The sequence below is a fragment of the Musa acuminata genome, chromosome BXJ2-10, assembly GCF_036884655.1.
Source record: "Musa acuminata AAA Group cultivar baxijiao chromosome BXJ2-10, Cavendish_Baxijiao_AAA, whole genome shotgun sequence".
In the NCBI taxonomy this organism is placed as follows: Eukaryota; Viridiplantae; Streptophyta; class Magnoliopsida; order Zingiberales; family Musaceae; genus Musa; species Musa acuminata.
In genome coordinates, this window is record NC_088347.1 from 19,727,766 (window position 1) to 19,799,854 (window position 72,089).

Consider the following 72,089-nt stretch of genomic DNA (forward strand, 5'->3'; position numbering starts at 1 on the left):
CTCAACAGAGGCCATGCGAGCCCAGCTGCGCCTCGTTAACCGGCGACTAGACGAGGTGCAATAGGAGGTTCGCGGATCAAAGGGAGAACCTGGGGTAGACAGACATCAAGGGTCCCCGTTCGCCCCTGAGATACAAGATCAGGCGATTCCACCCCATTTCCGGCTCCCTTTGCTGGACGCATACGATGGCACAACTGACCCAGCGGACCACGTAGCCGCTTTTCGTGCCCAGATGGCGCTATACGGGACCTCTGACGCCTTGATGTGTAGGGCGTTCCCAATGACTCTACGGGGGCCGGCCCGCGCGTGGTACTGCAACCTGAAGACCGGGACCATCACCTCCTTCGATCAACTGGCCAGGAATTTCGAGCTCAACTTCCTAGCTTACGCCCGACCGAAGTCGTCCGCGGCGTTGCTCCTCGGGCTCAACCAAAGGGAGGATGAGCCCCTCTCCCATTTTGTGAACCGCTTTACGACGCAAATTCGAGGGCTGTCGGATGCTCACCCCTCTCTATTGATGTAGGCTTTCATGATGGGCCTGCGGCCTACCAGGTTCTTTTGATCCCTCGTGGAGCGACCCCCCACCGCGGTACCTGAGATGCTGCAGCGAGCAAGCCAGTTCATCGCCGCGGAAACATGGATGGCCGGGAGGCGTGAGGAACACAAGAGGGTCAAGTCGGAGCAACCCCGAACGCAACAGCCCACCGCGTCCCGGCGGAGGTTGGACCGACCCGACCCGCCGACACCAAGGCCCCTTCTCCCCGCTTTGAACTCGTCCCGAACAGAAATATTCCTCCACATAAGGGAGAAGGGACTACTCAAAGAGCCTCACCCGATGAGGAGCCCACGAGAACTTGCGGACCGATCAAAATATTGTCGCTTCCACCGACAGCATGGGCATGACACTGAACAGTGTCAGGAGCTAAAAAGGTAGGTCGAGGAGCTCATCCATAGAGGGCATCTGTGCCAGTACCTTCATCCATAGAACGCAACAGCCCTATCGAACGACACATCGATGTAATAGCTGGCGGCCCCGCGTCTGGCGAAGGCTCCATGACGGGAAGAAAGGCTTACGCCAGAGCCGTCCCAACCGAAGCTCCCAGGAACGGGCCCGAGCTCGAGATCACCTTCCCGATCGGGGCATCCGAACAACCCGAGCACGACGACGCGCTCGTGATATCAGCTAGGATCGCCAACGCACAGGTGAGAAGGATCATGGTCGATACCGGGAGCTCGACCGACATACTTTACTTTGATGCCTTCTAGAAGCTCGGCTTGGCTAGGGAGAATCTGAAGCCGATGAGCTCGGCGCTTACCGGATTCACTGGAGATTCGATCTCGCCGCTAGGAGCCATCACCCTGCCCTTAACCTTAGGGGCCCCGCCAAGGTCGAAGATAGTAATGACCACCCTTCTAGTGGTCGACCTTCCCACGGCGTACAACGCCATCCTTGGTCGACCGACCCTCAACAAGGTCAGAGTCGTCGTCTCAACCTACTACCTAACTATAAAATTCCCGACCCACGCCGGAGTCGGGGAAGTCACCGGAAGCCCCCGAGAATCCAAGTGTTGCTACGTGACCGCCGTCTCGTTAAATAAAAGGGCAAGGATAGAACCACCGCTGGAGGATCCTCGGGAGATGAAGAGACCGATGTTGGAAAATCTTGGGGGCGACATCACATGCACAGCGGAAGAACAAGAAAACAAAATCCCCGATTCCCAAAAAGATGTTCGTCGTCGTGCGAAGATTGGTGTGCAAAATCCGCGAAACTTAAAACTGCATATAGAGTAGATTGTGTTACCTAGGGAGATCGTATATCCTTGTTTCCTTGCAGATCCTTAGGAGAGGGTGAAGGAGGTTAAGCGTCCTCCTCTCTAGCGGTGATCCACACAGTAGGGTTACGACGATACTCCTCAAAACTCCAGGCCTGCTCTAAGGTGGAGAGGGAGAGGAGAATAGGAAGGGCAAGCAAAGACTTTAGCCTATGAGGCTCTGAATCCCTCCTATTTATAGAGGTCCCTTGTCAAACCCTAATGGGTCCTCCCCTAGTGGGTATTAGATTTGCATCCAATAAGACAAGGGCTCCATCAGATATCTCATATCCGAACCTCTACTCATCGCAATGCCTACCATATGTGTGTGACCCTCTAGGCCCAATATCGAGCTGGCCGTGAGTCATACCTATCAGAACTCCTTCTAACTCAGTGAATTATTATCTCTGTAATAATTCACTTGACTCATCGACTACGGACGTACTAGGCCACTACGCCGTAGTCCCTAGACGATACAGAGGAATCCAATCCATTAGACCTGTCTGTCCTCAGTTACCATGTACCTATAGTCCCTCATCCATCTAATATCCCAGAGACCGTATATCGAGCATGATGCTGTCAGACCCATACGATTTCTACTCGAGTCTTGCTATAATCGGATTCTCCTGGAGAACTCTTTCTCTCTCAACCCGAATGACCTTGGCCAGGGATTTGTCTGAGCAAGAACACATGGGATATTCCTCTCATGACGCCGAGAGTGGATGATCCTCTATCGACACTCAATAGCCCTCGTAAGGTCGACTACCACTCCCAATGACCAGTTGTACTAGATCTGGGACAGCCAAACCTATAAGTCTGGTATTAAAGAGTGGAGCACTCATATAGGACATCCTTGGTGTCTCAAGTCTAAGGACCAGATACACCACTAGGACTACGGAATCGCTGTCTGACAATAAGGCATCATCAACCATCCAGTATTCCGTAAGTGGATCAATCAGTGAACTCATTCTCTAATGAGCACCTATACTGTATCCCTAGTATCCCTACACGAGCAGCCATGAGAATAACTGCATCCATCATATGGACGAGTATACAGCACACCAGTCTGTTCGGTTATCACGATGTCCCTCTCGAGTAACCTATGACCGGGATTATTTAGGATATGTGTTTAAAGGTGAATCGATCTCATTATCGTGATCTCATCACGATCCGATTCCCATTGCACAAATCCAAGGACATCACAATATATATATGCACATATGCAATAGTTATAAAGTGATATACGCCAAAACATAATAAGCAAAAAGATTCTGTATCAAGTCACACGTGTCATCACTCACGTGATTGGCTTGCTGGGCACCTATGACTAGCAATCTCCCACTTGACCTAAAGCCAATCACCTATGTGTCTGATCCCTATCAGACCCCTGTGACGCTCAAAGACAATCTGAGACAATGACTTTGTCAGTGGATCTGCAATGTTATCTTCGGATGGAACTCTTTCTACTACTACATCTCCTCGGGTTACGATCTCTTTGATAAGCTAGAACCTCCTCAGAACACTTCTGATGAGACCCGGGTTCCCTTATTTGAGTAATCACCCCATAGTTGTCGCAATATAAGGAAGTCGACTTCTCGCTATCCGGAACGACTCCCAAATCTGTTATGAACATCTTCAACTAGACTCTCTCCTTTGCTGCATCTAATACAACAATGTACTCCGCCTTTGTGGTCTAGTTAACAGTGGTATCTTGCTTGGAACTCTTCCAGCACACTGCTCCTCTATTCAAGGTGTACACATACCTTGAATTCGACTTGCTATCATCGACATCAGATTGAAAACTTGAGTCAGTGTAGCCTTCAACCTTAAGGCTATTACCTCCATATACTAGTAAAAGATCCTTAGTCCTTCTCAAGTACTTAAGGATACACTTTACTGCTTTCCAGTGCTCTAAGCCTGGATCCGCCTGATACCTGCTCGTGACACTCAGAGCATGCGCTATATCAGGCCTAGTACATAGCATGACATACATGATAGACCCTATTGCTGAGGCATAAGGTATCATATTCATGTTCGCCCTTTCTTCTAGAGTCTTTGGGGACATATTCTTAGAAAGCAATATCCCATGTCTCATCGGTATGAGACCTCTCTTGGAATTTTCCATGCCAAACCTTTTGACAATGGTTTCTATGTACCTGGACTGGGACAAGCCAAGCATCCTCTTGGATCTATCTCTATAGATTCTAATCCCCAAGGTATAGGATGCTTCCCCTAAGTCCTTCATGGAGAAGTATCTAGATAACCAAGCTTTTACTGTGGATAGCATTCCTACGTCATTCCCAATGATCAGGATGTCATCCACATATAACACCAAAAAAGGTGATAGCGCTTCCACTTACCTTCCTGTACACACAAGGCTCATCTTCGTTCTTAACGAAGTCATAAGATCTGATTACCTCATCAAATCTTATGTTCCAACTTCGGGAAGCTTGCTTTAGTCCATAAATTGATCTAAGCAACCTACACACCTTATCTGGGCAGTTCTTGGACACGAATCCCTCAGGTTGCATCATATACACCTCCTCGAGGTTCCCATTGAGGAATGTAGTTTTCACATCCATCTGCCAGATCTCATAATCATAGTGTGCTGCAATAGCCAATAGAATTCTGATGGATTTTAGCATTGCTACGGGTGAGAAGGTTTCATCGTAGTCAACACATTGCTTTATAGGTCTCTACCTTTCCATCTACTCCGATCTTTTTCTTAAAGATCCACTTGCAACTGATGGGTACAATACCTTCGGGCGCATTAACTAGGTTCCAAACCTTATTGGAGTACATAGAATCCATCTCAGAATTCATGGCTTCTTGCCACTTCCCGGAGTCTATACTCATAATAGCCTCCTCGTGGGTCTGAGGATCAATATCCTCAACATTCTCTCCTCTAATATATCCCACATATCTCTCAGGAGGATGGGATACTCTATCAGACCTGCGTAAAGTTGAAACTTGTGTATTAGGTACCTGAACAGACTCGGGCTGTAGAGTGGTGCTTGAGCTTGGTTCTCTAACCTCGCTCAACTCTATCATTCTCCCACTATCTCCGCCAAGAATGTGTTCCTTCTCAAGGAACACTGCTCTCTTAGCTACAAAGACCTTTTGGTCCTCGAGATGATAGAAATAATACCCACAAGTTTCCTTGGGGTATCCCACAAATTTGCATCGCTCTGTCCTTGATTCTAACTTATCGGGGTTGTGTCTTTTAACGTGGGCAGGGCAGCCCCAAATCTTAACAACCTTAAGATCAGGCTTCTTCCCTTTCCATATCTCATATGGTGTAGACACTACCGACTTAGTTGGAACTCTGTTCAGAAGGTAAGCTGCGGTTTCTAGGGCATATCCCCAAAATGAGATGGGTAGGTCAGCGAAACTCATCATGGACCGTACCATGTCTAATAACGTACGATTTCTCTTTTCAGAGACACCATTGAGCTGAGGTGTATAAGGAGGTGTCCATTGGGATAATATCTCATGGTCCTTGAGGAATTGAGTAAACTATGTACTTAAGTACTCACCTCCTCGATCTGATCGAAGAGTTTTGATACTCTTTCCAATCTAGTTATCCACCTCATTCTTATACTCTCTAAATTTCTCAAAGGCCTCGGATTTATACTTCATTAAGTACACATATTCATACCTTGAGAAATCATCAGTAAATGTAATGAAGTAGGAGTAACATCCAATGGCATGAGTTGACATGGGTCCACATACATCACTATGTATAAGTTCCAACAACTCAGTGGCTCTCTCTCCAATTCCACTAAATGGAGAGTTGGTCAGTTTTCCACGAAGGCAAGGCTCGCAAGTTGCATATGACACATAGTCGAATGGATCTAGATATCCATTATTTAGCAACTTTTGAATCATTCCCTCATGGATATGACCTAGCCTACAATGCCATAGGTATGCACTATTCACCTCATCTCGTTTCCTCTTAGACACTTACATTCATGATATATGGAGTAGTGTCTTGTATAAACAAACCTTTATGCAATATTCCTCTCGTCAATCTCCCCTCGACATTGCTAGAATTTACAATAAATTGTAGATGTGATAAGCAATACTAGTATCCAATACCAATGCACTATCACAAAAATATGACAATTGAAGATTGATCATGAATGTACCTGAAGCTTCATCAAGCTTTTGTTTCTCCCTTTCTGCAAGGTACTCTTTGCAATTCCTCTTCTAGTGCCCATCTTTACCACAGTGGAAGCCTTTGTCCTTTGCTGGGTCTTTCTTAGCAACTTTTGCTTTACCTAGTTTGCCCTTGCCCTTTCCCTTCTTAAGGGACCTTTCTGTTTTCCTTTTCTTTTTGGTCTCACCAGTGTAGAGAACTAGCTTCTTTTTCTTAATAGTACTCTCTGCCTCCCTCAACATATTGAGGAGCTTTGGGAGAGTCACCTCAAGCTTGTTCATATTAAAATTCATTATGAACTATGAAAAGGAATCTGGTAGGGACTGAAGCATAATGTCCACAAACAAGTTATCCTCTAGGACTATTCCTAGACTTGTGAATTTCTCTATCCACTCAATCATCTTTAGGACATGGTTCTGAACCGGTGTCCCCTCAGTCATTCTAGCGCGGAAGAGGCTCTTGGATATCTCATATCGCTGAGTCCTTCCCTGTTCCTCAAACAATTTACGGATATGTAGGAGAATGGATCTGGCATCCATCTTTTCATGTTGTCTCTGTAACTCAGGAGTCATAGAGCCCAACATATAACACTGAGCAAGAGTGGAATCATCAATGTACTTCACGTAGCGAGCGATCTCATCCTCGCTTGCCCCTTCTTCGGGCGTAGGCATCACTGTATCAAGGACGTACACGATTTTCTTCGCTGTGAGAACAATTCTCAAGTTACGGAGCCAATCCGTATAATTTGGACCAGTAAGGCGGTTGACATCAAGTATGCCACGTAAGGGATTTAAAAGCAACATTTTCTGAAAATAAAGATGCAGCAGAAATGAATAACATACAGATTTTGTAAGAAATAAACTATCAAGATATGGACTTCTATCTTAATATGCTCCCACTATTTTACTAACGAGTCACACGAGACCCTCAACACATGAAACGAAAGTCTCCGACAGACTTCTAGTGGGGATCAGGATCCAATCAGCGTCTTAGTGTAACCTCGAGGGACTCGACCAATCACACTAAGCCTAAAAGGTAGGCAACTCTTGCCGATCACAACTCCTTGTGATTCCCGTCCTGTTCGGCCTCCGAATCACCATGGCCTCAAGGGACTCGACCAACCATGATGCTCGGTTAAGTCAACACCTTCGTTACAAGATGAGTCTGATTTGATGATATACCCTCGAGGGACTCGACCAAGCATACTATGCCTTCAGGTCACCGGTGACATCTCTATCTCGTAAGCAAGATAGCGAATCACGATATAGGTGAGTTTCGAGGGACTCGACCAACTCAACCTACACCGGGAATCGGTTCCTACTCATAACGATGGAAGGCCACGTGGGTCAATCTAATTGCCTCACGTTTACCGACTTAATATTATCGAGAGATGTTTCTATACTTTGGTCTCCTAATATGACATGTCACACATATACATATTTAATATATATCTACATCGCATACAAATATATATACATATCTAGTATGTGTATAAGCAATCACACCAGATGATCATGGACCACAACCTAATATGATTAGGCCCGAGCCAGTAGGCCTAATCACTCACATCAAGATCTATGTGTGCAATGGTGCATCTCCATGCCCTGTGATCGTCCATCTCATGGGTCCCGCTATCGCATCCACGCTCCCGTTGCGCCTCCTCATGTGATTACAACTTAATCATAGGCACGCAAGCCCGACAATAAACGAGAAATATAATGGAGGCTCGCAAACCTCAATAATAATAATCACAAGTACACACATCACACGGTCCATGATCATCCGTCCACACATCATACATCACATGTATAATTAATCATTATCATGTAGGACTACTAGATAATAATAAAAATAATAATCAACTAAACCTTTTAATTAATTAATATTTTCTGAAATCAGGGACATGTAGGGAATTTCTCAATTCCTAAGGGTATTTTCATAATTTGGACAAAAGACAGAAACTGAATTTCTCAAATTCATAGGGGCAAAACTATCTTTTTGCCCAAAACCCTAATTCCCTCTTATTGCTGCCGCCGTCACCACCCTACTGGCGGCGGCCTGTGCGGCGGGGCGAGGGCGCTGCCCTAGCCTACAGGCGGCACGCCCGCTGGCGATGCTGCCACTGGAGGTGGGCGCCCCCGCGGGCGGTTCTGCCGGCGGGGCAACGCCCGCAGGCGGTGTTGTTCCGCCAGGCGACTGCCCTTGTGGGGAGGGGGGTTTCGCCCGCGGGAGCAGCGACGGCAGGCGCCACTGCCCTGTGGCGCCTCACCCCGCGGGAGAAGCGGCCGTAAGCGCCTTTGCCCGCGGGCTGCCATCCTCGCCGAACGCAAGCCTGCTGCAAGCAGGCCGCCGACCGACTGCTGCAAACGCAGCCCCTGTGCTGCCTGCCTTCGGCTGCGCTGCACGCACGCAGATCGAGGGCAGCAACTGTTGCTGCCCTTTCTTGTTTTTGCGGCAATGATTTTGACGTCAAAATTCTTCCTAAACACAACACACGTAGTTCAAAACCAATCATTCGCACGAACAACCTGGCACTGATACCACTGTTGGGAAATCATGGGGGTGACATCACATACACAGCGAAAGAATAAGAAAACAAAATCCCCGATTCTCAAAAAGATGTTTGTCGTCGTGCGAAGATTGGTGCGCAAAATCCACGAAACTTAAAACTGCATATAGAGTAGATTGTGTTACCTAGGGAGATCGTATATCCCTGTTTCCTTGCAGATTCTTAGGAGAGGGTGAAGGAGGTCAAGCGTCCTCCTCTCTAGCGGTGATCGACACAGTAGGGTTACGACGACGCTCCTCAAAACTCCAGGCCTGTTCTGAGGTGGAGAGGGAGAGTAGAATAGGAAAGACAAGCAAAGACTCTAGCCTATGAGGCTCTAAATCCCTCCTATTTATAGAGGTCCCTTGTCAAACCCTAATGGGTCCTCCCCTAGTGGGTATTAGATCTGCATCCAATAAGACAAGGGCTCCGTCAAATATCTCATATCCGAACCTCTACTCATCGCAATGCCTACCATATGTGTGTGACCCTCTAGGCCCAATATCGAGCTGGCCGTGAGTCATACCTATCAGAACTCCTTCTAACTCAGTGAATTATTATCTCTGTAATAATTCACTTGACTCATCGACTACGAACGTACTAGGCCACTACGCCGTAGTCCCCAGACGATATAGGGGAATCCAATCCATTGGACCTGTCTGTCCTCAGTTACCGTGTACCTATAGTTCATCATCCATCTAATATCCCAGAGACCGTATATCGAGCATGGTGCTGTCAGACCCATACGGTTTCTACTCGAGTCTCGCTCTAATCGGATTCTCCCGGAGAACTCTCTCTCTCAACCCGAATGACCCTGGCTAGGGATTTGTCTAAGCAAGAACACATGGGATATTCCTCTCATGACGCCGAGAGTGGATGATCCTCTATCGACACTCAATAGCCCTCGTAAGGTCGACTACCACTCCCAATGACCAGTTGTACTAGATCTGGGACAGCCAAACCTATAAGTCTGGTATCAAAGAGTGGAGCACTCATACAGGACATCATTGGTGTCTCAAGTCTAAGGACCAGAAACACCACTAGGACTACGGAATCGTTGTCTGACAATAAAGCATCATCAACCATCCAGTATTCCATAAGCGGATCAATCAGTGAACTCATTCTCTAATGAGCACCTGTACTATATCCCTAGTGTCCCTACACGAGCAGCTATGAGAACAACTGCATCCATCATATGGACGGGTATACAGCACACCAGTCTGTCTGGTTATCACGATGTCCCTCTCGAGTAACCTATGACCGAGATTATTTAGGATATGTGTTTAAAGGTGAATCGATCTCATTATCGTGATCTCATCACGATCCGATTCCCATTGCACAAATCCAAGGACATCACAATATATATATGTACATATGCAATAGTTATAAAGTGATATACGCCAAAACATAATAAGCAAAAAGATTTTGTATCAAGTCACACGTGCCATCACTCACGTGATTGGCTTGCTGGGCACCTATGACTAGCAACCGACCCCCCATCCGGAGCCAAAAGAATCCACCATCGACTTGCCGCTGCTGGAAGATCAGCCGGATCGGACGGTCAAGGTCGAGTTGGAGTTACCCGAGCGGGAACGAAAGCAACTCATCGGTCTCCTATGGGAAAATGCCGACGTCTTCGCTTGGTCGCCATCTGACATGACGGGCGTCGACCCAAAGGTCGCACAACACCACCTCAACATATCGCCCGACGCCCGCCCAGTGAAACAAAAGCCCAAGCGTCAGGCCCCGAATCGGCAGCTCGCCATACTGTCACGAACGGTCGTCGCGCACCCGCAACAACTCCGTTCAACGAACCGTTCGTTGCTCACACCCGCATGTACAGCTGCTTGACAGCATGTTTTCTCATGGTTTTGGGTCATTTTGCTTGTAAATATGTAAGTTCGAACAAGCTGCAACGTTGCAAAGCGACCGCTCACCGAACCGAGCAAAACAGCCCCAAAACAGCCCAAAAAGCTCTGTTTTCGCATGCCGCGGGAGGTGAGCGGAGAGCTGCCTCCGCTCACCAAAATGTCAGCCATCTCAGACCCCAGGAACCCCCCGGGTGGCACATGGCTGGATGGGGCTTCGGTTATATACCGGGCGTTGAACACTCTTTCGCAAGTTCGCACGTGACCTTTACGGGAACTTGGTTTTGCGCCGGGGACCAGGTGAGCGGCTATTTGTGGGCTTGCAGCTGTTCGTTCATCCTTGAAAGCCTTGTTTTTCTCCCTCTCCCTCTTTTCTCTTGTGCACACAAGGTGTTCGACGAATTGCTTGTAAAGCTTCCCTTTTCGCGAGACTTCGGGACTTGTCCGTTGCTCGTTCTTTCGAACTAACTTCTTTCTCTTTTACAGGTCCTTCGGGACCTGCGAGAGGTTACAAAGTGGGTTGATCCTTGCGGAGCAAGATCGCAAGGGCGAAGCGCTACTTAGGCAACGCAAGCTAAGTTCGCATCTTTGCCACAAGGGTGACTCGCGACTTAGGCAACGCAAGATAAGTTCGCATCTTTGGCTGCAAGGGTGCCGCACGCCTTAGGCAATTCCAGCTAAGGTCGTGACATTGTGGTATCAGAGCGGGCAAGCTCTTCGATCGAACAGCGAACGAACTTCGCAACTTCGCCATGGCAAAGCATCGTGGCGAATCAAGCAAGACGGGGCAAGCCGGACCCTTGCCCCAAGCAGCCGCAGGTGGGCTGCATGTGCACACTCGCTCTCATGCTGTTGGAGCCGCTCACGAGGATCGCGGCAGCGAACAGGATAAGCGAGAAGTTGGCAACTCTCCGCGAGCGGAGGAAGCGCAATCTGGTGCGCTAACTGGGAAAAAGAGTCATAAGGAGAGACTCACGACGGCGGAAACCCGCCTGGATGTTCTGGAAGCGAGCATGGAGGAACTCTACCATGGCCAACAATGACTTGTTGGGGTAGAGAGCTCGCAAGAGGAAGCGGAGTCCAGGATCGACAAGGTCGAGGCCCTAGTCGATCGACTGTCTGATGACACCAAGGACTCCGTGCAGCACTTACAGGATGTTGTGGCGGAACTCACTACAAAGGTGGCCATGCTCACGAGAACGCTAAATGCGGGAGGAGGCAACACCCGCATTGCACCGCCACAAAATTTGAGGGCACCTGAGCCTCATGGATATGGAGGGGCCAGAGATGCCAAAGAGCTTGAGAACTTTCTGTTTGACATGGAGCAATACTTCCAAGCTACGAGGCCCGATTCTGAAGATACCAAAGTTTCTATAGCAACAATGTATCTGAACGGAGATGCGAAACTTTGGTGGCGAACTCGTTGGGAGGAGATCCAACAAGGTCGGTGTCGAGTCGACACTTGGGAGGACTTGAAGCGGGAGTTGAGAACTCAGTTCCTACCGAAGAACACAGAGTTCGTCGCAAGAAGGAAGTTGAGACAACTCCGCCAAAGTACCACCATCCGAGACTATGTGAAGCAGTTTTCTGCACTAATGCTGGACATACAGGACATGTCCGAGAAGGACAAGTTGTTCAGCTTCCTTGATGGGTTGAAACCATGGGCTCAATAGGAGTTGAATCGAAGGAATGTTACCGACGTGGTCGGGGCAATTGCAGCTGCAGAAAGGCTCACCGACTTTGTTTCATCTGAAGACCTAGCGAGAAGGAAACAATCTTCAAGCAATCGCCCTCCAAAACATTCTCGAGGGAAGGAGCTCGGGGGCGAATAGAAGAAGAAGAGCTCCCACAAAGGGCCGAACTCGAAAGGCAAGGCCTCAAAACCTGGAGGATGCTTCTTGTGCGGAGGACCGCACATGGTAAGGGAGTGCCCACAAAAACAGGCACTCAATGCTTTAACGGCTTCCATACACCCCCCCCCCCCCCCCCCGATCGGACAAGGGCAAAGCTGTTGCTCTTAGTTCGAGCAGTTCAGAATCCAGCAGCGACGACGAGGAGTCGCAAGGACCCCGAATGGGAGAAATGCGTTTGTTGAACGCTATGCGGGGTCAAGTGGGGGAGAACATGAAGACAAAGGCACAAAAAGCAGGAAGTAGTGAACTGATGTATGTGGACATCAAGCTGAATGGCCAAACGACCCGTGCAATGGTGGACACGGGCGCTACCTGTGTGACCAGGTCGGGGTATTGGCAAGTGCGCATTGCTGAAGGCGACAAAGCGAAGACTACCTGTGTGACCAGGTATGGAGCGTTTGAGTTCTTGGTGATGCCTTTCGGCTTAACCAACGCTCCGGCCACATTCTGTACTCTCATGAACCAGCTATTCAAGGAGTATTTGGATAAGTTCGTGGTCGTCTACTTGGACGATATCATCGTCTACAGCCAAACGCTCGAGGAGCACGTCAAGCACCTTCGGACGATTTTCAAGGTTCTCAGGGAGAACACTTTGTTCGTAAAAAGGGAGAAATGCTACTTTGCTCAAACTGAGATCCTATTCTTGGGGCATCGAATCGGTGATGGCTCCATTCGGATGGATAAGTCGAAGGTGCAAGCAATTGCGGAATGGCGAACTCCAAAGAAGGTGCCAGAGTTGAGATCCTTCCTTGGTTTCGTCAACTACTACCGACGCTTCATTGCGGGATATTCGAAGCGGGCAACCCCCCTGACGGAGTTGCTGAAGGAGCAACCTTGGAAGTGGTCTAACAAATGTGAGATAGCATTCCAAGATCTGAAGGCTATTGTTCTGGAAGAACCAGTACTCAAATTGCCAAACTATGGAGAGCCCTTTGAAGTCCATACAGATGCTTCGGACTTTGCTATTGGTGGAGTACTCATGCAAGAAGGTCATCCGGTGGCCTACGAGAGCCGCAAACTCAATGAGACCGAGAGGCGGTATCCAGTGCATGAGAAGGAGATGACAGCGATGATCCACTGCCTACGAGTTTGGCGACACTACCTCCTTGGGTCGCGATTTGTGCTGAGGACAGACAACATCGCCCTGAGCTATTTCCAAACTCAGAAGAAGCTCTCCCCAAAGCAGGCACGGTGGCAGGACTTCCTGGCTGAATTTGATATGGCAATGGAATACAAGCCTGGGAAGGCGAATATCTTGGCCGATGCGCTGAGTCGGAAAGTGTAATGCGTGAATGCTGCACAACTGGAGGGCAGAGGCCAAGCAAGTCAGTTGCACTCCAACTTCCTTTCCCGAATCAAGAATGGACTGTATAGTGATCCCCAGGCAGTTATCCTGATGCAGCTCATCAAAGAAGGCAAGGCACGACGATTTTGGGTCCAAGAGGGACTTGTTTACACAAAAGGGAATAGGGTTTATGTTCCCCAAGTGGACAATTTAAGGCGTGAACTCTTAAAAGAGTGTCACGATTCCCTTTGGGCTGGACACCCCGGCATTCACAGAACGTTGGCTCTCGTGGAGAGGGCCTTCTACTGGCCAAAAATGGGGATTGATGTGGAGGAGTATGTTCGAACATGCCTTACTTGCCAACAAGACAAGGTGGAGCAGTGGAAGCCGGTGGGACTTTTAGAGCCGCTGCCCGTACCAGAAAGGCCATGGGAGAGCATTTCCTTAGACTTCATATCAAGCTTGCCACCTGTAGGGGGACTCGGATCAATACTCGTGGTGGTCGATCGGTTTTCGAAGTATGCAACTTTCATTGCTGCTCCCCTACACTGTTCAGCAGAAGAGGCGGCCAGACTGATGATGAGGGATGTAGTGAAGTATTGGGGAGTCCCACACAATATCATTAGTGATCGAGATGCTCGGTTTTCGAAGTATGCAACTTTCATTGCTGCTCCCCTACACTGTTCAGCAGAAGAGGCGGCCAGACTGATGATGAGGGATGTAGTGAAGTATTGGGGAGTCCCACACAATATCATTAGTGATCGAGATGCTCGATTTCTGGGATGATTCTGGACCGAGCTATTCAAATTGTTGGGATCAAAGTTATACTTCTCTACAAGCCTCCACCCCCAAACGGATGGTCAGACTGAAAGAATAAACTCGCTCTTGGAGCAATATCTCCGGCACTACGTGAGTGCCAATCAATGAGATTGGGTGAAGCTGTTGGACATTGCCCAATTCTCCTACAACTTGCAGCAGAGCTCTGCGTCCAACAAGAGCCCCTTCGAAATTATCACAGGACAACAACCGTCGACTCCGCACACCATGGCAATTGGGTATACTATAAGTAGTCCTTCAGCCTATCATTTCGCAAAGGAGTGGCATCGAAATGCAGATATTGCGCGGGCTTACTTGGAGAAGGCGACAAAGAGGATGAAGAAGTGAGCCGACTTGGGAAGGCGACCGCAAGAGTTCAAAGTTGGCGATTTGGTGTTGGTAAAGCTCCAACCAGCATCACTCCAATTCTTCAGGAACAGAGTTCACAAAGGATTGGTGCGTAAGTATGAAGGGCCCTTCCCAATTATCAGCAGGGTAGGCAATATTTCTTACAAGTTGCAGCTGCCGGCGTGGTTCAAAATTCACAACGTTCTTCACGCCAGCAACCTGAAGGCCTACCATTCGGATCCGCAAGATGCTTCTCGAAGTGTTCCATCTCGGCTACCTCCCATCACAGCCTCCTACGAGAAGCGAGTGGAAACCATTCTGGCGGATCGCAAGATAAAGCTACCTAATGGAGCGGAGCAGACAGAGTACTTGGTGAAGTGGCAAAAGCTTCCCCGAACTAAAGCCAGTTGGGAGCCTGAAGACGCCCTGTGACATGAAGAAGTCATCAATAACTACCAACAAGCGTCGACAAGGGCGTCGACAGTTTAAGTGGGGGATAATGTCACGAACGGTCGTCGCGCACCCGCAACAACTCCGTTCAACGAACCGTTTGTCGCTCACACCCGCATGTACAACTGCTTGACAGCATGTTTTCTCATGGTTTTGGGTCATTTTGCTTGTAAATATGTAAGTTCGAACAAGCTGCAGCGTTGCAAAGCGACCGCTCACCGAACCGAGCAAAACAGCCCAAAAAGCTCCGTTTTCGCGTGCCGCGGGAGGTGAGCGGAGAGCTGCCTCCGCTCACCAAAATGTCAGCCATCTCAGACCCCAGGAACCCCCTGGGTGGCACATGGCTGGATGGGGCTTCGGTTATATACCGGGCGTTGAACACTCTTTCACAAGTTCGCACGTGACCTTTACGGGAACTTGGTTTTGCGCCCGGGACCAGGTGAGCGGCTGTTTGTGGGCTTACAGCTGTTCGTTCATCCTTGAAAGCCTTGTTTTTCTCCCTCTCCCTCTTTTCTCTTGTGCACACAAGGTGTTCGACGAATTGCTTGTAAAGCTTCCCTTTTCGCGAGACTTCGGGACTTGTCCGTTGCTCGTTCTTTCGAACTAACTTCTTTCTCTTTTACAGGTCCTTCGGGACCTGCGAGAGGTTACAAAGTGGGCTGATCCTTGCGGAGCAAGATCGCAAGGGCGAAGCGCGACTTAGGCAACGCAAGCTAAGTTCGCGTCTCTGCCACAAGGGTGACTCGCGACTTAGGCAATGCAAGCTAAGTTCGCATCTTTGGCCGTAAGGGTGCCGCACGCCTTAGGCAATTCCAGCTAAGGTCGTGACAATACGTGAAGAGGTGGACCGACTACTAGCGGCAGGCTTCATAGAAGAAGCCAGATACCCGCGATGGCTATCCAATGTAGTCCTCGTAAAGAAACCCAATGGAAACTGGAGGATGTGCATTGACTACACCAGTCTCAACAATGCATGCCCCAAAGACTGCTATCCCCTCCCAAAGATCGACCAGTTGGTAGACGCCACAGCCGGACATGCTCGCCTCTCATTCATGGATGCCTTCTCGGGATATAACCAAATCAGAATGGCACCTGAAGACCAAGAGCACACGGCCTTGCTCACCAATCAAGGGATATACTTCTACAAGGTCATGCCTTTCGGGCTAAAGAACGCCGGAGCTACATACCAGAGAACAGTTAACAAGATGTTCGCCCACCAGATCGGGCGGAACATGGAAGTTTACGTCGACGACATGATTGTAAAAAGCCAAGAGGCCGCGGCTCACCTCGCCGATCTGGCCGAGACGTTCGCCACACTACGCAAGTTTGGCATGCGACTCAACCCCGTAAAGTGTGCCTTCGGTGTAACCTCGGGAAAGTTCCTCGGGTTTATCATACATGAAAGAGGAATTGACGCCAATCCGAAGAAGGTCCAGGCGGTCATCAACATGCAGTCGCCTCGGACGATCAAAGACCTACAACGCCTTAACGGGAGTCTCATCGCCATGTCTCGTTTCCTCGCCCGATCAGGTGACCGCTGCCTCCCCTTCTTCAGGGCGCTGAAGAACCCGAAGAGTTTTCAATGGACGGCGGAGTGCGAGGAAGCCTTCAAACGAATGAAGCAACACCTGGCCAACCTCCCCCGGCTTGCCTCAGTCTCTCCCGGGGAGAAGCTCGGCCTCTACTTAGCCGCCTCCCGACACGCGGTAAGTTCTATTCTGGTCAAGGAAAGCTCCGGCGAGCAGCTACCGGTCTACTACGTCAGCCATGTCCTAAGCAGGCCCGAGGAGCGATACCCACCAATTGAAAAACTGGCGCTGGCGCTTGTCCTATCAGCCCGAAAGCTACACCCCTACTTCCAAGCTCACCTAGTGGAGGTCGTCACCAACCAGCCGCTTCGACAGGTCCTGTCTAAATTTGATGTTGCAGGACAACTTCTCAAATGGGCGGTAGAGCTCGGCGAGCATGACGTACGATACGTGCCCAGAACAGCCATCAAAGCCCAATCCGTGGCCGACTTCATCGCGAAATTAACCCAGACCGAGGAGACCGATCTGGAGCAACCTCCTGAACAATGGGTCCTGCACGTGGACGGGTCAGCCAACTCAAAGGGCACCGGCGCAGGGCTAGTGCTGCGGTCCCCCGACGGATGATCATTCGAGCGCTCCCTCCGCTTCGGTTTCCGAGCCACTAACAACGAGGTGGAATACGAGGCGCTCCTAGCCGGGCTCAGGTTGGCCCTCGAAATGCAGGTGGTCGCCCTACACGTCCTCACCGACTCGCAGTTGGTAGCCGAGCAACTCAACGGCGGATATGAGGCTCTGGACCCAGTCATGGCCAAGTACTTGGCACAAGTACAGAACCTGTCCACCCAGTTCTCTCATTTTGCATTATCCAATGTTCCGAGGGAAGAAAACGAGCGGGCGGACGTGCTAGCCAAGCTGGCGTCCAAGCCAGCCCCCGGAGTCCGGCCATAAGTCGACGAGCTCCCTGCCCACGCCATCGAAATCGCAGCCACGGACTTGAGCGGTGCTCCAGCCACGTGGGTGCAAGAGTTGCTGCGCTTCAAGCGTGATGGGACCCTCCCTCTGGACGAGGCTACGGCCCGACGCCTACGTCGTACGCATGCGTGGTACTCCGAGGTGAGCGGACGCCTCTAAAAGAGGTCCTTCAAATACCCCCTCCTACGGTGCTTGGAGCCCGACGAAGTTCAGACGGTCCTGGCTGAGGTCCATGAGGGAGTTTGCGGGGAGCACATCCGCGGGCGAACCCTAACACATAAAATACTTCGCCAAGGCTACTACTGGCCAACCATGTGCCGGGACGCGAAAGCTTATGTGCAGTGGTGCGGTTCGTGCCAAGAACATGCCCGCGCGCCCCGGCAGCCCACGGTCCCGCTCGCCCCCATCGATTGCGTGTGGCCGTTCGCGCAATGGGGTCTGGACCTGCTCAGACCTTTCCCACCAGCCTCAGGACAGCGGAAGTACATCATCGTGGGAGTGGATTATTTCACGAAGTGGGTCGAGGCCGAACCACTGGCCACGATCACGGAGTGGCAAATGGAGAAATTCGTGTGGAGGAACCTGGTGACTCGGTTCGGCTTGCCCAAAACCATCATTACGGACAACGGGCCTCAGTTCGCCGGTAGAAAGTTCCGGGATTTCTGCGCTGGCCACGGAATCCAGCTGAAGTTTAGCTCGGTAGCTCACCCTCAAACGAATGGGCTGGCATAGGTAACCAATCGATCCATTCTGGACGGGCTCAAAAGAAGAGTGTCCGCAGCCCGATCGGCCTGGACAGACGAACTCCCGAGCGTCTTATGGTTGCTACGCACCACCCCTAAGACCGCGACTAGGGAGTCCCCCTACAACCTCGCGTTCGGAACTGAAGTTGTCCTGCCACCCGAAGTAGTCGTTGTCACCCTTCGGACGAGAGACTATGACGAGAAAGCCTCGAACAAAGGACTTCGAGCCAGCCTCGACGTGCTCGAGGAGCGACGCGCCGACGCACACTTAAGAGCTCTCACTTATAAAAGGGCTATCGCAAGGGTCTACAACAGGAAGGTACGACCCCGACCAATTAAGTTAAGCGACCTAGTCTTGCGCAGGGCCGAGGTTAGTGACCCGACCCGAGCAAGGGGGAAGTTAGCCCCCAAATGGGAAGGACCTTATCGGGTCGTCAAAATAATCCGACCGGGTACATACCGGCTCGCTACAATGGACGGCTCTCCTTTGCCGAGGACATGGAACACCCAGAACCTTAAGAAATTCTTCGTTTAAATGAGGAAGTTTGTCGTCTAAGGGAAACGACCTTCGTCCGTGGAAAGAGGAAGAAGTCGGACAGGCCACGAGAAGAAGAAATTTCCTTTGTTTTTGTCGAAAACATGGAACGACCAGAACCTTAGAAGTTCTCGTTTGAGGGTAGAGATCTTTTCGCCCACGGAGGAAGAAGCTTTTTGCCCAAGGAAAGAAAAAGAAGGCGACACACGAGAGAAGTAAAAAGCTTTCTTTTATTTATTCAAAACCAAACTTACAGGACTTAACTTACAAGACGTGACCCCGACTCACTAAAACTAACTAGCACCTTAGAAAAACAAAAATACAGGACCCTTATTATAACGGTACGTCCAGGCGGTCGTCGAAGGGCACGTCCTCGAGCATGTCTACCCCTTGATCCTCGGGATAAGGAGTGAAGGGGTCCTCCACCTCGAGGCCAGGGTGACGAACGCAAAAACGGGACGTGGCGACTCGGTATCCGTACTCAAAGGATACCCGCCCCGTCCGCGTCAGCCCGAGTTCGAACCCCTCGGACTTCTTGTACGCCTCAAGGAGCTCCTTATTTTTGGCGGGTCGAAGACGGGCCTCCTCTGCCAACGCCTCCGAGGCCGCTCTCGCCTCAGCCTTCGCCTCCTCTAGCTTCTTGCTGAGGGCACTCATCTCTGTCTTCAATAGGCGGAGCTCGGTCCGCTCCACTCTCATTGTTTTCTGGAGCTCCTCGTTCGCCTTCTTGGAGGCCTCGAGCTCCGACCTGAGGCGAGCCGCCACTGCCTCGGACTCCGCCACACGCTTCTCGGCAACCGCCACAGCCTCCGGTCCGGCCCCGGCTCGGACCTCCTCAACCTGGCGGTGGAGCTCGGCGTTGCGGTTAACGAGGCCCCCGATGACCCGGCCGGCGTCACGCACCCTGTCCATCAGGGCCGTCGCGTAATGGAGCCCCTGCGAAAGGAGAGGCGGGTCAAAAAGGTCTGCGTCGGACAGACAAAGCCAAACAGGAAAGGAGGAGATGTACTTACCCAGGTCAGCGACTGAGCGGACTTATTGAGCAGCACCTCTGAGGGCAAGACATACAAATCCCGAGCCATATCGGGATGAAGCGCGCCTCGGAGGTACGCCGCGGAGGGATCCCCTCCGGCCCATACTCTGTCCCCCCAGGACAAGCCCCCCCAGCGGGCGACCAGGGGGTCGCTGGACTCCCCGAGTGGGACCTCGCTCACCAGCCATGTCAGGTACGACTCCCCGTCCTCGGCTGGCAGTCGACACAGGTCGCGAACGGAGGTAGGGCGCGGACCCTTCCCAGCCGCCCGCCGACTGGGCCCGGCCTCCCCCCGATGAGGGCCCTCCTCGGCCCCCTTTGAAGGTGCCGCCTTCGCCTTCTTCCGAGGGCGCCCGGCCTCGATCTCCAGTGGTGCGTCCTTCGTGCCGGGCTGCGAGTCGATTGGCGGTGCTGGGGGAGGGGCCTGCGACGTGTTGCCCCCGAGAAGTGACCGGAGGTTCACCATTTCTACAAAAGACAAAAAAAGTGTCAGTACTAAGGATGAACCATGCAAATACCCGAACCAAACGTCAACTAACGTACCCAGAGGCATCGGGATGAGACCCGCCTCGACCAGCCACCCCTCGGTCATGTTCCGGAGGGCCTGGGACCTGGGGAGAATCTCCCTAAGCCTCCCCAAGTCGAGGCGCTCCGCTTCGCCCAAACATGGGGTGGTGTTGTCGATCGCCCTCGCGGACCACCGAACTCCGAAACCCCAGTCATGTGCGCGGCTGACGTAAAAAAACTCCCCTTCCACCCTTTATTATTAGAAGGGGCCCCCCCGACTCGGAAGCCCTTCTGGGCAGATAAGAAATAACCCCCCGAACCCTTGGAGAGGCGATAACAGGAAAGAAAAAGGTTAAAGGGTGGGGGTGATATTGGCGTAGTGGCATTCCCCCAAGAATACCACCAAGTAGCGCCAAGAGTTCGGCGCCACTTGAGATGGCGAAATCCGCCAGAAAGACAAGCATGACACAATGAGGGGGTGAAGGGGGAAGCGCAAACCCGCCTCCAGGGCATCTAGGGTTAAGGCGAAACCCTTCGGGACCAGGTCATACGCCCGTTGTCCCGGTTCAGGCGCGCCGAGAACATAGTCCCCCGAGATACCGTAATGCTCCTGGAGTCCCACCAGTGATGACTCACTCACAGAGGAGTCCTGGTCGTGCGGCCACATCAAGGCCTCAAGGGCCCGCGCCGCCTCCCCATCAGATGACTCAACGAGGGGCGGAGGAGGACTTCCCTCCCTAACTCCAGGGGAATGGATAGAAGAGGAGGGAGAGGATACCATCCTCACTGACCTTAACTGGGGGTGCTACGGGAAAGGAGAACGACGCTGGAGGCGAGGAGGACGACCGGAAGAAAGACGGCAAGACCGGAAGGGGGAAACTCAGCAGCGAAAGATAGAGGTGAAGTCGGGCGTCTGCTATTTAAAGGAGATATCCCGCTAGAACTAGCGCCCCTTCGCCTCCCGAGAGTGGGCGGCAGCCCACCCGCGCACGTGCATAACCATCACGTCGCATCGGAAAATACTCAAAGGCGCCCCGCTTTAATGAAAGCCTGACGTGACAACCCCGCTAAAGCGGCAGCGTCCGGACACCTCGATCTCGACGCCCGAAGACGTGCGGCGGAAGCAACCAACTCCCCCTCATGAAAGAAATTAAATGCGGTAGCTTTTTTATCCCCGCCGTCGCCAAATTTAAAAGGAGCGGCACACCTACGCGGCCAGCCCGCCTGCGTCATGCTCCTCGGCTCCATGCTCTCCGAGACCACACCTGCGCGGCCAGCCCGCCTGCGTCATGCTCCTCGGCTCCATGCTCGCCGAGACCACACCCTCCTCGGCTCCATGCTCTCCGAGACCACACCTACGCGGCCAGCCCGCCTGCGTCGTGCTCCTCGGCTCCATGCTCGCCGAGACCACACCTATGCGGCCAGCCCGCCTGCGTCGTGCCCCTCGGCTCCATGCTCTCCGAGACCACACCTACACGGCCAGCCTGCCTGCGTCGTGCTCCTCGGCTCCATGCTCTCCGAGACCACGCCTACGCGGCCAGCCCACCTGCGTCGTGCTCCTCGGATGCATGTTTCCCGAGACCACACCTGCGCGGTCTGCCCGCCTACGTCGTGCTCCCGCCTGCGTCGTGCTCCTCGGCTGCATGTTCCCCGAGACCACACCTGCGCGGTCTGCCCACTTGCGTCGTGCTTCTTGGTCGCATGTTTCCCGAGACCACGTCGGCGCGGCCTGCCCACCATGTTCCACGGCCGAAACCACGACCCTCGCTCGGGTTCCCGACCGAGTTGCACTCCTCGGCCGCACACCGCCCGGAATCGCCGCTGCACGTCCGACCCTCCTTAGCTGCTAAAACGCACACACTCCCGACAACAAACCGGAGACCGCCTGGCAGACATAGTTTCCCAAAGTCGAAGCCATGCCTCGGACCTCCCCTTACATCGATCGAGGCATAGCTTCTTTCGGGGAGGGGAATATGATAGGGACAAAAATGGCGATCAGGTGCACCATGACGTCAACCACCCCTGGACGGCACACTGCCCCAGGGAGCGAGCATTAACACCGATTTAATGTGCGCCCACGTCGACCGTACCCAGACGACCTCACCGTCCGACCCCGCACGACCGGCCGAGGCAGGGGAAGGCGTCGACCACAGCTTGCCCATACCCTGCGGCAGCTCGGCCCTCCACACAACACCAACGGCAATGACAAACACCATCAGAGGTACGGTCCTGCTCCGGCAGGTTGGCACATCAGGTAACATCAAACTCACCTATAAATACCCCCGGGCTCCAAACGAAGGGGGACATGGACAAGCACACATAAGCACTTCTTCATCTAAACTCCACTCCATATCACTGATTTGATCGTTGGAGGGGTCGGGCCGAGCCGCCGACCCGACTTGTGTGCAGGTACTCGACCGAAGTCGCCTCCACCCGGCGTCGCGGCAAAGGCTTTCTTCCAACCAGACCCCCGCAACCGGTCGCCGCAAGATCCCGAGGGACGCAGCGCCTGATCCCCGCCATTCGGACCCCCCGAACTAGCCGCGACGGCCCCGAGGCCACGGCTAAAAAGGTTGTTTACCCCAACATAATCCATGCCTAATGCTATAGAATCGATGGATTCAACCATACATGATGAGAGAGTGCACCTGATACCAAAATTCTTGAGCATAAGTGTCACTCATGTTCTCTGATCTGCATACAGATTAATCCTGAGAGTAGTAAAACATGTCATGGACTTGGACATATTTCCACTTCATCAGACACAGCAAAAGAGAACATCTCCTAGATATAAAAAGGTAGAACCATCTACAATCTGAAACTAGTAACTTCAAATGTCATGCAAAGCAATGGAATACATGCAGGAAGAGTAAGTTCACAGTACTTACGTGCTACAGCAAGTGCTACAAAATCTGCATATCAGATCGAGTCCCATTTACCATAACCATCACCGCCATATGAAGGCGTTCGATTTCTCTTGTAAGTATAAGGTTTTGGAAGTCCATCATGAACGAGCATTTGATCTGTTGCCAAGCCTGAGTATGCAAAGGAATATGTACTCAAAGGAGGCTCTTGGGTACCTAAACGGGAATCGAAATACTGGTTATGTGTGGAGCTTCCAGATCTGCTTGGAAAGGATGTTCTTAAATCTGAAGGCAGGGAACACCTGTCGAAAGCAGGAATTCCTATTCCCGGGGAGTAAGTGTTGAAATGCTGCTTTCCTAGGGAAACACCAATTTCATTTGGGAAGTGAATCTTGTCAGCCGTCGATCCCGGTCCATACCTGGAAGGTAATTACTGAATTTCAATGCACCCATGGATTCCTTGGACACATATGGAATAATTGAACCACGACGATCACTTGTAGTGATGGCGTATCCAAGATGAGGATGGCCAGCTGCCAAACTTAATCCTGAACCATGGAATTCATGCTCTGAATTTTGTGACTGATGAGAATGGTCGGTTGGTATTCTGAACAGGCCAACAGAACAAACAGGAACTTTGGAAGATTCATCAGATACAACAGCCCTAACATGGTAGTTACTCGGTGCTGGTAAAGCCTTGATGGCTGGATCTGGCAAAGGCAACTTATGGAGCTCTTGTCTCAAGGAGTTCTTGGCATGCTGGAGAGCTTCGAGAACACCCCCCAAGCTGGTGGCAGCTGATGGAGATTGTTTCATGTAGGACAGATCATGAGTTGCTGATGATTCCCATTTAGGTCTCTCTCTCACGGGATCAGCAGTTGAAGGGCTTCCAATTGATGGTGAATTAATATGGCTATGTGCATGTAAATTGATATTGCTACTAGACCCGCTGTCAGAGTTTTGATTGACTTTCCCAAGTGGAGTTGAAATGGTGCTTACTTTTGTGGGAAGTGCAACCACAACAAGACCTTCAGTGTTGTTTTCTGCCACATGATTGCCATCAACACAAGCTTGAGAATCACTTCCAATCCCACATACAGGTAGATCAGTTGGCACGATGGCATTGGAGAATTCAATGATATTTACATCTTTGTCTCCATCAGCAGTTCGTTGATCTGCGCCATCTGATAATTTAAGCAGAGGATCATCAGATAGACATCCAGGTATGTCGGTCCTGGAGAAAGCACAAATACTTGATTTTGCCTCTTCATATTCATATGCTATTCTGTCAAAAAATGCAGATGACTCTTTCTGGGATTTCATATTAATTTCAGCTGCATGACACTGCTTCCCAGGTTCAAAGTGTTCCTAGATATCAAGATGAGAAAAAAAAGATTGACACAAAGTATAGACAAAAGGTATAATGCAATTAATAACGTACATTCAGTATGAGCATAGATTACATGAGTACCTGGAAATTTTGACTACAATCTGCAGCTTGTGATCAGAGCAATTATATAAAATATAGACAATAAAAGGTGGGATCAATGAACCAAGCACTAGTAAAAGTCTAATTTCATAACAAGAGAATGAATAACCAAAATTTATGCAGAAATTCCAACAAAGATAGAGGAGATCAAGTTTTTATTCTTAAACTTGGAACCAAGATTGACAAGGTCAGCTGATGGCTATTTCATCTAAGCGGACACACAATATATATATATATATATATATATATATATATATATATATATATATATATATATATATATATATCCCTTGCTTTTCTAGGTGTATTTGATAGCATCAAGCCTTAATGGTTAAAAAGAAAAAAGAAGAAGAGGGAGTATCTATCATATGTGGAAATGCATACCGTGTTTGAGTTTTTATTCTCATTGTATTTCTGTTCCCATTCTCTTTGAGCTTTTTCTTCTGCTTCATACTGACCAATGAGCTGGGCTTGCTCCTTTAAAACTCTCTCCATCTCTTCATCTCTCCCATTCCCAATTGCATAATGACTACCATCAGCTTCTTTCTCTTGAACATCTACAAAAGATGACTGACTTTCTGAAACATTCCCAGATAATTCAGGTTTGTGATCGTCAAGAATGTGATGATAATCACCCTTATCCTCAGCGGTTGATCTGGTGATGCAAAATTGTTGAACAAAATGAATTCATCTAAACAATGGAGATGCAGGAAGAATATCAAAGAATACCTCATTTCCTTTCGTTTTATCTTGCGGCATGACTTTCCCAAATTATACTTTGGGGAAGTTTCAACAGACGACCTCAAACTGATTCGTCTCTGCTTTGACCTAAATTGTTTGCCTTTTAGCTTTCGAGTGAAATCTGGGCTGCTACTACGGCTTTTCCATGATAAGCTCCCAACTTGGGAGGGAGAAACTTCATGCTCAGAAATTGATTGTGCATCCTCAACTTCAAGCCTCTCCCCTTTCGAGGCTGTCGAGGCTTCATCTTCTTTAAAAGCTTCATCACATTCTTTCCCATCACTAGGACTTCCATCTTTCTCAGAGCTAGAATCAACTGCCTCGGATAGATTGTTGCTCCCATTAATTTCTAGAATAGAGATGGCCTCCGTTGCTGCCTGTTCTGCTTTTCTCCTTTGGATACTCACGATCCTAAGCTGCTCCTCTAACTCCATGACCTAAACAGCAAATATTACCAAATGCAAACTAATTGCAGAAACACAGCAAAAAATCAACCACAAGAAATAACAACAGAAAAATATACTGACCCTTGTAGCCAACTGCTCAGATCTCTCCTTTGCAGCTTTAGAAACAGTTCTCTCGGAAAGCAATCTAGCACGAAGGAACTCGATGGTCATTGCTGTCGAGTCACCCATGATGTGTATCGGAGAAAACAGATCCACCTACAACCAGGTATAGCCTAGAGTCCCATTCAAAGTATCCTTTTCCTGCACAATGAACATAATATGATATGATCATGACAAGTAAGCCAACAAAAATGATGAAAATTAAATACTTTCTTGGAAAAAACAATTCATGATTTGATTTCCTAATCTGAAAGTATGCAAACAAATAATTGGAACAATAAACAAAGTATTTATTATTTGATTTGATTTGCAGTGATGCAAACGAAGTGCTTTCTTTTCGTTTGATAAGTATTTCCGTTTTGTCTTAAAAAATAAATAAATAGATCAAAATGCATCTTTCCTTTTTCTCAGGCCATTTCAATTAACTTGACCAGAGATGTTGAATAGTTGATCCGCTACGAGCCAAGGTCAAATTAAGTAGAGAGGAATGCAGATCCAACGATACTACCGGACTCCGGTTGCATATTTGAAGCTCCACGCCATCATATGATATGGCACCATACAATGTGCTTTGAGTCCCTGAGGAACTCATACCTGGCAGATCTAAATCATACATCAAAGAAGATAATATCCAAAGGATGTACTCCCAACTCCTACATTTCCCGGTTCCAAGAGCATGGTGCTGCATCTACCACTCTCGAAGAACAGAAGAAACACGGTCATATGAAGTAAGAGAGATAGCAAGTAAAAGAGAAAAAGTCCAAATAGCTTAAGTGAACTCCCAAACATAGCAGAACAATTAGAAACTCTCAATCCCTCCATAAGAACACTACAGATATCACATTGGCGGAGATGAAGGAGCAGAACCCTCACAAGCGACTAAAAAAGGACCACCTTTGACCCCAAAGCCCTAGTCAAACGAGCAAGGAAAACCCTCGAACCACTCCACGGGCCAAGTAACCAGTACAAGAATCTAAATTGGAGAAATAAAACAAAAGAGAGAAAAATTCGAGATCTATTTCACTACCTTCGATCCGTTGCTCCGGCTTCTGTCTCCTCCACTGCTGTTGGTGATGGTTTAGAGATCGCTCCGACTGGAATTGGCGGTCCTCATCCTCTCCTTCGTCGAACTCCTTGTTCTTCGTCGCCACCACCCTTGGCGGTGTCTTGTGCACAAGGCCAAGAGAAATCTCACACGGTGGTCGCCGCCATCGTTGGTGTCGTGCGAACTCTCAGCAACGGCTTCAGAAGAGCGTAGTTAAAGATGATGAGAAGCGGAAGACATGGTTGACGGACGACACCGTTGCTGTTCTTAATTTGTTTTTGTTTTTTGTTTTCATTTTGTTCAACGTTTATTTTCGGACAATTCAGGTGTCTTAGTGGATCCGATAGCCAAGAGATCGGACTACAATTTTGGGTTATCGGTGGTGTGCATCAGACAATACTCGAATCCGGTAAAATTATCGGATATGGATTTGGATCCGGTCGGATTCAAACCATTTCTTATTGAATCCACATTCGAGCCGAATCCGAGACAGTAGCAAAACTACGAGACATCAAAACTAGTGCCCTTGTGCATTAGGGCATGGATAGATCTTAATGGTGTTGATCACGATTATCAAATTTTTACGAATCTCAAAACTGATGATGGCCAAATGCTACCGACCATCTTTCGCATATCGTGCTGGCAATTATTTCCAATCTAAACTGCAACCCGACACGATGAGTGTGGTCGACGGGCGGGATGCACGCTATGGTATGAAGATGTCGGCATGATGGTATGTGGTAGAGTAGACATGATGACATCGAGTGAATCGGCTATCATTTGCGATGATGGCTATGATTCTTATGATCAAGCGGCCAATATAATATGATTCGGGTTGGGTCCGATTAATCGATCGGGTTGGTTCGAATTGGTTCGGTCGAACTCAACTCGAGTTGCACCGTAAGACCCGAACCGCCGTTAGATCCGTTGATTGTGCCTGGAGAAGTCCAATTCTACATGCTCTCGGAAGCTACGATAATAAGATCATATGATTGAAATGCTGCCAACGAACGATATGATTACACTCGGATCTGACACTTGGAGAGTCAACATGTTAAGTCCCATCAACATAAAAGCAAAATTAGCAGTGTTTGTCGCGTAAGGGTGTCACAAGCTTCACACAAGTGGTTTCATAAAGGGTAAACTTTCTCGAAAAAAGTATTTTTTAGGATTTTGTTTGGAAGTATCCTATTTACAGAATTCTAACCTAATATAGAAATATTATTTTTCTCTTTTTTTTTTTATTGGATCAGTCGATAGGCGAGTCGATTCAATTACAATATATTTATACTATGTTAAACTGTTTTCAAAAACACAAAAAAATATATTATAACATAGCATAACTTTTTTATACTGTATTATAATATTTTAGTAATATTTAAAAATATTACAACATAATATATTTTTATATTATTAAAAATACTATAATATAGTGTAAAAAAGTTCTAACTATATCGATTCACCTTATATATCGGTCCATAAGCTAAAACAAGAAGAAAAAAAAAAAAAGAAAGTAAGTTAGTTAGGGTATTTTAGATATTAGATAAAAAAATTTATTGTTACAAAATTTTGAAAATGGAGTCACTTTTCCAGAAAAGCCAAAAAGAAGCTTTTTTTTTTTTTACGAATTCATCATTTTATAAAGCCTTCGTAATAGTAAAAAAAAAACTTCCATAAGAATCTTAGAACTGAAAACATATATTACAAGTTATGATTGTAGAATAAAGGCACTTTAATCTGCAGCAAAATATTCAGTTCCTTTTTTCCACTCAGGATATCGTTTTATTATTATTATTATTATTATTATTATTATTATTATTATTATTATTATTATTATTATTATTATTATTATCCCTCTGTCTAAATAGCTCTATCTTGTTTTTTTTTTTTGTTCCATGCACAAAGAAGAATCCTCTCGTATGTAATCAATAGGAAGAACTTGAACTATTCCATTATATGTATTAATTTCAATATGATGGATAAGAACCATGTCCTTCGAAGCACATGCATTGCAATCATGCAGATTTCGTACTCCGTATCGATGTAAATTATAAATGCGCAATTTATGAATTGCCACGAGCAATTTCTCATGCGCACAGAGATTGTCGATTCGTACTCTGTGTGGGAGTACCATTCGATTTATAAACCCCCGCAATCATCCATGGGTATGAGAGTTAGTGATATTTTTCAGATATTAATGCCTATCACAATCTTGAGTAGTTGTGTTTATTTGATATAATTAAATGGATGAATTCTCGGATCGAGTTTTGTGTTTTCTCTTTTCATATTTTCAAAAAGTGGTTGATTGAATTATAATCCTCTAAATATTCCTGACAAGATAATTGAAATAGATACATTATATTATATAGATTGATTTATAGCGTGAATCAGTTGTCACTATATTATAAATGGAATAATATATGTTATGATGTTTTTTAATAGATTTATAATATATTTTTTACACCTCCATCAGAATTCTATAAAACCTATTCAAAATAATATAATTGAGGCTAATACATTCAAAACCCAAATACCCTTATATACAAAGTGGGTATCCTTATTAGTTTAGGAAGACTTATATTAGTTAAAGAGTATTTCTGTTTACTATGTTTTCGAAAAAAAAAAATTGTAAATGAAAGTAGATTAGATTTTCCCAAAAAATCTCGCTGCTATTGAGAAAAATTCTTTCTCCACCTGTATAAATAGAGAGAACATCTTAATGAGGAACATAGCTTCTTCTACTATTTATATCTTCTATCTTCTTCGTTTAATTCTTTACATGGTATCAGAGCTACTTGCTCTAAGCAAGCTCTCTTCTCGTTGTCTCGTCAGCAGAGGTGCTCGATGCCGACGTTGCCACTTTGCGCTGGTGCCTCTAGCACTGCAGACACCGGTGCTTCTTCCCTCACCGACGTTGTTGCTCCATCCTTGCTAGCAACAACAAACCACCTCCCTGCAATCGTTGCTAATCCAATCTCCAAATCTGATTCCGCTGAGACTCTGTCATCGACCACCGAATCACTACCGGTAGATCTCCCTATCGTAGCCCTTGTTCACGATAGACTTCCCCTGTTTTTTTGGTTCCTGCAAATCAACGGAGTGACGACCAATTCTTCATGGTCATCCTCACTCTAGCGGTGACCTCCCGCTGCAGCCCTGCGACCGCTTCCTGGTCGGAGTCCACCGTCTCCCCTTGGGTCGCAGTCGCGATCGCTCGACCATCCCTCCTCGCAGTGACGTCTCCGCCCCTCGATCGCACCACAACAGCTTCATCTCAACCAATACTTAGTGAACAACGATTGTCTGTAACCGTTATTATTAAATATCTAATTTAATAATAATATAACTGTTATCATTAAGATTAATAATTCATTATCATGAATTTCTTCATTAATTATGGTTTAAATGATTTCAGTTTTTTATTCTTTAAACATGAAACGATTATTATTAAATTAAATATTTAATATCATTAAAGTTCTTCGTTATGGTCCAAACATTACAAATCTGAATTAATTCTTGAACATTATGATTTGGTGATAATAAATATTCTTGGTGGGAGAACATCTATATATATGAGGATTTTGGTCCTTGAGCTCAATCATCTCTTTGAAGCAAAAGGCTTTCCTACACCATCTAAGGCGAGAGTTCTGAGCCGAGAAGTACCAAAGTTTAAGAAGAAACCTCTGCAGAAATTCTTGACGACAATGGTTGGAGGTACGCTATTTCGTTTCCGTATTACTTTTATTGTGTTTCTATTACAATGATTTAGAAACACAAGTTGGCTTCAATGATTTCTTACATTTGGTATCAGAGCCTTTTGACCTCTGCCTTGATACGAAAGAGTTTTCATTTTTATGCCATGAAAATTGTTTGATTTTGGTTTCTTCTTGGAAACTTCTTGATATATTTTATTGAAAATCATGAGGAAATATCATTTTCAATATTTTTATCGGTAAAATGCTCATATTATGTATGCATATTTAGTTATATTAAATTATGCTTATGAGCAAATTTTTTATGTTTAAAATGTCTAGTGATCCATATAATCTTAATTAATTAAGAATTAGCCATAGCATTCTTAATTAATTAAAATTATATATAAAGTTAAAATAAGGATCACATAAGTAATTAGACATCATATTGTGATTGATTATATTTCGTATAATAATTGTTATCCCATAGGATCTTTTATTATATTTAATATAATTAATCAGGATAAAATATCAGATTATTTTCATAATTTACCCACAGGGATTATGAATTGGAATATAATTTGATAGTTTTATCATAAAGACCATATGAATCTATTTGAATTAAGAATTTAGCCCACATGCAATTTTTATATCATGAGATTCATATTTTTGGCATGTTTCACATTGGTAAAACATGTAATTTAGTCTATTAAGCTTCAAATTTTGACATAAGCATGTTTGATTTTATGCAGTTTCTCAAACTGTTAATTTCTCTGATATTTGATGTGATATTCCTGAACTTAATGGTGATAACTATAAGATATGGAAGGAGAGGGTTCTCCTCCATTTAGGGTGGATGGATATCGATTATGCTATCAGGAAAGATGAATCACCTATAGTCACTAATACCAGCACTCCAACTGAGATCACGTTATATGAACGATGGGAGCGATCCAATCGGCTCAGCGTGATGTTTATCAAAACTAAGATGACTGTTGGCATACGTGGTTCTGTTGACCAGCATGAAAATGTCCGAGACTTGCTAAAAGCTATTGATGAACAATTCATCACTTCGGATAAGGCACTAGCAATTACCCTTATTATGAAATTTTCATCCCTTAAACTCACCAACATAAAGGGTGTGCGTGAGCACATAATGCAAATGCAAGATATTACGGCTCAACTTAAGAAACTTGAGGTTAATATGTCAGAATCTTTCTTGGTGCACTATATTATGAACACCCTTCCACCTCAATATAGCCCTTTTAAAATTTCATACAATACACATAAGGACAAATGGTCAATTAATGAATTAATGACCATGTGTGTTCAAGAAGAAGAGAGGCTAATGATGGAATTGGGTAAGAGTGCATTGGTAGTAACCACTCGAGGGAAAAACAAAGCAGACAAACATCAAGCCAATCAGAAAGCTCATCAGCAAGGAAAAGGTAAAATACCACCCCAAGCTGATATCAAGAAAGAAGCAAGGTGTTTCTTTTGTAAAAGAAAAGGACACATGAAGAAGGAATGCACGAAATTCCAACAATGGCTTGAAAAGAAAGGTAAACCAACCTCATATGTATGTTATGAATATAATATGGTCAATGTTAATATTAACACCTGGTGGATTGACTCTGGATCAACAATCCATATTGCAAACTGTTTGCAGAGTGTGCAAAACCTAAGGAAGCCAGTAGGAAGTAAGCAAAGCATCTTATCAGGAAATAAGATAGGCTCACACGTGGAAGCAATTGGAACATGCATTTTAACTTTAAGTAGTGGTTTTGTTTTAAAATTGGAAAGAACCTTTTATGTACCAAGTTTCTCACGAAACTTAATTTCTATTTCCAGACTCGTACCATTTGGGTATTCCTTTAATTTTAAAGATACATCATTTCGTTTATTACATAAATCTGATTGTGTTGGGAATAGTATTTTGTTTGATGGTCTTTACCGTATTTTATTACAAAATGATAATACTCAAAGTTCAATGCATGTTCACGCTGACATTAAAAGGTGTAATATTAATGAGGACTCCTCTATATTATGGCATCGGAGATTATGACATATCTCCATAGAGAGAATTAAGAGATTAGTTAAAGATGGGGTACTTAGTACTCTTGATTTTACTAATTTTAAGACTTGTGTGGACTGTATTAAGGGAAAGCAGACCAATAAGTCCAAAAAGGGTGCTAATAGAAGTTCAGACTTATTAGAGATAATTCATACTGATATATGTTGTCCAGACATGGACATACATGGTTAGAAATACTTCATCTCTTTTATAGATGATTACTCACGAGATATGTATATATATTTGCTTCATAACAAAAATGAAGCATTGGATGCCTTCAAAGTCTTTAAGACTGAAGTTGAGAACCAATGTGGTAAGCAAATTAAAATTGTGAGATCAGATCGGGGTGAAGAATACTATGGTAGATATACTGAAAATGGACAAGCACATGGTCCTTTTGCTAAGTTTCTTCAAGAACATAGGATTATTGCCCAATACACTATGCCTGGTTCTCCAAACCAATAGTGTTGTAGAAAGAAGAAACCGAACATTATTGGACATGGTGCGGAGTATGCTTAGCAACTCCAGTCTTCCTAAGTTCTTGTGGACTGAAGCACTAAAGACGGTTGTGTATATATTAAACCGAGTTCCAACCAAGGTTGTCCAAAAGACACCATTTGAACTATGGAAAGGTTGGAAACCGAGTTTGCGACATATACGCATTTGGGGATGTCCGTCTGAAGTCAGGATATATAATCCACAAGAGAAGAAACTGGACCCGAGGACTGTTAGTGGGTATTTCATTGGATATGTCGAAAAGTCCAAAGGTTACAGGTTCTATTGTCCATCTCACACAACTAGGATTGTGGAATCAAGAAACGCTAAATTTCTTGAGGATGATGTGATTAGTGGGAGCAATCATTTCAAGAACATAGTTTCCGCACATGATCATATAGAATCTCAACCTTCCACATCAAATGATAGATTGGTTATAGTTCATAGCACTCCTCAAGTACAAACTAGTGCTGAACAACTAATCATTGAAATTCCACAAGTTATTGATAGTATTCTAATAGATCAAGCAGTTCAGAAATTACAACAAGCTCCTGAACAACTAGTTGAACCACAAGTTCCTCAAGGAACCATTGGTACAACATTAAGAATATCTACTAGAAATAAAAGATCAGCAATTCCTAGTGATTATGTTGTATATCTACAAGAATCTGATTATATTATTGGAGCCAAAAATGATCCTGAAACATTTTCACAAGCCATGAGTTGTAAAGAGTCAAATTTATGACATGATGCCATGAAAGAAGAGATGAATTCCATGATGAGCAATGGAGTTTGGGATCTTGTAGAGTTGCCTAATGAAGCAAAGGCTATTGGTTGCAAATGGGTCTTTAAAACTAAGAAAGATTCGTTAGGCAACATTGAGAGATACAAGGCAAGACTTGTTGCAAAGGGATTTACTCAAAAAGAGGGAATCGATTATATGGAGACGTTTTCTCCTGTATCTAAGAAAGATTCTCTACGTATAATTTTGGCATTAGTTGCTCATTTTGACCTTGAATTACAACAAATGGATGTGAAAACGACATTTCTTAAAAGAGATCTAGAGGAAGAGATTTATATGAAAAAACCTAAAGGTTTCTCCTCTAGTGTTGGTGAACACTTGGTTTGCAAGCTTAGGAAGTCTATATACGGCTTAAAACAAGCCTCCCGCCAATGGTATTTTAAATTTCATGAAGTGATTTCTTCATTCGGATTTGTTGAAAATCCCATGGATCAATGCATATACCAGAAGGTTAGTGGGAGTAAAATATGTTTCCTTGTTTTATACGTAGATGATATTTTGCTTGCAACCAACGATAAGGGTTTGCTGCATGAGGTGAAACAATTCCTTTCTAAAAATTTTGACATGAAGGATATGGGTGAAGCATCTTATGTCATTGGCATTAAGATCTATAGAGATAGACTTTGAGACATTTTAGGTCTATCACAAGAAACCTATATTGATAAACTTTTAGAAAGATTTCGGATGAAGGATTGTTCACCAAGTATTGCTCCCATTGTGAAAGGTGATAGGTTCAATTTGAACCAATGCCCAAAGAACAACTTTGAAAGGGAATCAATGAAAAACATCCCATATGCTTTTGTCGTAGGAAGCCTTATGTATGCTCAGGTCTATACAAGACCTGATATTGCATTTATTGTGGGGATGCTAGGTCGATATCAGAGTAATCTAGGTATGGACCACTGGAGAGCTACAAAGAAAGTGATGAGGTATCTACAAGGAACCAAAGATTACATGCTTATGTATAGACATACATACATTCTAGATGTGATTGGTTACTCAGATTCAGACTTTACCGGTTGTGTTGATTCACGTAAATCAACATCAGGATATATTTTTATGATGGCCGGTGGAGCTATTTCTTAGAGAAGCGCTAAGTAGACCTTGACTGCTACTTCTACCATGGAAGCTGAGTTTGTCTCCTGTTTTGAGGCTACTTCACATGGTGTATGGATTAAGAGTTTCATTTCTGGGCTTAGAATCATGGATTCTATTTCTAAGCCATTAAGAATTTTCTGTGACAATTCAGTCGCTGTCTTTATGGCTAAAAACAATAAAAGTGGAAATCGAAATAAACACATCGACATTAAGTATTTAGCCATAAGAGAACGTGTAAAGGAAAAGAAAATGGTCATTGAGCATATTAACACTGAATTAATGATTGCTGATCCTTTGACTAAAGGCATACCACCTCTGAAATTTAAGGATCATGTAGAGAAAATGGGACTTGGTTCCACTTTTTAATGATATTGAAACTCTTATATATTGTGAAATTTTCTCATTCATGTGCACATTATTTTGAGAAAATATATTGTTACTGGACCAAGAATAAACATAAGGTTTATTCATTAAGTAATATTACCATATTAAGATTAAGAAACTAAATACATCATGATACATGGATGATAATACTCGCTTTTAGAGGATTTATCGCTATGATTCGTGTATTTATTTCTTAAGAAAATTATTTGAGAAAGATTAATTCAAATTATTAAGATAAACGTATGGACCAAGTGGGAGAATGTAACCGTTATTATTAAATATCTAATTTAATAATAATATAACTGTTATCATTAAGATTCATAATTCATTATCATGAATTTCTTCATTAATTATGGTTTAAATGATTTCAGTTTTTTATTCTTTAAACATGAAACCGTTATTATTAAATTAAATATTTAATATCATTAAAGTTCTTCATTATGGTCTAAACGTTACAAATCTGAATTAATTCTTGAACGTTATGATTTGGTGATAATAAATGTTCTTGATGGGAGAACATCTATATATATATGAGGATTTTGGTCCCTAGGCTCAATCATCTCTTTGAAACGAAAGACTTTCCTACGCCATCTAAGGTGAGAGTTCTGAGCCGAGAAGTACCAAAGTTCAAGAAGAAACCTCTGCAGAAATTCTTGACGACAATGGCTGGAGGTATGCTATTTCATTTCCGCATTAGTTTTATTGTGTTTCTATTACAATGATTTAGAAACACTAAGTTGGCTTCAATGATTTCATTAACGCAGCACTTGTGGCTGCTGGTATCAGATCGCACCCGCTGCCGCAGCCATTCGCTGCAGCCTAACACAACATTTGCGGTTGCTGGTATCAGATCACACCCGCTGTCGCAGCCATTCGCTGTAGCCTACCACAGCACTTACGGCTGCTGGTATCAGATCGCACCCGCCGCAGCAGCAATATTCAGACGATGGTGGTGCCACCATTGCTGTAGTCGTTGTTGCTTGCAGCAGCCTCAACAACAACAATAGTGGTAGCATTAAGACTTGTCAAGGAGAAACCATCATACGACAAATACAAGATTCCTGAAGGAGGCCTTCTCGCAGCAGAATAGAACTGCTCTTCCTGCAACCCATCTCAGTCGCTACGCCCACTGCATCGACACTTCTTCCAGCCTGATGACCACGCGCCACTGCATCTAAAACCCTAAGACTAAGCCACCACGAAAGCAGCGTCGTCTTCTGCTCCGATCAAGCGCCTCTTGCAGCGGCTGGAATAGCTGGTGTAGTTGTGGACGCCGCAATAGTAGCACCTTGCTGCGTTGCATCTTGCTGCGTCGCTGGCACGAGTCCCGCAAACACTACTGCAACCTCATTCCCCATGCTTTCGACTACTACATCTTGCTGTGTTGCATCTTGCTGCGCTTTGCTGCTGCTTGTCGCTAGCCTCTTGTCACTGCTGCCATCCAGCGAAAGCGTGGTGGGCTCCTGTGCTCACCTATATTCTCCTCTACACAGTTAGGACACTCATCTCTTCTTTCGGCGGATGTGCTTCTTCCATCTGTTTCAGTTGTGCACCAGCTATGATCAATATCCCCGGAGAATTTAGTCCAGTACTAAATTCAACTCACAAATTGTGGCTATGTCAAGATCGTCTCATCCTCTAAGCTATTCACTACTGCAGAAGCATGGTATAAGCTGCAAACAACCTTGGTGAATTGTTCATGTATTCGCAATCTCATTCTTCTATCCAGTCTAATAAAAACAAAATAAGAGGGAAGTACTATCGCTGATTATCTATAAAATATCAAAGTTATTATCGATGACTTAGGTTTGATATGTCATTCTCTATGTGACGAAGAAGTCATCATCCATACCCTTAATGGCCTCAAAGACTAGTACAAGGAATTGGTAGCCGCAATTCGGGTGACTACACCAACTACTAGCAAACCCAATTGGATTGTGGACTCTAGCGCTTCCCATCACATCACCTCTGATCTTCAGAATTTGTTTATCTATAACAACTCTAGTGGGAATAAAGATATCATCATAGATGACGATAAAGGACTTCCTATAACTCATACTGGTTCCACAATACTTAATTCTGATACTACAACCTTTACACTTGATTATGTTCTATGTGCCCCTCATATTAAACGTAACCTTATTTCTGTTTCTCAATTTTGCAAACACAACAATGCTTCAATTGAATTCTTTTCTGATTCATTTCTTATCAAGGACTTGAGTATGGGGAGGGGGGGCATCCTTAGTCCAAGGCCCGAATAGAGGCAACATTTACGAATGACTGTCAGCTCCATAAATAACCCAACCCATTGCTCACTCTTCAGTGCAGCTCCAATTGATGTGTGGCATCATCGTTTTGATCATCCCTCGTCCCTTATCCAGCAAAAATTACTTTCTCATTACTCTCTTCTTATTTTTAAATCAAGTAGTTCTATAACGTATTGTGATGCATGTCTTAGTAATAAAAGTCATCGATAGCCCTTTAGCACATCTTCCATATTATGCTCTAAACTGTTTGAAATTATTTATACCGTTGTTTGGGGCCTACTCTAATCATTTCTTTTGACAAATTCAAATTTTATATCATTTTTGTAGATTACTTCACTAAGTACATATGATTCTATCCTCTTCATCATAAATATGAAGTGTCCATAATCTTTATCAACTTTCGAAAGTTGGTCGAAAACTACTTTTAGTCTATCATTAAAATAGTTTACTTTGATGGTGGAGGTGAATATCAAGCCCTTACATCCTATCTCTCAGCTTATGATATACAACACCTCAAATCACCCCTGCATACTCCTCAAATAGTTAGCTCTACCGAATGTAAACTTTGGCATATAGTTGAAACTGGCTTCACACTTCTACATCAGGCCTCTATGCCTTCTACTTTTTGGACAACAGCCTTTCAAACTACATTCTACCTTATTAATCGAATGCTTACGCTAGTCCTATAATACTAGTCCTCATTTGAAATACTGTTTTACAAACGTCCAAACATTCATATACTCAAAGTATTTGACTGTCTATATTATCCATGGTTACATTCCTATGCCTCCCATAAGATAACATCAAGATCTAAGCTTTGCATCTTTAGGATATTCTCTTAAACATAATGCTTTCCGATGTTATAATCCTCATACTCACAAAATCTTTATATCACGTCACATTATTTTTGTTGAGTATCTTTTCTTCCTAAAACCATAAGTCTCTCGCCATGCGAACGACTCCAATAAACATTCCTTACTAGAATATACCTCCGATCCAATCGGACGAGCCTCCTATGACACCATCCAATTCCTCCCCTCAAGATCCACACTCTACTATTCCTCTAGTTTAGTAATTGCCTATTCCCTCTATTACTACTCCACTCATTTCATCTCAAATTGATGAGGTACTATGCTTAGAAACACAACCATTGTCTTTACCTTCTTCTAGACTAAGTGACACTAAGGTACCTCAACCCGACCCGGGCTGTGTCAATGACTCTCCACCGCTTATTCCAACAATACAATCTCATAATCCTAAAGCCTCCAAACATCCTATGACAACATGCTCCAAGAGTGATATTTTCAAATCACATCAAGTCCTTGACCTACATGCTATCACAGAATCATCATATAATACCATTGAACTCACTACCTTTACTCAAGCTTAAAAATTTTCACACTGGCGTAATGCCATGTGTGAGAAATATGATACCCTCCTCCATAACTCAACATGAAACATAGTACCCTTTTATCATACATAAAACATCATCGGGTGTAAGTGGGTCTTTCGAATTAAGCAGAACCTAGATGGATCTGTTGCTTGATATAAAGCATGTCTCGTCACCAAAGGGTTTCATCAACGACCTAGAGTTGATTTCACTAAGACATTTAGTACCGTTGTTAAGCCCACAATAATCTGACTTATCCTAAGTTTGACCATCACTAAAGGCTAACAATTACGATAATTGAATATTAATAATACCTTTTTACACGGGACTCTAGCTGAAGATGTTTTTATGTAACAACCTCCTGGTTTCATTCATCCTCAGTATCAAAAATATGTTTAAAAACTTCAAAAAGCTATTTATGGACTTCGTCAGGCTCCAAGAGCCTGGTACACTGCACTTGGCTCATTTTTTACTTTAGTTGGCTTTATTAACTCCAATACCTTATTATTTCTACGACAACAACTTGGAGGCACAATATATATTCTGGTGTATGTGGATGACATTATTGTCACAGGCAATAATCCTATAGAGATCCAAGCATTCATTAAGCAATTGACAGATCGATTCTTTCTTAAAGATCTAGGAACCTTGAACTACTTTTTGGGCGTAGAAGCAACATACACATCTTCAAGTCTTTTTCTCTCACAAAGAAAGTACATTCAAAATTTATTATCAAAGACTAACATGTAGGACGCAAATGCAGTTATAACTCCCCTATCTACTAGTGAATCTCTCAAATTATCTGATGAAAGTCCTACTACGAAACACACTCAATACCGACAAGTAGTTGGCTCTTTAGCTCTTACCCATCCAGACATCTCATTTGCCATTAACAAATTATCACAATTTATACAGCGGCCATCTACTATACACTGGTCTGTAGTCAAACGAATCTTACGATATCTTAAAGGGACCCTCAATTATAGTCTCTTTCTCCGTAAATACTCTCTACTTTATCTTCATGCCTTTGCCGATGCTGATTGGGCAGGTAACTTTGATGATAGAACATCCATATCAGGGTATATTATCTTCCTTGGAGCTAATCCAATCAGTTGGAGTTCTAAGAAGCAAAAGACAGCCGTACGGTCTACAACTGAAGCTGAATACTGTGCCATCGCCACTACATAACTCAATTAGGTCATAAATCTACTCAAGGAACTCAACATCAATTCCACTCCTTTTTCTACAATATATTGTGATAATGTCGGAGCTATCTATCTATGCGCCAATCCGATGTTCCATTACTGTATAAAACATATTGCTATCGACTTCCACTTCGTGCGAGATCAAGTCATCCGACGTCAACTATGTATTTCTCATGTATATACGTTTGATCAATTAGCAAACTCACTCACAAAGCCTCTCGTTCATAAACTCTTTGCATTATATCGGTCTAAAATTGATATCCTTGATAGGAGTACCATCTTGTAGGGGCATGATAGCATATAAGATTTTCTCAATTGTATAAGGAAATCTCACTACTCCGTTGAGGGAAATCCTCCCTCATAACCTGTATAAATAGGGAGAACATCTTAACGAGGAACATAGCTTCTTATGTCATTTCTATCTTTTATCTTCTTTATTTAATTTCTTACGATAAACCTAAAAAAAAAAAATTGAGGAAAATAGGACATAACCATAATTCATATTTTCAAATGGTATCCAATTTATGGAGTGAATCAATCAATTGTCACTATACTAGGAACAGATTTATAATATTTTTTTACACATTCATCAAAACACTATGAAATATATTAAAAAATTATAACTAAGGCTAATGGATTTAAAACTCAAATCATCTCATATATAACAACAGAGTTTCAAATATGTATCCTTAGTGGGCTTAGTAATAACAATTAATAAATAAAAAGACTTTTATCTTAGTTTTATCCAAGCAGTTGTTTACTTCATAAACAATCCCAACATAACGGTGAAGTTTTACTCCCTTTCTTTTGAAGCCGACTAATTTTATTCATCAAAATTAATTGTTTGTAGTACATAATTTTCATTTATATCTATTCTACATTTGATTAAGTTATATTTTATTTTAATTTAACTAGATGAATTTTCAGAAAAGCCTCTCTTTATATTTTTTCGAAGAGATTTTTTTTTCATATTTCTCAAAAATATACCATGCTTTATCATAATCTTTGAAATATCATCTTATGATAAGATAATTGGAGTAGGTAATTATATTCTATGGACCAGCCTAATTTCTCAATTACTATTTTTGAATAGGTTTTAGTATTTTTTTTCAAAAAACTATAAGCATATTTAAAACGTCATGCATGCGCTTACAGTCGTGTTCGCTGTCCGAGCTGACACAGGTGGGGGGTCCTGTCTCGATCGAGATAGGCGCCAGTCCATGGGAGGGATCGAGTACTTTCAGAGATATGTTTGCCCTCGCTATTCCCATGATGTCATAAGATGTGGCTCGGAAACGCTGTCACCTGCCTCGTGAGAGACAGGCGAGGTCTCCTTCTAAGACACTTTTCGTGCCCGTTACCATTACCTAATTGCGTACCTTTATTTTGATTCGTGATGGAAAATTTCTGTCTCACAGGATTCGTCCAATGGTACCGCAGGTACCACTGCGAGTATCCCAGAATGAGGTAGTAAAAGTTTGACTCTCTTGTCTCTCCAGAACGAACGAGAAATGGAGGGGCGCGAAATCTTTATCCTATCCCCCTCATCTGTTTCTCCAGTCCGCTAAATTTCGCCGGTGACGATGGCGGCGCACGCGACGGCGGCCCACTCCCGTCTCCTCCTCCCACGCGTCGCCTCCGCTCCCGGGGCGTCATCGAATCGGAGAGCCTCCGCGATCCGATGCGTGAGCGCGGCCCCGGAGGAGGACCAGAAGACGAGCGGCAGGGTCGCGACGGTGAAGAACAGCGGCGACTCGCTGATGATATGCCGCGTTCTCAACGGCATGTGGCAGACTAGCGGCGGGTGGGGCCGCATCGACCGCGACGACGCCGTCGAGGCCATGCTCCGCTATGCCGACGCTGGCTTGTCCACCTTCGACATGGCCGACCACTGTAAACCATCCCCTCATCCCCAATTTTCTAGATGTGAAATTTGCTCCATAAAGATCTAAATTAGTTCCTTCCATCTCAATAAATAGCTGCAACAGATGGGTAGGGTGATAGTTGTTGAGTAAAAATTGTATCTTGAGAGGGCTTTGGATTGGCAGATGGACCTGCAGAGGATTTATATGGCATTTTCATCAATAGAGTTCGCCGGGAGCGCCCTCCGGAGATGCTCGAGGAGGTCAGGGGGTAATTACACTCTCTCTCATTGCTATTTCTATCGAATTAGATGTATGACTGCATGTATTGGTAAGAAAATTAGGGCAAGTTATGCTTTCTCTCTGCAGTCTTATTGATTTCGAGTTGCATTCAGTAATTCAAGTAATGGTCAAACAATTAAAGAGTAATATGATATTGTCAGCTAGTTAATTGACTCCATTCTGCAGCCAAATAAGATATTGGTGAGAAGAAAGTTCATTTAGCTAAGTTGTCTGTTACTTTAGAATCTATTTCTTATCACCAACCACTTATAATGTAGTGAAGCTTTGCAAGAGGCAGAACAATATATATGTTTAATGTAATGTCATATATTAGTATACTATATGAATTAATGTGCTCTTAGCGCTCCTTTTTCTAGTTACTTCAATATGTGTGCATCCACAATAGATATGTGTATTATGATACTGTGAGAAAATGGTTTCTGGATGATATGCACATAGGATTGATTTGCCACAGGCTCACCAAATGGGTGCCTCCTCCTGTCAAAATGACCAGCAACTACGTGCGAGAGAACATCAACGTCTCACGGAAGAGGATGGATGTCTCGTGTCTTGACATGCTTCAGTTCCACTGGTACTTGTTCTTTTTTCCACCTTGACCACTTCAGAAGTATCCTGATGTTATTAATCCAAACTAGTTGGGAAACTTTTATGTTACTATTTAGGAAGATTTTGGATTTTTGGGAGCAATGGTTTGATTCACGTCCAAAATATTCAAGATACGCACTTGTTGCACTTGAAGTCCAGCCTTATTGTGCATTCTGCACTAGTTATTATTATTCAATAGTGGCTCTTATGGTCAATATTTATGTCACCCTTTTGGGATGCCTTATTTTCTTCATTTGACTAGCGGACATATCATCTCTTTTGATTAGAAACTGTTGGTGTTTTATTCAACGGAGGGTTCATCGAATGAAAGTTGTTCTGTTGTTTCTTACTGCAAGCTGGTATTATCTGATGTTGTTTTTGTAAGACAGGTGGGATTACTCCAATCCTGGTTACCTTGATGCCTTGAAACACATAACTGACCTGAAAGAAGAAGGTTGGAATAATACTTGATGGTTTCATTACTGTTTTTGAGAATTTCAGATTCTTGAGTCAATCTACTTTGGTATGTCTGTCTGAAATCTCTCAACCTGAACGTGTTCCGACAATGAAAATTCTGCAGGTAAAATTAAAACCGTGGCTTTGACGAATTTTGATACCGAACGCTTGCATATAATTCTTGAAAATGGAATACCAGTAGTTAGCAACCAGGTAACAACTTCTTCACATGATTACAAATAAGAAAAAGAGTAGCAAATTACTACTCATTTGTTCTATTTTATTCTCTCTCTCTCTTTTTTTTTTGTCTATGTTCTTCTAGGTACAACATTCCGTGGTGGACATGCGCCCTCAGCAGAGAATGGCTGAACTGTGTCAGCTAACAGGCTTGAAACTTATAACGTCTCTCTCTCTCTCTCTCTCTCTCTCTCTCTCTCTCTCTCTCTCTCTCTCTCTCTCAGACACACAATTCGGATCCTAGATTTTTGTTGCTTTTAAGGTGCAGATATGGGACTGTAATGGGTGGTCTCTTGTCGGAGAAATTTCTGGATGCCAATGTGTCGATTCCATTTGCTGGCCCTCCTTTGAACACCCCATCCTTGCAGAAGTACAAAAGGGTATGTTGTGCATATATGTTAGTTACTCTTGTTCACCTCTTAATGTGTAAACTGTTGGAAACATTTTCTCTTGCATTTCTGATAGATGGTTGATGCGTGGGGAGGATGGAGTCTCTTCCAAGTTCTGCTTCAGACTATGAAGAAAGTGGCTTCCAAGCATGGAGTCTCAATTCCTACTGTTGCTGTGAGATACGTACTGAACCAGGTAATAACTTTCTAAACCTTTTACATGAACATTATTACCATGGATCAATAGATATATAACACTCGGATGTCAGATTTTGTTGGATTGGTGATTGATTTGTGTTGTTTTCTGATGTGTTGTGATGATTTGGGAGAGCAGCCATCAGTTGCTGGATCCATGGTGGGTGTTAGACTTGGCCTCTCGGAGCATATTAAGGACACAAACGCCATATTCTCACTCGAGTTGGATGATGAAGACATGAACAGCATCACTGAAGTATCGAAGCAAGGAAGGGATTTGCTTAAAGTGATTGGTGACTGTGGTGATGAGTACAGACGAATATGAGCATATTTTGACTTGATTACATATTCGCGTGTACGGTCAAATTTATTGGATATGTTAAGCGCCAAGCTTCTATCTCTAGAGAAATGTCGTGGACATCGACCCTATTTGGATCATGAATCGATGCAATTCTAAAGCAAAACTACACACACATTTTGGGAGTTGACCATAAGATACTGATACGGTATATGTTGGGCCCTAGCCATGTCACCATCAACGCCCCATCACGCCATCGCCAGGTCAGCAGGAGAAGCTCTCCCACGAGGCATTCCTCGGTACGTCCTATCCCGGAAAGCTTGGGACGGCGTTGTTCCGCACTTCTGGGGCGGCAGCCGCGCGAAGGTACTTCCTCTCCCCCCCTCCCCCCTCTCCCAAAGATCGGTCGCCACGCGAAACCCACATACAGTTGACCCTCGTATAGTAGTATAAGAACCTATGACCGACATTTGGCTAGGAGAGAGGCGAAAAGATAGAGACCAAACGTTGACTTACTTGTCGAGGGGCCACAGTCGGTAACCACTCGACTGTCACGGACAAGCTTCTAAACAAGGTATTGGATGTAATGCTTATGTATATCCGTGTCTTTTGGCATGTTCATGCCTTGTACAACATGTAAAGGGGCGGCCGAAGGCTTAATAGTCCCATTTTAGTTAGGTTGGTGGCCTCTTTAGGCTTGTAAATAAAGGTTGTGTCATGTTGACACATACGAGAGATTCTCGGTCTGTAATGGACCATTTTACCCTTTATTATGCCACTGTTCAGAGCTTGTAAAGTCTGTCTGTAATTTGCATTGTCTATGAAGTGTTTTTCGGAGATGTTTGCTTGTGGATCCCGATTGAGACGTTATGTCTAACCCGTTCTCTCTTTTGGTGGTCCTAAGGGACAATGGGAGGCTTCGGGGAGGCTGACCTTTGCGGACGGACACGCAAGGGTGCCGCACGACTTAGGCAAATCCAGCTAAGTCCGTGACACATGGTATCAGAGCGGGACAAGCACTCATAGAAACACTTGACATGCAAACGTGGGGGACCTAGCGGGGCTGCGTTGAGGGTAGTCAGCACACGCGCGACCGTTTGGGGGAAAACGGGCATGGCGATGTAGGGAAAAGGAGTCGCTCGAAGGAGCGGGCATCTGAGATTGGCATTCAGAGGAATGACCAACCCTTCGCGCAAGAGGCACCACGAGAACAGGCAAGCTTGGAAGAATGTGGAGCACATAAAGGTTGGGATGGCTGAGTTTGAGCTACGGCTCAACGTTGACAACTATACTTGATGGTGCTCAAGACAAGCGAGGCGCTTGGTAATGGATGAGACCATCCAAGGTGGAATGAGTTGCTCAACGACCAAAAGAGTTATGCAAAGCTCACAGAGGTGAGGGGAATTGCTAACTCGAAGAATTTGGTACTCATGCATGGGCTTGTATGCGGACGATGGAATATTCGTGGCCATCCCAAGGCGACCGAAACTCGGCGCCATGGAGCATTGAAACTTTCTCTTCGGCATGTGAAGGATACGTCCGTAGGAGGCAGAAGTGTGCAACGAGTTCAGCATGTTGCTAGGCCTTGAGGGGTGCAGCGGGGACTGTATTGACGGGGAGTCGCAATCTAGCAAGTGCGTTTGCAGGAGGCAGAACAATGCACAGGTTGTTCAACAAATCAGAGTAGTCCAAGGGGATAGTGGTCTCCCAAACGAAGAGAGATGTTGCTCCAACGGGATAGTTATCCAGGAGGGATAAGTCCCGGCTCTCCAGAGGGAGAATCATGTGAGACGGACCTCACATGTTGAGGAGGAGTACCTCAACAAACAACAACTCCACGAAGCTCGATGGACTAAGCAAGCGGCGAGGAGTCATCGCATAATCTCGCTTGAGAGAATGCATTAGTGGATGCATTGCGAGATCAAGTGGGGGAGCGACCCAAAGCAACTTAAATGAAGGCACACCTAGAGTCGATGTGGAGATCGGACTCAAGGGAGGGTTGACCCGTGGAATGGTGGGCGCGAGGGCCACCATTGACTTAATGCAAAAAACGAGGAGTGGAGCAACTTGGGTGTAACTTGGCGAAGTACCCAAGCCGCATGAAGGGAGCCATCATAGAAGTTGGAACATGGAGCAGAGGCATAGTGCTTTTCTTAGATAGAGGTCAAGGACATGAACTCTTGCAGAGGCAAGAGCAGGATCATGTTGTTCCATGGGTCCTTCTTTCTGACGGAGCGGACTCATCTTGCATGGTGCCAAAGACGAAGGGAGCTTCGCGGCACATGCACCTTAACTCGGAGAAGCATTTGATGGAGGAACTAAGGCGACTCAATTTGTGGAGGCGAAGTTGGGTTCAGAAGGCCTTAGTACGGGGCAAGAGGACGCAAAGGCGGGTACTCTTGAAGAACATGCCACAGTGTTGCCATTCAAGTTGCCATGAAGGAAGCAGTGCACAGCGGAGATTGTGCTGGTAGGGGCAGAGGCCTAGGATCCAGATAATGGTGCACAAATTACAGTGAAGTCGGTGGACTTCGGGACCTACTAGGCGACGGACTGTCCTAGAGCGGTGCTTCATCTAGGTGTGACCCAGGAGTGGGTGGATGAAGGTCGATTGCCAAAGGAGCGAACAAAATCGAAGGTGGAAGAGACCCTGCGATGTATTGGTAGAGGCCATACATGGAGGGTTCACAATTCGAGTTTATTCCACAAGGATCAGAATGCAATGGAGATGTCACCAGGAGGCGACATAGTGCAGCGGATTGTGGTGGAATAGTTCGTGGCAATGCGATACACACAACCTAGACCCGGGAGGGACTAGATCATATGGAGGTATGATCGGGAGCTACTGGAAGCTCCACTTCGGTGAACAACACGACGGCAAGAAGGGCTATGGATTCAAGGAGTGAAGGCCATGGTACCGCAGAGGCGGGTCTTCCGGGCTTGCATCGAATTTTGCATCGGATGAAAACCTTGGTCATCAGCATATGGGGGCTGGGTTCCACCAAGGGAAAAGTTCGAATGCAAGTACCAGTGAGTTCCATGGGAGGAACTTGATCATGCAGAGGTATGATCGAAGCAGCTGGAGAGTTGGACTGCTCCAGAGCTCATATTTGCTTAAGGGAGCCCGGCAAGTCAGAGGACAAGGCCGAGTAAGCGAACGTTGCTACCAAGGAAGCTAAGGAGAACAGAATCGGTGCAAACCCTACAACGTGATGGCAGAGGCCATGCATGGGAGTTGCAGTCTGTCTTTCCATCGACCAAACGGACTGCTTGGAGAACACAAAGGTGTTGAAGCAAGGGGTCGAAAGGGGCGAGGAAGCGACGATGAGTCCAAAGGGACTTAGCTACCCAAAATCAAGCATCAGTTAGAATGGAGGTGGACTCAGAGGAGTGTCACAGAGACATATCTACTGATCGTGAAGAAAAGGGATACAGATGCGAGACGACGGATAGTAGGGTCATGGACATGGCAGCACCATGGTACCATAGAGGCGGGACTTCCGTGAAAGTCATTGATCCCTTGCTCTCATGGAGGGAGCACGCTTGGTCGTGAAAGGGGCCGAGGAGGCGGAGAATGCAGAGGCAATCTCTAAGTACCGAGACAAGGTTGAAGGGCAGAGGCCGAAGAACTTCGTAAGACCGGTGTCAATGTGCTTCTCATCAAGATAGCCGAAAGTGAAGGACTTCGGGTCATGCAAGAGTGCATAACCAAGGAACGAAGCAGGCAGTACACGGTGCTGTACCTTTGCTACTCAGAGGAGTAGGCGGCAGGGTTGATGGAGAAGACGGTACAATCCCAAAGGCGACCAAACCTATGAAAGAACTACTCCAAGTTGGGGTAAAAACTTCCTACATTCCAGAAGTTCAATGGCATTGAGAAGGTGAATCACAGTAGCTAACTCAACGCAAGGAGTGCAAACACTTCATGTACTTCAGAAGTGTGAGCAAAGAGCAGGCGAAGGCCAATAACCAGCTCGATGCATGAAGTACAACCTCGAGGAGGCGGGCGAAGTCAAGTAACCTTTGCCTTCTCAACTCTTAAGAGAATGGGTGAAACCGAGTACCCCAATTCTCTTAACTATCCAGCAGAGGAGCTCTGCATATGTTCAAAGACCCTTCGAAGATAATGGAAGACAATAGTTGTCAAATCCTCACCAACGGTGATCAGTGCTATTGAGAGTAGATTGTCCGCTTCATTTCCCAACGAAATGCCAATCGAAAGCGGAAGTGATGCGAACCTACTTGGATGTGACAACTAAGTGAAGGAAGAGTCAATGAGCAAATTTTGTGGAGGAAGGACCCAAAACTTCAGAAGTTTGCGAAACGATGCTCGTTAAAGCTCCAACAAGCATCCACCCAATTCAAGCAACATGAGGAATTTGAGAGACTAGCGCAGTAAGGATGGTCTTTTCCTTCATTTGGAGGATCTGCAGGAATCAACAAGGATCAACACAACTCAGCCAACCCCACACCAGAGTCAGAGTCATTGGTGAGTTGAAGCAGCATGGCGGATCAAAGGTTCGACTACTAAAAAATAGCAGCGGAGAGCAGCAAGGAGCCAAGAGGCGCATTGTAGCTGGAGCAGAGGATTGAAGACTCAGCAAAGGCGAGGAGTTGCAGTGTCGACAAAGGCTTCAACGAGGACGTCGAAGGAATAAGTGGGGGAGAATGTCACGGACAAACTTCTAAACAAGGTGTTGGATGTAATGCTTATGTATGTCCATGTCTTTTGGCATGTTCATGCCTTGTACAGCATGTAAAGGGGCGACCGAAGGCTTAATAGTCCTATTTTAGTTGGGTTGGTGGCATCTTTAGGCTTGTAAATAAAGGTTGTGTCATGTTGACACGTACGAGAGATTCTCGGTCTGTAATTGACCATTTTACCCTTTGTTGTGCCACTGTTCAGAGCTTGTAAAGTCTGTCTGTAATTTGCATTGTCTATGAAGTATTTTTCGGAGATGTTTGCTTGTGGATCCCGATTGAGGCGTTATCTCTAACCCGTTCTCTCTTTTGGTGGTCCTAAGGGACAATGGGAAGCTTCGGGGAGGCTGACCTTTGCGGACGGACACGCAAGGGTGTCGCACGACTTAGGCAAATCTAGCTAAGTCTGTGACACGACGGGGGCCTTATGTGCAGGAAAATAGTTATGCCGAGGCAAGATCATCCCGATCGAGAGAGGCGTTTTTCCTCTCAACGTGCCAACCAGCATCCCAACAGAGAGCCGCCAACCAGTGTCCTAATCAAGAGCCACCAACTAGCATCTCGACGGAGAGACGTCAATCAATATTCCAGTGTCGATGCCCCGTCCTGAGAGCGTGACCGACCTCGGTAGACAACTTAGCCGATCGAAGACTCCCGACATCGGCCCATAGACCAGGCCATGCTGACTCATTAGCTATGGCGCATCAATTCCCTCAACAGATACTATCATAGTCAACAGTTGCCAATGATAAATTCCAAGATTTGTATAACAAAATTCCAAATCCTCTTACCGTAATCAGGTTTATTTGTATACATATGTGTGTGTTCCTTTGAAATTAGTGATTTATATATTTTGTTCTTTTAATATATATTCTTACAAAGTTTAAAACGGATATGCCATTGTAATTAATCTTTCATCAGTAGATCATTAATGTAAACATTATAATTTAAATTGATATTAATAAACACTTCAAAAATATTACAAATAATTCATAAAATAATAAAAATATTTATGTATTTAAATTAACACCGTTGGTGAGCTATTTTATCCATTTACTCCTACATAGCTAAGCCACTGTTTTCAAGCCCAAAATAGTGGATTTAGGGTTATGGGTTCAGTAAAACTTTGTTGACCTGAGATGGTTCACTACTGATTTAACATTTTAGCTTTGTTTAGCAGACCTATAAAGTGGATGGTACAGTGTACAGTAAGTTACTATCAGGGCATTGATCTCGATGAAAAATAATAATAATAACAAGTTGTTTTTTTTCTCACCTTTCTTCTTGCCCATCTTTTTTTTTTTTTAATTTAATCTTTCTCTGTTCTTCCATGCATGGGCTGTTCTTCTTTCTGGTCTATCTCGTTCGGTGTCTTTTTCTTTGAAAAACATCATGTAAGTATATTGATATCTTTATAAAAAATAATTATTTCATGATGTACTTTAACTAAAGTCAATATGTTATAACCCATTTTATTGTTATATTGGTTCATTGATTTCAAAAAATAATATTTTAAATTTTAAGAGTCTCAAAAATCCTATTCTTAATAAAGTATTTTTAGTTCATGATCGTATTGATAGGCTGACATTAGATGATGTATCAAATGTGGGTGAAAGTCATTTACCAAATAGCTTAAGTTTTAGTACACTATCCATAGACTTAAATGATCCACTTGATTGTGATGAAGAAGAAGATGATAGTAGTAATATTTTTTAAAAAAATTAATTGAAAAAAAGATTACAAGAAGAGGTTAAATATGACATAAACCCTAATATTTATGATGTATTATATGTTGTTGGTCAATGAATTATTTTAAGTGAGATTATGTATGATAATGTTGAACAAGTGTGTGCTGAATATGATTGTAGCTAAGATGATTGTGTGTTGTTAAATATATCAGTTTCTTTCGCTAAAGATGATGATTATTTATATAATGATCAGTTTGTTGGTTAAATATGATACTTGAATGATATTAAAGTTATTATATTATATTATATTATATATATTATTTTATAGCTCAAATAATATAGTTGTACATGTGTTTCGGTTGAATTTTAAAAAGCTTTGAAAGACTATGTTATTGGAAGAAATTTTAAGATTAAACATATTACAACTACAAGTTATAAGATAAAAGCAAAATATAAAGTTTTCAATTGCCGATGAATGATAGCAACTCGTGGTGGAATCGATAGCTTCCGAACTACCAAGTTTCATTAAGAGCATTGTAAATTGTCAAGATTGAATAAGGATCATTATAGTTCTTTCATTAAAGATCAAATCAAAAATCTGTTATGATAAATGTGTTAAATCTCGGATTTTGATGATGAAACTAATTGATTATATTTAGATGTTTAACTGCATTTTAAGTGATGCAGGTCTACTCGATTAGGATTAGACAATTGACGCAAAAGGAATTGACGTTGCGCCGGAGGAGATCACGTTAGGATATTGGACGACAGAAGGCTTCGGATGTCGAGCATCGGGCCAAGGAGACCGGAATTGCGCCAAGGATATCTGGGTTGCGAAGGTCAACCGCCGATTGGACAATAAGCCACAAGAGAGGACAATGCGCTGAAGAATCGGACGAAGCGCCAACCAATGACGTGCCGGGCAACATAATGTCAATTCGCGTTGTAATAATTGTCTAGATCGGAGTAGAGTTTTGGCTTGTGTATGCAGGATTAACTACGATAACGATGAAGACATAAAGCGAAACAAAGTGCCGGAGTCAAGCGCGAAGGATTCGTTGCGAGTTCGAGAGTTCGACGGAAGTCCGAAGGTTCGTCGGGAATGCTGCCGGATCTAGCCGAGAATGAGTAGGGAGCTTGCCGAAGAATTTTTCGGAAGCTCGCCGGAAGGTTCGTTGGAAGTTCGCGAAGCTCACCGAGAAAGATCGGAGCTTGCTGAAGAAGCTGGTTGGAACTCGCCAAGATCAAATCGTGAAGTCTAGGAGCTTGTCGGGAGTCCGCAGAATGGTTTTCGAGAGTTCGCCGGAAGAAGTCTTGACTTGCGGACTTTGTAATAGCTTAGGAAATGTCTTTAAATTCATAGTTAGTATGTTAATTAGGGTTAGGATTAGGTGTTAATCCTATAACCCAAGTAGGGGCCAATTGGGTCCGAGTTCGGACTGGTTTGGGCCAAGTTTGGAGCCCAACCAGTGAGCTGAAATAGTGTAAGCGGTGGCACCGCCCAGAACCCGAGAACCGAGCGATGGCACCGCTGGACTGAGCGGTGGCACCGCCAGTAAACGGTCAATATGATATTGACAGGTTGTCACGACCTTAGCTGGAATTGCCTAAGTCGTGCGGCACCCTTGCGGCCAAAGACGCGAACTTAGCTTGCGTTGCCTAAGTCGCGAGTCACCCTTGTGGCAAAGACGCGAACTTAGCTTGCGTTGCCTAAGTCGCGCTTCGCCCTTGCGATCTTGCTCCGCAAGGATCAGCCCACTTTGTAACCTCTCGCAGGTCCCGAAGTTAGTTCGAAAGAACGAGCAACGGATAAGTCCCGAAGTCTCGCGAAAAGGGAAGCTTTACAAGCAATTCGACGAACACCTTGTGTGCACAAGAGAAAAGAGGGAGAGGGAGAAAAACAAGGCTTTCAAGGATGAACGAACAGCTGCAAGCCCACAAACAGCCGCTCACCTGGTCCCGGGCGCAAAACCAAGTTCCCGTAAAGGTCACGTGCGAACTTGCGAAAGAGTGTTCAACGCCCGGTATATAACCGAAGCCCCATCCAGCCATGTGCCACCCGAGGGATTCCTAGGGTCTGAGATGGCTGACATTTTGGTGAGCGGAGGCAGCTCTCCGCTCACCTCCCGTGGCACGCGAAAACAGAGCTGTTTTGGGGCTGTTTTGCTCGGTTCGGTGAGCGGTCGCTTTGCAATGCTGCAGCTTGTTCGAACTTACATATTTACAAGCAAAATGACCCAAAACCATGAGAAAACATGCTGTCAAGCAGCTGTACATGCAGGTGTGAGCGACGAACGGTTCGTTGAACGGAGTTGTTGCGGGTGCACGACGACCGTTCGTGACAAGGTGGTGGCACCACCAATCTCGGAAACCCAAGAGAATTCAAAATTTGGAGCCCAAATTTGAATCCTCTTGGGGCCTATAAATACCCCTCAACTCTCAGCAGAGAAAACAACATTTCGAAAGTTAGAAATTGAGAAAAGCTTTAGCAAAAGTCTTGTTTTCAATAGCTTAAGTGTTCACCTCCCTCTTTCTCTTTGAAAAATTTGTAAAAGTGTGAACCACTTGTAAAAAGGTTGTAAGAGGGGTATTTATCCTTCCCCTTCAAAGTGATTTGCTAGTGGAAGTTGGGAGCCTCGTCAAAGAAGGCTTCGCAAGTGAATGTAGGTCATATGACTGAACCACTATAAAATTGACGTGTTCTCTGGTTTGCATTTACTTATTGCTATTTACCTTATTGCAAACCTTCATACGTACTTTACTTCCTCGTTACTTTTGCTTCACACCTTTACGAATACGCTTTCAAGTTAAGCACTTCCGAGTTCGATTTTTATTGTACGAAAGATTTTTTTAAACCGATGTTTTAATTCAATGCACTAATTCACCTCCCCCTCCACTCTTAGTGCAGCTCCGGTCCTAACAAAATGTTGATTATACTATGATATTCAAAAAAGAATTAGAGTTATTATTTCATACACAAAAGCACACAAAAGCACACAAATGAGATTTATGGTCACTTTAATCAGTCATATATTAATATAATTTTATTTTTAAGAGAGTTAAAACTACGTGACTACGAAACTCATGTCCAAACGGGAGTTTCATCAAAAAATTATTTTCAAGAAATATTTTAGCTTTAAGGCTTACCTTAGAAGCTTCAGATTATATATTTAATATGTTTTTAGAATCGATACTGCATATATCATGAGACAAATATCATAGTACTTTGATGATGACTATAATTATTGATGGTTAAAATAGATTATTTTCAACTACTTTTACTGTGATAGAGATTGAGTGTAGGGATTCATGAGAGTGGTTCGTGAGGGATGCAAAAATTTGACTATTATTAATAATCAAAATCTAAAAAAACAAATAGTTGTGAAAGAGATCTTCCCAATATCATATCATGGTTATTGCATAATTTATTTATCTAAAAATCTTATGAGCGATATGTGAGATAGAGAGACTGCAAAGTTATTTTGAACAGTTACTAGATCCTCCACTATATATAAGGTTAATAAATGCATACAGAAAACTCATAAAAAAAGTTGGAGCAATGAGCTTGTATCTATTTCATTGTTAATCGTTATACAATACTCATGATATATGCATAAAAAGGTATGAATTCATTACTGAAGGATGTTTATGACTTACTTATTATCTTTATAATTGAAATGATTAGGAGGAAAGCTGCTAAATGATTCTATATCTATCATGAAATAGCTAATGGTCGATGCTACAGTGTCTTTCCTCGTTCATACTAAATTACAAGTAAAAACATCCTCAAAGATAGTTATAGTAGATTTGGAAAAAATAAGTTTATATCAACGTCTTGACATTTTGATAATTCTATTTTGTTATGCTATGACTACTATTTGTGAGGATTAAATTGGCACTAAGAGAGGGGGGAGTGAATTGGTACTATCATAAAAAAAAAAAAAAAAAAAAAGTTGGTTTGAAAACTTTACAAAGATTCAAAAATCTCATTCGATAAAAGCGGATATTCGAAGTGAGCTTTAGTAACATAGTAAAAGTAGTAAGTAAAGTATTTTATAATCAAAGTAAATAGTTTAAAGTAAATACAAATCAAGTTTTATAGTGGTTCGATTGTCGTGACCTACATCCACTCCAAATTCTTCTTCACTCGAGGCCCACCGGCTTTCACTATTGGTCTTCCTTCAATGGGGGAAGACCAACTATCCTCTTACAACTCTTTCTCTTTTTCACGGGTTTAGGAGAGAACCCTTATAAGCCTCACACTTCTCTTGAATGATTTCAAAACTAAAAATGGAGGAGGAGGTCACTTAGCAATTTTACAACTCAGAATAACAGTCTCTTTTTGCTCTAATTCGTGCTTCTATATGTAAGAATAGTTGGGGTATTTATAGACCCCAAATGACTTCAAAAATGAAGCCAAAAAAGGTCTCATCTTGGGTTTCTGAGGTACTAGTGGTACCACCGCCTACAATACCGCCCAGTCTAACAGTACCACCGCATGACACTGGGCAGTACTACCGCTTGACACAATCTCAAAGATTATGTCTTATAGATTGAGCCTCTAACGGTGTCACCGCTTGACCCAACTTTTGGGTCACTTAATGGACTTTTCTCTTGGCCTAAAACAGTCCCAATATAGGATCAATTAGCCCCTAATTGAGTTGGCCTAATTCCAACCTAATTACAACTTAAAACTACTTCGATATAGACAATTATTACAAAGCATTAATCACATATTGTTCAGCATGTCATTGGTTCATCGGTGCTTCATCCAATCCTTTGACGCATCGTCCTCTTTTGTGGCATTTTCCTCAATCGGCATGTTGAGCTCCGCAACTCCGATCTTCTTGGCGTAATGTCCGCTCTTCTAGGCCTAATGCCCGAACTCATAGCATGAAGCATTCTGCCGGCATGTCGACCGATCCTCCGACTCTACTTTCAATCTTCTGACATTGCTTTAATTGTCCCTTCACGATCGAAGCTAGTCTTGTGTCATTCAAAATACAAATTAAATCATAAACTCTATCAATTGGTTTCATCATCAAAATTTGAGATTCAACACTATTAAATCTAAGAATAGTAATTCATATTCATTTTGTGAAGATTATTATAGAGCTAATACAAACAACCTATAATGATAAAAAAAATTTCATAAGAAGCAAACAATATATGATACGATGAGAATATAATTATAGCGTATTACCTCTTAAAAATAAGGTGCTATGTTAATAGAAGAAAGAAAACAAGAATTGAATCAACAACATATTCGTGAATCATATAAATTCCCACCTCTATCATCATCTTGAGGGTAATGACATTAAAATACAAATATTGGTTAAAGCAACTTATTTTTAAAACATATTCTTAAAAATCAAATTGTAATTTTGAAGCAATGAAAACTTACTTTTAGTTATTTATTCATTTGTAGTTTAATATGTTTTAATTTGTTTTAACTGTTTGGTTGTCCAAAATTTGATGCAAGTTATATTGCAATTATAAATTTTAGTATATTCTCGGTTTTACAATAAAAGCTCTATTTTATATGTTGAAACAAATCTAATAAATTTGAGATTGAATTTTGATGTTGAGATGTCTGTCAGGCCCAAATTTTTATCAGCTATTTTAGACCAATTTATAAGCTTAAATGTTAAAGAACATTGAATTGATCCATGATATTTATGTGAAAACGACAAAAAATTGGCCAAGAATGAAAAATGACACATAATTCATAAAAAAATCTAAAAATTGTCTAAAATTAAAAACCAATGACATATATCCAAATCTTTCCTAACATTTCAGGTTTATTAGAATCGCCCTATCTGATGCATTGTTTTTATATTTTAGATAAAAATAGTACATCATTTATTAGAAAATATTTTCTTTAGCCCAAATTTTTATCAGATATTTTGGACCAATTTAAAAACTCAAATGTCAAAAAAATATTACATGGATCCATGATTTTTATTTATGTGGAAATGAAAAAAGTTGGTTAAAAATAAAAAAAAATGACACACAGTTCATAAACTGAATAATTCATAAAAATATCAAATAAATTTCTTAAAATGGAAAACCAATGACATATCTATTTGAGTTCAATTTGAATATTTCCTAAAAGATTCAAGTCTATTCGAATAATATTTCTGGGATGCACTATCTTTGGATTTTAGGTAAACATAATATATCATATATTAGAAAATATTTTTTCCAGCCCAAATCTTTACCGGTGTCTTGAACCAATTTATAAGCTCAACTACCAAAAAAACATTATATTGATCCGTGATATTTATGTAGAAATGAAAAAAAAATTGGCCAAATAGGAAATGACATATAGTTCACCCTAAAAAATATATAAAAATAAAATAAAATAGAAACCAATGACATATGCCAATTTGGTCTAATGTAAATCTTTTCTAAAAGTTTCAGATCTATTGAGCCAATTGTTCTATGTGATGCACTGTTTGGATTTTGGGAAAAAAAGTGCTTCACATATTAAAAATAATTTTTTTAACTTAAATTTTTATCAGGTGTTTTGGACTAATTTATAAGCTCAAATGTCAAAAAAACATTATATGGATCGATGATATTTATGTGAAAATGAGAAAAAAATTGACCAAAAATAAAAAATGACACATGCTTCAAGTACAACATATAAACTATGTAAATTGAATTTTGGGTGCTTATAATTTGTTAACTGTGTTTTCAATCTAGTCATAATACAAACTAAGATCTGACTCGATCCAACCCATTGTTAACTTGAGATCTAACGTGATTTACACAACCTGAGCCTGGTTGTGCTAGATATATGAGTTATTCAAACTGAGCCAAGCTGCTTAATTTGCAGCACAAAAATCACAAATATCGAACAGTAAAAAGAATTTGTCCTGATGAAAGAGAAACAGGCACTACGAAACAGGACACTAGGACCAAGATATAACTCAAAAGATTCAAAATTTGCAATTAAAATTACTCGTTTGATATACGATGCTACTACTTAATACAAGATTAATAACACTACTAAACTCTTTACTAATGCAAAATGATGAAATATGAAATGTCATTAAGTCGGTGCATCTCGACGATATTGGTAACAAACAACAAAGGACAATAGCAGCAGGTGTTTCTTCACAGAACCTTCCCGTATAATTTACTTGGAAAAACTCAGTTTCAGAATGTTAAGTCTAATCCCTATTGCAAGATCCACTGGATATGAATTTGCTAACATCATAGTCAAGCCTTTTAATAGGAGTCTTCTAGTGGTTTTAACATAGGTTTCACATCCAGTTTCATGCAGTTGTGGTCATCCGCTAATATTTAGTTAAAAGGAGGATACATGGATCAATCGAAAGTTCATACATGAACTAGCTATATCCAACAGCATATCCAGAAAAGACATAGCTGAATCACTTTCTGGTGGTAGATTACAGTGAAAGAGGGCCTTTGAAGTAGGAGAATAGCTTGTTAATTTGGTGCATCTGAACAAGCAGCCTACCTTAATTATTGTCGCCAAGTCCAACCATTTCCCTCAGGTCTTTGATAGATAATAGTAATTAGCTGCATACTAGGACATCATGTGCATGTGTCTACCAGTTTTGCTTCATCAAATGATTGGAAAAAAAAATGTAAAATTAATGTGGAGACCCTAATTAAACAGAGTCAATGATAGAACGTTTAAGATTCTGAACATGTTGCAATAACATCTATGCACAATAGAACTAAATCAATGTGGCTTTCTTTTGAACCGCTTATATACCTTGTATGCCCACGATTATAATTATCCGTTAGTGTCTTATATCATGAATCACAATAAGGTCAATTTTGAACAATTTAAAAAGCTTAACTTTCAATTGCTAACAAAGCCAAAAGAAACTTACAGACTCACAAAGCGCAGGCCAGTGAGATGTATCATTCACCAATTTCTTTCATCAGAAGTCAACAATGCAAAGAAGCAAATAGAGAGATGTCTTCCACGATGTTCAGAATTGTTGTGGCTACCGCCTGATTAGGAAAAGAACACCGAAGTTAGTGATCCATAAAATTAAAAAACCAGCAGTATGTGTGCACCTCATGTCAAATCGGATATAATTAATTTCATGTCCAAGAAATCACGTCGACAACATCTATTAAGAACTATATTCGATACATGCAATATTTTGGAAAGTGTGAAGAAGACACTGACCATGATCTTTTCCTCCACGCACTCTGCAACTACTTTCTCTCTTTTTCTTCTGTCTGATCGGCGGCTCCCGATATTGGATGTGACTAAATTAAGCAGCAAAACCACTGGATTAAGACGTAGAAAAACGATTGTTTCCATTTAGCTGGAAAAATCATTCAAGAACCAAGTAGATCATAGATTACATTCATCAATAGCTAAAAAGGGTTTCGTTCCAGAGCATCACGCCATAATGAAATCGATCGATACTGGTCCCAAGAGATTATTTCCATTTAGCAGGAAAAATCACTCAAGAACCAAGTAGATCATAGATCACATTCATCAATAGCTGAAAAGGGTCACGTTCCAGACCATCACGCCGTAATGAAATCGATCGATATTACTCCCAAGAGATTACGGCAATAGAAAATTTCATCAGACAACTAAATGAATCGAAGACGAGTTGGGATATTACCTAAGGCTCCCTCGACGAAATAGATCTTCGTAATATGGAGCGGAGGGATCGAGCTGGCTAAAGCCGATCTCGAAGTGTTCTTCACAAGGGGATCGAAATATGCTGCGCGCCAGAGGCGGGCTTTTTGAATATTATACGCCTGAGGAATCCGATCGAGGAGTTTGTTAGCGACGGGAACCGTGGGATTCATCGATCATGATGATTCGGTAGTTCTTCACGCGTTTAAGAGTCACTTGCAATAAATTCCCGTAAAAAAGAATTATCGTCTCTCTTGTAAGGAAGGATAGGCAGAGGATAAGATGAGTTAGTTAAGACCAATGACGTTAGGAAGTACATAAAGATAAAAAAATTCATTAAAAACAATAAATAGAAATTGAATTAGTGATTAAGACATGACTTGTTCTCAAATTATGGTTTGTCCCTGTAATTTTGCAGAATGAAAAGGATGCAATTATAGCAATTCTAGAATTTTTGTTCGTTGCAATCATACACCACATGGAACTGCACGAGAATAGTGAAATGTCAGCGTTGAGCAGCACTTGCATCCTTGTGATCAGGGTGATAGATAGTTGGAGATTTGTTGATTGATATCCAGACCTACAACAAAGAAATCATGGCAACAAAAAAACTGCATGATACCTTGAACGAGTTAAAGGTCCCTTTTTTATGATGAAAACACGTATATTAAGAAATGTGAATCATGCATTTTCCAATAAACTCTTCAATAACAAGATTTTAGTCAACTTAGTATCCAATAATATGTTGGAACTAGGTCTTTGTAATTTTGATAAAACTATAAACAAGTAGCAGCAAACAACATTCCCTTTGTTGCTCATTTGGAGTCCTGCAGTTCAAAACACCAACCAGCTTAATTGATATCACTACATAAGATCATATTATAACAAATCAACCATTTTTGTAAATTTGGACACGTGAAAAAAAAGGAGGCGAAAGAGAAAACAATGAAATTGAAAACTTCAAAATAAATAAACAAAAAGATGGGTGGCTTTTGACTAAATGGATAAATATCAAATGGTCATCATTATTGAAATAAAAGTGATTAAACAGTCTATACAAATTTGTATATACATTATTGGCATGACATCCATGTTATGTAATGCTTACCATGATGCATCATCCAAAAGGAGCCAGATGATTTTCTTATACAACATGATTATAACACCATCATTTGTTAAAATGACCACATGATGTTAAAAGAATATTCTCAGAATGTACATTTGAAACAGATATCAAGGCTCAGTTCCATAAGGAAAGTGTCCAAGAAGTAAATAAATTTGCAAAAGAATGAATGAAATTAGTGACTAAGCTAATGTTTAACTTTATATATCCAATCTCTCACCAAGGGTGACGTTTCTACATAATGTGTTTAGGAGAAAATATTTTCAGCAATTACAAGTGGACATGAAGACACTATACCTACAATTTCATGCACCCGAGCTCAAGATAAACAAAAATCCAAACTCTTTCTGTGGCATACAATAAATTACTCGTACTCGAATTGCACATCAACATGAATATATTTCCTCATTAGACAAACTATAAATGAAGTAAAATTGGCCAACATCTGACGTTCTTCACGAGTTTTAGCCTCATTAAGAACACCATGAATGACTAATTTTTTGAGGTTCGGGCATCTTTCAATCATTCCAAAAACCCAGTGCCCAAAGTGCTCACTTATCACAGTCCATCCCAGTTCCAGTACTGCCACATTTCCCAACGATGAGGAGCCTCGCAAACCATAATGGAGCAACCCATCCCTTATTTCGTAACTCAATGAAAGATGCTTAAGCTGTGGGAAAGAAATAGCAATAGATTCTGAATCAATGATCTCATCCTCATCATCAAACACTACTCCCCAGAGCCTGAGTCTTCTCAATTTAGATGCTCTAGATATCATATGGTAGAATTTTGGCCATACAATCAGAAAGTTACTCACATCCACAACCTCCAAATGATCCATGCTCTCACCGATATCCAAATGAGTGACACTAACATCATCTATCTTCAAATGCCTAAGAGTACCCTTTCCAATTAGCTCAAAAAAATCAAGATTTAAGGCATTTAAGTTCAAGATCTCAAGATTATCTGCTTCCAAAATAATCTTATCGACACCTACTGATTTCGCATATAAGCACTTCAATGTTTGACTGCTCAGCTCCATTAAAGATTGAGAATCTGATGTGACAATTTCTAGAGCATCAAGTGTCAAAGACTCGATTCTCGGACAGGCAGCCAGCAAGAGGCTCAAATCAAAGGCAGAGATATTAATATGTCTTAGAGAAAGAGATTTGAGGCAAGTAAATCGCTGGTAACTTGGTTCAACCCCGGTAATCAAATTATGATCCAAATCCAAGGTCTCTAGCTTCTGTCGACCACACTTCTCTAGAATGTTCACATTAGGTGTTGTGCGCACGTTATATGATAAGCTCCTTAGTGTTTCTCTAGTATACATGAGCCAAGCAATAACTGGAGCAGCTGAGAATTCATGGGCGCTGTCCATGTGAATTGAAAGACACTGCAAACCGATTGTTTGGAATATTGTCTGTGTTATGAGGATCTCCAACTGCCTGGTGGTGATGTCACGGGGCCAGTCGTCTGACTTAAAAGAAAGGGTATGTAGATGCTTCCTGCAGGCTTCTCTCCATTTCCGGCAAGTTGCAGAGGCAACAACAACATCCCGAGCAGCTCCAAGATGAGAAAGGATATTCCCGATGACTTCCACAGGAAGGTGCTCCATAAAAGGAAGAGAGTAACTCAGAAATATAGCAAATGATCTAGCCCTCGGTAATCATTCAATTCTGTGGATTACCAAGCCAACCGCCAGAATTGTGAACAACAATGCAGAACTCAGACAACCTGTTATTAGGAGAATAACGAGAATCAAACGCCGCATCTTTCTCCCCTGCAGCAGTCATAAAGAGACAAAAGAATAGCATACCAACTGGAAAAATGAAGAAATCAACATCTAAAACAGATCATTCAAATGATTAATGAACAAATCCAAATAAAATAAAACTATCATATTCCAAGAAGCGGAAAAATAAAAAACCACATAACAAAACAAAATTTTCTTCTTAGGTCCGAAGTTCAAACAAGTATAGCAACATAGGTTGAATTATTCGTGGAAACCTGAATAGAAATCCTACAACGCAATTAAACCAAGATCTATCTTTTCCTCAAATCTTTGATGAAATAACTTGAATATATCAGATCAATCCATTAATCGTCGTGTTAAAAATCCAAATCGCTTTCGAGAAGACAAGAAATCCAGTAAAATCAGAAATATGAAACATCTGGCATAAAATAATTTCCAAAGTTTCGGGCGGGTTTAATGCGGACCCAGTGAACAGATCTCCCAGATCGAAATCCAAAGACTGGACGATGGAAGATCGAAGTTTCCCATTAATTAACTCGGAGAAATCGAATCAACAGCCCAAAGAAGAACGCAGGAGCAAGAAGACAAAAAAAAAACAGACAAGAGTGAGGCATCTGGATCAATAACCGTACCTTTGTGCTTCGCATCAACCGATCGACGGAGAGCGAGAAAGAACGGATCGATTTGAGTGGAGGAAGACGAGGACCGCTGTGATCGAAGGACGGGTGACCAGTATCCACCGTAAGAAGCAAGCAACGAGGTGGGGTGGCGAAGAGAGAGGTAGAGGGAGCGATCAAACAAGGAAGACGTTGCGGGTGGTGGTTTCTTCACCGTCGCCGCCCCCTTTATGCGCGAGCGGTCGCAACCAAATCCTAGGCACGTGCGACAGAATTGAGTTGAACGGCCTTACAATAAGGCCCAATGGGCTTCTTTCCGCTGACGTAAGCACTCAGTAATGGGCAGTTTTGAGTCCGTCCATCGTGTACTTTTTCGGTCCCAGAGGAGTTAGGATCATCTCCAACACAAACCATTTCAACAGAATGAAAATTTGTATTAACCGTTGATTTTTGTGAGCCCCATATGGCGCAGGGTCTAATCGCAGACGAGGCTCACATCAACGAACGCATGGGGAAATTGCATGGACAATCGGATACGCGCGACTTGGAGAGGATCCCGTATCAAAAGGGTTGTTGGGTTCCTCCAAGAGAAACGCGGCCAAACCTTGTTGCTTCTGTTCGTTGGCTTTCGCTCCGCTAGCATTTGTTGAGAAGAAGGCGACGATGTAATGTGGCCTCCGCCTCCTCTTCGGACAGCGAACCGCTTGCAGGTATTGCCTCTATTATTCCTTTGCCTTCCTCTTCTCCGTTTTCGATTCCTTTCGCTTTCTTTTCTTCGTTTGAATTGTTCGAATCGAGGTTTGTGCTTCCAATTCCTTGTGGCATTCTTAGTGTGGGATTTGACAGCCTTGTTTGTTGGGTTCCTCCAAATGAACGCGACCAAACCTTTCTGTTCGTTGGCTTTCGGTCGGTTAAATTTAATATGAAAATTGAAATCAAATAATAATAAATTAAATTTTCGAATCATACATTTCGATATTATATATATTTTTTTTATCTGTTCTATAAGAGCACCATCCTTGAATCCAAAAATCACATATCGTTCTAATTAGACTCATCATCTCGTAAGGGGTGAATTAGTACTTTCAAAATAAAATTTAAATTTAAAATTTTTTTATCATAAAATACGTATCGAAAATATGTTAAACTTAGAATGTAAGTAAGGGTAGTAAGTAACTAAATTAGTTAGTAATAGAAAGGAAAAATATAAAAAGCAATGCAAACCAAATTTATAGTAGTTTGGTTGTCTCAACCTACGTCCACTCCCGATTCATCTTCTCTTGAGGCCATTGACTTTCACTATTGATTTTCTTTTCAATGGACGAAGATCAACTATCTTTATTATAACTCTTTCACCTTTTCACAAGCTTATGAGAGAATCTTCATACATCTCTTTTATAAGAAAATCTCGCACCTCCCATAGAATGACCTATAAACTTAAGGAGGAAGAGATTCAACACCCACCTTTTAAGAGAGTTTGCATATTTCAAATCTCAAGTTTTCATGTTTTTTCCAAGCAAGCATGAGTGGGGTATTTATAGACCTCATATTGTTTTAACAGTGGAGCCAAAAATGTTGAATTTCATATTTTGACGATGAAATCAATTAATGAGTTTATGGACTGATAAGTGTTTGAGATAAATGATACAAGAGAAACTTCGATCATGGAAAGGTAAATCATTGAAGTAGAAGAATCAAACATTGGGTCGAAGAGCATCATATTAGAGTTCGAGTATTGAGCTAGAAGGATCGGACATTGCGCAAAGAAGATCATATGTTATGAGATGTCAACATACCGATAGATTGAGCAATACACCAAAAGAAAGGATGATATATCGGAGGATCAGACGAAGTGCTAGATGAACAAATGACATGTCGAACAATGTACGTTTCATGATTGTAATTGTTAAGTCTTGATCGAAGTTATTTAAGTGTCTAATTGAGTTGGTTTTAGAGCATAGCCATGCCAACTTGATTACGAGCTCATTGGGCCTGAAACAATGCTGAATTGGGTATGTTGAAAGGCCAATTTAGTAACATGGAGTTGGGCTGAGCGGTGGTACCACCAGAACCCGAGTTCCTAGGTTGTCAAGCGATGGTACCACCTAATCAAGCGAAGGTACCGATAGACTGTCTTGGTTCCCAAGCTCTGTTAGGCAATAGTATCGCTAGTACCCCGAAAATCCAAGGATTTAAATTTTTGGCTCTATTTTTGAAGTCATTTCGGACCTATAAATACCCCACTCATACTTGCTTAGTAAAGCACGAAAACTTATGATTTTAAGTATATAAACTCTCTTAAAGTACTGAGTCTCTTTCTCTTTAAGTTTAGAAGTCATCATTGTAAGGGAAGTGTGAGGTCTTCTTATAAAAGAGAGGTGTGAAGGTTTTCTCTTAAGCATGTGAAAAGGAGAAAGAGTTGTAATAAGAGTAGTTGATCTTCGCCAATTAACAAAAAGATTAGTAGTGAAATCCGGTGGCTTTGAGGGAAGAGGAATCGGGAGTCGACATAGGTTGGGACGACCGAACCACTATAAATCTGGTTTGCATTTCTCTTTATGTTTTTCCTTTCTATTACTAATTGATTTAGTTACTCACTATCCTTACTCATATTCTAAGTTTAAACATATTTCTGATACGTATTATTTTATCGAACTTTTAAATCAGAATTTTATTTTGAAAGTACTAATTCACCCCCCCCCCCCTCTTAGTGCCATTATGATCCTAACAATTGATATCAGAGCATGGTTCTCTTAATTGGTTGAACACCTAAGAGAGATTAAATAATTTTTTTTTAATAATCAAGAGGGACACTCTATCACTCATTCTCTTATGTTTAATGGGATGGACTATACATATTGGAAAATATGAATGCGAATTTTCTTTCTTTCTATAAATTTTGATCTATGAAATGTTGTTGAGTTTGGTTTTAAAAAATCATCTAGACCAATGAATGAATGAAATGTTTTTAAAAACAAAATATTTTATTTAAATGCTAAAGCTATAAACGCTTTATTCTATGCTTCATGAAGGCATAAATAAAGTAAAAACATCTAAGATTAATCTTTTGGTACATAATTATGAATTATTTAGAATGAAGCCAAGCGAAATAATTGGTGACATGTACACTCATTTTATGAATGTTGTCAATGATTTCAAAGCTCTTGGTAAATGTTATACTAATTTTGAATTAGTTAATAAAATTTTAAGATCTCTTCCAAAAAGTTGAGATCCAAAGGTAACTATAATTCAAGAAGCAAAGGACTTGAATAATCGACTCATCGTTGCTTGACATGACTCCTTGATCTATGATAAATTTCTTCATCTAGAATCCCTCCTTTGTTGCTTATACGTAACAATGTACTCTGCCTCCGTGGTTGAGTCAGCAATAGTATCTTGCTTAGAACTCTTCCAACTATTGAATCATGAATTTGGATGATGAAATCAATTGATAAGTTTATGATCTAATATGTTGTTTGAGAAAAGTGATGTAGGACTAACTTCGATCATGAAAATATAAAATTATTAAAGTAAAAGAATATGAAGTTGGGCAGGAGTCGGAGATTGGGCATCGGGCCGGAAGAATCAGATGTTGCGTAAGTCAATATGTCGATGGATCCGGCGATATGCCAAAAGTTCGGATGATGTGCTGAAAGTTCGTCGGGAGATCAGATGAACAAATGACAAGCCAGATAACTTAGATTTGCTATCTTATAATTGTTTGAGTCTTTAGTGATGAAGTTAGGTCTTAATTTGAGTTAGGTTTGGGTATAACTCTACTAACTCAATTAGGGGCCAATTGGGCCTAAATCAGGGTTGCATTGGGCTAGATGGATAGCCCATTCAGTGACCCAGAGCCATGTCAAGCGATGGCACCGCCAATAGTTAATGCTGTCAAGCGGTGGTACCACTTGACAAATGGTGGTACCGCCTGACAAGTGGCGATATCGCTAGAGCCCAGTCTCCGAGGTTTTCTCAGGCGATAGTACCACTCAGACTAGAGATAATACCGCTAGTTGTCAGGATTGCAAGAGGTGGTACCGTCAGTACCCCAAAAATCGGGGATGAGACACTTTTTGGCTCAATTTTTGAAGTCATTGGGGCTTATAAATATCATACTCTTTCCTGCATGAAAGAGCATGAAAAGTGAACAAAAATCTTGAGATTTTGAGTTGTAAAAGTCTTGTAAAAATGCTCGGTATTCTCCTCCTCCTCCTTAAAATTTGTGATCATTCTAAGAGAGGTGTGAGGATCGTAAAGGTTATCTCCTAAACGTATGAAAATGAGAAAGAGTTATAAGAGGGTAGTTGGTCTTCGCCCATTGAAGAAAGATCATTAGTGAATGCCGATGGACTCGACGGAAGAGGAATTGAGAGTAGACGTAGATCATGACGACAGAACCACTATAAACTCGGTTTGCATTTACATTCTGTTTTTCATTGCTATTACTCTCTGAATTAATTATTTAGTTCACTTACTCCAAGTCAAGCACATTTCCGATATGATTTTTCATTGAATGTAATTTTTTAAAACTGACGTTTTTATCATAAGTACTAATTAACTCCCAACCCTCCACACACCCCCCCCCCCCCCCCCTCTCGTAGTGCTGATTTCGATCCTAATAGTTTGTATTAGAGCTAAGGTTATTCTCATTTGGTTTAACACCGAAGATAAATAACTTTTGCTAGTAATCAAGAGGGTCTTTGAATCACTCGTCCTCCTATGTTCAATGGGACGGACTACATATGTTGGAAAACTCAAATGAGAAATTTCTTACTTTTTATGGATTTCAATTTATGGAATATTATTAAAAATAATTTTCAAAAGTCTTCCAAACCAATGAACAAATGGAATGATTTGGAGAAGAAGATTTTTTCTTTAAATGCTAGAGCTATGAATGCTTTATTTTGTGCTTTGGATAAAAACGACTTTAATCATATTTCGACGTATGAAACTGCATATGACATTTGGCACACTCTTGAAGTTGCACACGAAGGCACAAGTAGGGTTAAAGATTTTAAAGTTGATCTTTTGATGTATAGTTTTGAATTGTTTCAAATGGAACAAAGTGAAACCATTAGAGATATGTTCACCCGTTTTATGGATGTCGTCAATGGTTTAAAAGTACTTGGCAAAAGTTTTTCTAAACTTGAACTTATAAATAAAATACTTTTATTTCACTTTCATTACTATAAACCAAATTTTTATAGTGGTTCGGTCGTCATGACCTACATCTACTCTCGATTCCTCTTCACTCGAGGCCACCGGCTTCCACTATAGATTTTTCTCCAATGGGTAAAGATCAACTACCCTTTTACACCCCTTTCTCCTTTCCATGGGTTTAGGAGACAACTCTTACAAGCCACTCTTTTATAAGTAGTCCCTTACACATATCCCTTAGGACTGACTCTAAGCACTAGGATGAGAGAATTCAAAGTTTTGGCAGAGTTTACTCAATTTTTTCCTCAAGAATTCTTACTCCTTTCTTACTACTCAAGTGAGATATTTATAGGCCTCAAATGGTTTAAAAAATAGAGCCAAAAATTTAAATTTCTGGGTCTTCCGGGTACGGGCGATATCATTGCTTGCACTGTGTGGTACCACTGCTTGCAGCATGACATTGTGTGGTACCACCACATGACAGCCTCGGAGATCGGGTTTTTCGAGTTTTTCAACTCACAAGCGGTTCCACAGCCTGTTTTGGCAGTGTCGTCGCCTAACCCAACTTTTGGGTCACAGCCTCCCAATAAGCCCAAATCAGTCTCAATTAAGGCCCAATTGGCCCATAATTGAGTTAGCATTATTACACCAAAAGCTAACTCAATTAGCTCCCTAAACGGTATCGATTATAGACAAATGATTACAAAGCATGAATCTTTTGTCCAGCATGTCATTGGTTCATCAGCGCTTTGTCCAATCCTTCGACGCATCGTCCTCTTTTGCAGCCTTTTGCCCAATCGACATGTTGACCTCTGCAACTCGAATCTCCTTGGCGTAATATCCATTCCTTCGGCCTGATACCCGAATTCACAGCACGAAGCCTTCTGCCAACATGTCAATCGATCCTCCGGTCTAACATCTAATCTTCTGACATGTTCAATTCCAATGTCTAATTCCTCCTACTTTAATCAATTTGTCTCTCCTTAATCGATGCTAGTCCTGCATCACTCAAATGCATATTAGATCGTAAACTCATCAATTGATTTCATCATCAAAATCCGATATTTAAGAATCTCTCTCTTTTTTATGATGATAATCAATTGATGATAGAGTTTAAATTGAATGCCCCCTATCAATATGTCATATTAATGGAAACTTTCAATCAAATTGAATTCTAGTCAAAGCAATCATGATTCACATCATAAGCAATACATCATATACATCATCATAATAAAATCATTAGCATTGCATATATAATCATAATTTTAATATATCAAAGTGCATCATATCATTCATGATTCAAATTGTCACTCAAATACACGAATTCATGGCACCTAATTAGTGTTACCATCATCATAATAAAATCATGAATATTGTGTACATAATCATAATTTTAAAATATCAAAGTGCATCATATCATGCATGATCCAAATTATCATCATACCTTCTCCCCTTTGCCATTAACAAAAAGGAGAAAAGTGCAACTAGTATATTTTTTAAACATACAATTTAGCAAATTTTTCATCATTTTATAAGATAGTGAATTGTCAAGTTTTACTTCACTTTGAAGTACGAAGGCTAGCAAGTTTTCCTTTCCTTGAGATGAGCTAGCAAGTTTTTCATATATAAAAGTTAGCAAAATTTTTTATTTTTTGAGATGTGCAAGATAGCCTATTTTTGCATCTTTTTGAAATGTGTAAGCTAGCAAACTTTGCTTCTCTTTTGAGATGATTAAGCTAGCAATTTTAATAAGTTTTACATCATGCAAGTTAGCAAATTTTATATTATTTTACAACATGCAAGCTAGTGAGTTCTTTTTCTCTTTTAAGAAGTGCAAGCTAGCAATTTTTGCTTCCTTTGCAAAATGCAAGTTTGTAATTTTTACTTCTCTTTTGAGTTTGAGCAAGCTTAGCAACTTTTGCTCCCCCTTTGTCATTGTAAAAAAGAATGAATGCTTACAATAGTGCAAAACTTTTTCCGTTACATTATTTTTCAAATCATCACATGAAATATATCAAGAAAATTAACTTGGTGATGAGATATACAAGTCATAAATACATGAGAATTGTACATATAAAATTCGAGTCATAAATATTAAAAAGTCTAGAGATATATCATTGGTTTATTTGGATAAATCTTTTCTTAATAAATACCAAAAGGAATCGTAAGAGAATAATTAATGAAAAATCTTGATTCATATAACATAAATTTCAATTCATAAGTATCAAGTAAAAAAATCAAGATTCGTTTGGATGAATCTCTTCTTTAGCGAAAAGGAACATAGGAGAATAAAAGATCTTGTTTATGTATAAAAAATCTCAAGTTGTCAAGATCATGATTCATAAAAAATATCACAAGTTATAATTCTTAGAATTTATAAAAAATCAAGATTCATAAAATAAATCCTCTTAAATAATAGGAGAACACATAATAGAAGATCTTGATTTTTAAAATATTTCAAGCTATAATACCGAGGAATCAAAATCACGATATAGGTAAAATCTCATTCAAATTCAAATAATCAAAATAATCAAAATCGCTTTCAAGAGATTCAAAATGACATAAATATATTTATCAATTTTTAAAAAAAATCGATAAGATAGAGATAGAGAAATTTTCAAAATGCATTTCTTTTTTAGTTGTTTCAATCTGTGTGATTTATTTCACACAAGCATGCCTTAGTTTTATATGTCATAATCAACACATGCATTATCGTTTAAAACCAAAAGAGCAAATTTCATCATAACAATCATTAAGATTAATAAACCATAAATCATAAAAATCATCATGTATAACTTCAAAATCTCATGCATAGTATAAAATCATCAAGCATGGTAGTAAAACTTTAATATTTTCATTACATCATTATTCTTCATTAAATCATCAAAATTGATTTCATCAAATATAAAGCATTTTCAATCAAAAATATTTTGTTTATTGTAGTAATACATTTTTCTTTTTAAATGAATCTAACTTTTCATGCTTAGTACGCATGATAATTTTTTTATTTTTTATTTTACTAATTAATTTAAAAATAACTCATGAAAAGCATAAGTAATTTCATAGTAATGTAAAGGAGTTTCATTTGAGTTAATTTACCTTATTGTCGAGAGTCATCAAAGCGAAATTCGTCATTTCGTCTTCATCGGTTTGCTAAGGTACTTGATTTCTCCCAAGTCGTTTTGAGTGTCTTCTTCTTCTTTGGCAACATCTTCTTTTTAAGTTTATTTTTATTCTTAGTTTCATATTTTATGTTTTATAAATTTTATAAATTTATTTATGAGGAGTTCTATGTCATCATCACTTAAGCTTTCGCTCGAGTGGTCTTCTTTTATTCTAAGTGCCAAGTCCTTCCTATTCTTTGGAAGGTTGTTCTCAAGTTCATCATATTTATCATGTGTCTTGCACGTCATTTCATGTCATCAATGAACCAATAAGTTCTCCCA

The 72,089-nt window shown here is 42.3% G+C and overlaps 3 protein-coding genes and 1 long non-coding RNA gene across 6 annotated transcripts; 1 reads left to right on the forward strand and 3 right to left on the reverse strand.

Annotated features, from left to right (window-relative positions):
- Positions 1-23,278: 23,278 nt before the first annotated feature.
- On the reverse strand, positions 23,279-27,448 carry LOC103974480 (uncharacterized). Of its 2 annotated transcripts, XM_065127959.1 has the most exons (7): positions 27,205-27,448; positions 26,139-26,318; positions 25,600-26,048; positions 25,255-25,525; positions 23,801-24,749; positions 23,684-23,738; positions 23,279-23,597 (listed from the first exon to the last, which is right to left on the reverse strand). In XM_065127959.1, exons 2-7 carry the CDS (start codon positions 26,244-26,246, stop codon positions 23,522-23,524), a joined length of 1,908 nt encoding a protein of 635 aa, XP_064984031.1. In that variant the 5' UTR covers positions 26,247-26,318; positions 27,205-27,448; the 3' UTR covers positions 23,279-23,521. The 2 variants fall into 2 exon arrangements, with proteins under 2 accessions (XP_064984031.1, XP_064984030.1); XM_065127958.1 differs by having other exon boundaries at positions 23,279-23,738.
- A 14,706-nt stretch (positions 27,449-42,154) lies between these two features.
- On the forward strand, positions 42,155-45,129 carry LOC135624407 (flagellar radial spoke protein 5-like). The gene is made up of 9 exons (XM_065127973.1): positions 42,155-42,522; positions 42,678-42,762; positions 43,249-43,365; positions 43,769-43,833; positions 43,960-44,048; positions 44,158-44,237; positions 44,341-44,452; positions 44,538-44,657; positions 44,796-45,129. The coding sequence occupies exons 1-9, from the start codon at positions 42,213-42,215 to the stop codon at positions 44,979-44,981; spliced, it is 1,164 nt and encodes a 387-aa protein (XP_064984045.1). The 5' UTR covers positions 42,155-42,212; the 3' UTR covers positions 44,982-45,129.
- A 13,833-nt stretch (positions 45,130-58,962) lies between these two features.
- LOC135624411 (uncharacterized) lies at positions 58,963-60,197 on the reverse strand. The gene is made up of 3 exons (XR_010491665.1): positions 59,971-60,197; positions 59,520-59,602; positions 58,963-59,338 (listed from the first exon to the last, which is right to left on the reverse strand). It is a non-coding gene; the product is annotated as an uncharacterized LOC135624411 (long non-coding RNA).
- Positions 60,198-61,293: 1,096 nt separating this feature from the next.
- On the reverse strand, positions 61,294-63,698 carry LOC135624405 (F-box/LRR-repeat protein At1g67190-like). Of its 2 annotated transcripts, none has more exons than XM_065127970.1 (2): positions 63,499-63,698; positions 61,294-62,847 (listed from the first exon to the last, which is right to left on the reverse strand). In XM_065127970.1, exon 2 carries the CDS (start codon positions 62,726-62,728, stop codon positions 61,475-61,477), a length of 1,254 nt encoding a protein of 417 aa, XP_064984042.1. In that variant the 5' UTR covers positions 62,729-62,847; positions 63,499-63,698; the 3' UTR covers positions 61,294-61,474. The 2 variants fall into 2 exon arrangements, with proteins under 2 accessions (XP_064984042.1, XP_064984041.1); XM_065127969.1 differs by having other exon boundaries at positions 61,294-62,893.
- Between the last annotated feature and the right edge of the window lie 8,391 nt (positions 63,699-72,089).

Bases quoted from the DNA above. Each gene is read 5' to 3' on its own strand.
- LOC103974480 (XM_065127958.1), bottom strand. From the start codon at position 26,246: ATGGGTGACTCGACAGCAATGACCATCGAGTTCCTTCGTGCTAGATTG. The intron at 26,049-26,138 runs GTCAGTATATTT...TTTGCTGTTTAG, and splicing joins CTGAGCAGTTGGCTACAAGG to GTCATGGAGTTAGAGGAGCA. The intron at 23,739-23,800 runs GTATGGACCGGG...GTGTTTCCCTAG, and splicing joins ATTCAGTAATTACCTTCCAG to GAAAGCAGCATTTCAACACT.
- LOC135624407 (XM_065127973.1), top strand. From the start codon at position 42,213: ATGGCGGCGCACGCGACGGCGGCCCACTCCCGTCTCCTCCTCCCACGC. The intron at 42,523-42,677 runs GTAAACCATCCC...TTGGATTGGCAG, and splicing joins CTTCGACATGGCCGACCACT to ATGGACCTGCAGAGGATTTA. The intron at 43,834-43,959 runs GTTGGAATAATA...AAAATTCTGCAG, and splicing joins AACTGACCTGAAAGAAGAAG to GTAAAATTAAAACCGTGGCT.
- LOC135624405 (XM_065127970.1), bottom strand. From the start codon at position 62,728: ATGGAGCACCTTCCTGTGGAAGTCATCGGGAATATCCTTTCTCATCTT.